Source organism: Calliphora vicina, chromosome 3 (assembly GCF_958450345.1).
Source record: "Calliphora vicina chromosome 3, idCalVici1.1, whole genome shotgun sequence".
Classification (NCBI taxonomy): Eukaryota; Metazoa; Arthropoda; class Insecta; order Diptera; family Calliphoridae; genus Calliphora; species Calliphora vicina.
In genome coordinates, this window is record NC_088782.1 from 11,508,817 (window position 1) to 11,562,549 (window position 53,733).

At 28.1% G+C, this 53,733-nt stretch overlaps 1 protein-coding gene across 1 annotated transcript; it reads left to right on the plus strand.

Moving 5' to 3' along the window:
• The first annotated feature begins 688 nt into the window (after positions 1-688).
• Positions 689-38,539, plus strand: LOC135954596 (uncharacterized). The gene is made up of 4 exons (XM_065504787.1): positions 689-905; positions 5,806-6,188; positions 32,955-33,094; positions 38,249-38,539. The coding sequence occupies exons 2-4, from the start codon at positions 5,834-5,836 to the stop codon at positions 38,423-38,425; spliced, it is 672 nt and encodes a 223-aa protein (XP_065360859.1). The 5' UTR covers positions 689-905; positions 5,806-5,833; the 3' UTR covers positions 38,426-38,539.
• Positions 38,540-53,733: the final 15,194 nt, after the last annotated feature.

Genomic DNA, 53,733 nt, shown 5'->3' on the forward strand with positions numbered 1-53,733 from the left:
TCTTTTAATTAAATAAGATTTTGAAGATATTATAAATATTTCCAAAAATATTGTAAAGATTTTTTGTGAAATGATAAATATTCCAAGAAAATCCAAAATATTCATTGCTAATCTATTGTACATTTCTTTTTAAGTATTTCATACTTATGATTAATAATGCACCTGCCAACACATAGTTTTTTCGATACCCCCACCAGCTGACTAATAAAGTTCAAAACAGTTGCCAAAAGACCCCCAATTAGTGTTTAGTACTGGTATTATCAATTCAATTTAATCTCTTTGTGAGCAATCTAAAGGGGGCGTTAACTAATAATTCCTTTGTTTTTTTTTAGCCACAAACAAAAGAATTGATTAGGGCTAAAGAAAAAGTTCCAATATAGATTTAATGATTAATAGCCAAAGCTATAAATAATTCTATTTTTCACTTCTCTACACATAATTCAAAGTAATTGCTTATTTCGCACACAAATATCTGCTATCTCTTTCTCAAATAAGAAAATCTATTTAGTTTTTTATTTATGTTTTTATCAAAACCATTAAATGTCATTATTAGCGCCTTTTTAACGTTCTTATCAATTGGAAAACACTTGAATCACACTGCTGTTGTTTTTTGCAATATTTTTTATTTATTTTTTTTATTTTTATTCTCGATTCAACAAATTATATTGACTTTATTGAAGTGCTACTTGTATGTTCGCATTCAGTTTAGTGCACATAGTGGTGAATATCGCGTGTAAAATTGTTATAGAACACACAGAAAAAAAACCAAATAAAAAAAGAAAAATATAGTAATAAAGTAAAAAAATAAAAAAGAAACGAACAAAAACATTGACTGTAAATTGCTGTTGAAACAGGAGCATAAGCCAAATACTTTGCAAAAAAAAAAATATATCTAAAAATCAAAAGTAAAGATTGTTTTAAGTTTTTTTCTATAAAGTTGATTTTCTTAGCAACTACTTTAAGTTGCGTGTTACAATGTCTTAATTGTTTATTTTTTTTTCAAGATTTTATAAGAAGTTTTTAGTTAGTTAACTTAAATACTTAAAGGTTGGCCATCGATTCGAAACTGTTAAAAGGTAACGGTAACGATAATTTGGATTATTTCGGTAACGGAAGCTTAGCGGTAACGGTATTTTGGTTTATTTCGGTAACGATAATTTAACAGCAACGGTAATTGCTGTTAATGCTATTTAAAATTATATTGGTAAATGTATTTTAGCGGTAACGGTAATTGCTATTATTTCGGTAACGGTAGCTTAGCGGTAATCGTAGTCGATCAGATTTGGTTCAGGTTCCCTGTGATGGTTTGACCAAATTTCAGTAGCTCATAATAGATATATGTAGATATAGTAGCTCAGATAGATAGGAAATAAATCTGTAACTTCTAAATGGATAATAAATATTATCATGGCTATATAGAATGTGCAGCCCTAAGAGGGGCGGAGCCTCAAGTGTGACATCTCGGTTATATGGAAAATTAAAAATTCAAATCGGTCTAGCTGTTTAGAAGTTATTGATTTATTTCCACTTTTTTCCATTTCCCCTACTGTGCATCGTAAAGTAATAACAAAAAATATCAAAACCCATTCTATGTAAAGCTGTCAATAATAAGTGCAGCAACATACATGATCTTTTATCTTCAATAACAAAAGCTCTTTACAAGAAACAGTATTAGTGTAAAACACATACAGATTTATTAGGATAGCACCGACAAAAAAACTCTAATTTATAAAATGCCTCTTAATGAAATGGGTAAAGCACATAGATACATTTTTTAATAAATTTTAGATTTAATTTTTTTTTAACCAATTTGCCTAATTTCTCCTTTACATTATTATGTAATAAAACAAGTTTTAGATCAAAATTTTAATTTCTTATAAAACATTTTTTAAAAACGAAAATAAGTTTTTAAAAAATGTTAAAAAAAGCTTTTTTTGAAGCGTATAAATAAAAATTTGATTCTGAAAAGTGGTGTTTTTTGTATTTTAAAAAAGGTATTGATTTTGAAAAAAGCTTTTTTTAAAAAATCTTAATTTTAAAAAGCTTTGTTTTAAATAAAAGCTTTTATTAGTTTGTGAGAAAAGCTTTATTGTTAAAAACACATTTTTTATTTTAAAAGTGTTGTTTGAAATATGTAAAAGCTTTTATTCAGATTTTTTTTTGGTATATAAAGTTATTTTAATGAGATAAAATTTGTTGTTGATAACACTCTGCTACAAAATGATACTTTTTGTCAGAACATGAAAAGCCACCTAATGGAGTTTGTAGGCCTAGGTGAGGACATACAAAACCGTTTTAAAAGATTTTGAAACACCCTCAAAATTTTGAGTTATTTTGAAAAAACGGTTTTAGGGTAGGTCGTAGTACTTAATACCTCTAACTCACACATTTTTGAACAGATTTAAAAATTTTAAACAAGTAAAGTTAGGTTAAGAATTAAGCTTTCATAAAATGTATGTATAAAATCTATATTCCTAGAAACAGTGTAAGTTTTTATAAATAGTTTCGCTATCTTTTTTATTTTTTTTTGAATAATTAAAACGATGGTTTGTTAAGAACTAAATTTCCTAAATTTCCTTCCATATCAAAATAAGCAATGAAAAGCGACTAAAATCAAAAAAGTTGATAAATTTATAACTTTTATAAACTTATAACTAACAAATGTAAAAAAATTCACGTCATTTTAAAGCGCATTCAGTTTTCTTTCCAACCCCGTTTAAAAATTTAAAGTCGGACAGAGACTGACTGAGTTGCAAATCGATAAGTTGACGAACATTTAAGGGTGTTTCTGAAATTTTTCGACACAATTTCTAATGTACTCGGCAAGCCCTATAACCCACGCTAGGGCGTTTTCCAAGTTTTTTTTCCATCGTAGCACCGTGTAATTAATGTTTTTAAAAATATTTATTTTTAAAAATAAATTTATTAAGTAAATTTGACATTGTTATAAAATAAGTTTGTATAAACAGCAATTTTGTGAGAAAAGATTTATTGTGTAACACATTTTTTAAATGATATGGAGAAGAGCTTTTCTAGACAAATTCTGGTCGTAAAAGCTTTTGGAAAATTAAAAAAGTTAAGTGGAAACTTTCTATAGAAATTTTTTTTATAGAAAACTTGTTATAGAAAACTTTCTATAGAAAACTTTCTATAAAAAAACTTTCTATAGAAAGCTTTTATCTAATAGTAAAAACTTGTTTGTAATAAAAGCTTATTTATGCCAAAAAACTTTGTTTTAAACAAAATTTTTTGTATAAACAGCTCTTTTGTAAGAAAAGCTTTATTGTGTAACACAGAACTTTCTATAGAAAATTTTCTATAGCAAACTTTCTATAGAAAATTTTCTATAGCAAACTTTCTATAGAAAACTTTCTATAGATAACATTCTAAAGAAAACTTTCTATAGAAAACATTCTATAGAAAACTTTCTATAGATAACATTCTATAGAAAACTTTCTATAGATAACATTCTAAAGAAAACTTTCTATAGAAAACCTTCTATAAATTTGAAAACTTTCTATAGAAAACTTTCTATAGAAAACTTTCTATAGAAAACTTTCTATAGATAACATTCTAAAGAAAACTTTCTATAGAAAACCTTCTATAAATTTGAAAACTTTCTATAGAAAACTTTCTATAGAAAACTTTCTATAGAAAACATTCTAAAGAAAACTTTCTATAGAAAACCTTCTATAAATTTGAAAACTTTCTATAGAAAACTTTCTATAGAAAACTTTCTATAGAAAACTTTCTATAGATAACATTCTAAAGAAAACTTTCTATAGAAAACCTTCTATAAATTTGAAAACTTTCTATAGAAAACTTTCTATAGAAAACTTTCTATAGATAACATTCTAAAGAAAACTTTCTATAGAAAACCTTCTATAAATTTGAAAACTTTCTATAGAAAACTTTCTATAGAAAACTTTCTATAGAAAACTTTCTATAGATAACATTCTAAAGAAAACTTTCTATAGAAAACCTTCTATAAATTTGAAAACTTTCTATAGAAAACTTTCTATAGAAAACCTTCTATAAATTTGAAAACTTTCTATAGAAAACTTTCTATAGAAAACTTTCTATAGAAAACTTTCTAAAGAAAACTTTCTATAGAAAACCTTCTATAAATTTGAAAACTTTCTATAGAAAACTTTCTATAGAAAACTTTCTATAGATAACATTCTAAAGAAAACTTTCTATAGAAAACCTTCTATAAATTTGAAAACTTTCTATAGAAAACTTTCTATAGAAAACTTTATATAGAAAACTTTCTATAGATAACATTCTAATAAAACTTTCTATAGATAACATTCTAAAGAAAACTTTCTATAGAAAACTTTCTATAGAAAACATTCTATAGAAAACTTTCTATAGAAAACTTTCTATAGAAAACTTTCTATAGATAACATTCTAATAAAACTTTCTATAGATAACATTCTAAAGAAAACTTTCTATAGAAAACTTTCTATAGAAAACTTTCTATAGAAAACTTTCTATAGAAAACTTTCTATAGAAGACTTTCTATAGAAAACTTTCTATAGATAACATTCTAAAGAAAACTTTCTATAGAAAACTTTCTATAGAAAACATTCTATAGAAAACTTTCTATAGAAAACTTTCTATAGAAAACTTTCTATAGATAACATTCTAATAAAACTTTCTATAGATAACATTCTAAAGAAAACTTTCTATAGAAAACTTTCTATAGAAAACTTTCTATAGAAAACTTTCTATAGAAAACTTTCTATAGAAGACTTTCTATAGAAAACTTTCTATAGATAACATTCTAAAGAAAACTTTCTATAGAAAACTTTCCATAGAAAACTTTCTATAGAAAACCTTCTATAGAAGACTTTCTATAGAAAACTTTCTATAGATAACATTCTATAGATAACATTCTACAGAAAACTTTCTATAGAAAACCTTCAATAGAAAATTTTCTATAGAAGACTTTCTACAGAAAACTTTCAACAGAAATTTTCCTATAGAAATCTTTATAGAATTCTTTATATAAAACTTTCGTTAGAAAACATTCTATGGAAAACATTCTCTAGAAAACTTTCTATAGAAACCATTCCCTATAAAACTTTCTGTACAAAACATTCTATAGAATATGTTCTACGAAAAACTCTCTAAAAATAAAATAATTTTTATTTTAGAGAGGAATATCAAGAATTTATTTTGCAGCCATCTTAATGCTTTTAAATGTGTCTATGTTATTAAATGAATGCGTTTGAGTGCAGCAAACAAAGTCTTTGTACAGGATTTTCTTTTAAATCCTTGTGTTTTTTTCTTCTATACTGAACTGTGGTTGAATGGTTGTTTTTCTGAGATGCAAAGAAATGTTTATTTTTTTCAAAACTATTTTATTAAAGATGCCATTTACAAAGATTTCATTGCATTGTGTATGATTATGCTGATACAGCAGATAGTTTTCATTGATAGAAAAATTAAAAATAGAATTGAAATCAGCAAAATTAAATTAAAACTAAAACTTTTACATATTTGTGGAAATTAATATAAAAAGTGATTTTTTTTGGGTAATTTTAAAGGTAATGTGATTTTGTTCGGTAGTTATTTTTTTTAATTTGTAAAAATCATTATTGCTGTGGTAGTTTTAGTTTTAAATGCCAGAAGATAATTAAAGTTTAAAATTCAAATTTAATTTTTTTTAATGAATATCTAGAAAAATCTTTAGTTTATTTATGATCTCTTGAAAAATAGTACAAACAATTAAAACTTATTTCTTATTTTATTTTTATTAAAAAAATAAACTTTTATATTAATTTTCTTTTCTCTCCCTAGTCAACTTACACCGCCAAAACAATCAATAATGTTTAAATTAAAAACTTCAGCACAGCGCAGCCCTGCTTTATCCACATTGAATTTTCAAAATATGTTTTGTTACCGTAATCGCTTCGTTTTATTAATATTTTCATTATTATGCACAATAATTGTATTAACTCAACCAGCTGTTGCTCTAACCATACCAGCTCAACCAGCTTTAGTCTCCTTCTCCTCGCCAGCATCATCATCATCTGAATCATTAGTGATGATTTTGCCACAAGTTAATGGGAGTAAGGGGAAGATGGCATCATCAGTGTTAGAACAGGAATTTAGTTTCAACAAGGCGGTGGTGGATGTTTTAACACCTGGCCAACAAGTTATTAATGCAGTACCCGATAAAGGTAAGTTTCAAATTAAATTTTAGTTGGATTTGTTTTTCTATTACTGACTAAGCAGCACAGACAATCTTCCCTTCCCTTTCCTTCCTTTTACCTTTGTTTTATAGAGTACAAAATTGTTATTATACTTTGGATTTAATAATAATGAAATATAAACAATATAATAATGATGCTACAGTAGTTGTAGTAGTTATCATAGTTATTTTTTCTGCTCTTGGTTACAGCATTTATAATCACGTTATAATAATCGCAGTAGAATTAGAATTTTGAAATACTTTAGTTGTAGTATTGTTTTGTATTACAATATTTAAGCACTTGTTGTTTTTTTATTTAATTGAATAGTTAAGCACTGGGTTTTATTTTCACTTTATACGAAAGCAAAAACATAAAAAAAATGTCAAAAGTGTTTGTGGGACACAGTGACGTATAAGTGTTTTTAATTAAGTTTTATCAATGAATAGCACTTATACGTCTAAGTGTTTTTTTGATATTAGTTGAAATTATCATTTTAATTAACATTTAAAAATATTCATTTATTGGTGTTTTTATAAATAGCTCTTAAATTCTGGTTGGTTCGTGTTTTGAGCAAATAAATAAGTGTTTTTAGTTCAAAACGTCGGGACAGCAACAGTTTTTTTTTAAACACGCATTAATGAAAGTATGAATGAAATATATACATTAGTAGCCTAGACATTCGGCGATAATAAATAGAAAAATTGTTTGTATAAATCTGTATAGTTTTTAAACTAGATAGTACTTTACAAATTTAAAATTTGTATTATTGATGTGTTTAAAGATTTGTTATAATCACATGATTTAAATTGACTTTTTCAGTTCATACTAAAGGTCTGTAAATGTTTAATTGATTGGCTTGCTGCTGAAACTTGATAAGTCAATTATAGATCATGTACAGTATTTTTGTATTTTTTTTTTGTTAAAAAAATAAATTCTTCTATCTTCTATCTTCTATCTTCTATCTTCTATCTTCTATCTTCTATCTTCCATGTTCTATCTTCTATCTTCTATCTTCTATCTTCTATCTTCTATCTTCTATCTTCTATCTTCTATCTTCTATCTTCTATCTTCTATCTTCTATCTTCTATCTTCTATCTTCTATCTTCTATCTTCTATCTTCTATCTTCTATCTTCTATCTTCTATCTTCTATCTTCTATCTTCTATCTTCTATCTTCTATCTTCTATCTTCTATCTTCTATCTTCTATCTTCTATCTTCTATCTTCTATCTTCTATCTTCTATCTTCTATCTTCTATCTTCTATCTTCTATCTTCTATCTTCTATCTTCTATCTTCTATCTTCTATCTTCTATCTTCTATCTTCTATCTTCTATCTTCTATCTTCTATCTTCTATCTTCTATCTTCTATCTTCTATCTTCTATCTTCTATCTTATATCTTCTATCTTCTATCTTCTATCTTCTATCTTCTATCTTCTATCTTCTATCTTCTATCTTCTATCTTCTATCTTCTATCTTCTATCTTCTATCTTCTATCTTCTATCTTCTATCTTCTATCTTCTATCTTCTATCTTCTATCTTCTATCTTCTATCTTCTATCTTCTATCTTCTATCTTCTATCTTCTATCTTCTATCTTCTATCTTCTATCTTCTATCTTCTATCTTCTATCTTCTATCTTCTATCTTCTATCTTCTATCTTCTATCTTCTATCTTCTATCTTCTATCTTCTATCTTCTATCTTCTGTCTTCTATCTTCTATCTTCTATCTTCTATCTTCTATCTTCTATCTTCTATCTTCTATCTTCTATCTTAAACACAAAAAATGTTTCTATCTATGTCCGTTATAGACTCTGAAACCATCCAACCGATTAGCTCCAAACCGGTTTCATTGGAAAGGAAATTTTTGAAGATGGTTTTAGACACCTAGAATACTACATTGGGTCTATTCGGTCCATTCGTAAAGCCGATTTTAAAATTTGCCCAAACATTTTACCCAAATTTGAACTTTTAAAAATTAGTACGTCTTGAAATTTCGTATGTGGTACATCACACGATGTGTTGATCCAATATGAAGGGATTTTTGGAAATTCGAATTTTATGAGGGTAAAAATATGTAAAATCTCTAAAACTAATAAAGTTATCACTAAAAGTCGAACTTAATCTAAATTTATATAAAAAAAAAGTCGACAGTTATGTGGTTTTTGTACTTTTAAGGGGAAACCCAAGTTTAATACTTTTTTGTATCCCATATTCCAGAAATTAAATTTAAATGTAATTGTGAAAAAATTTCAAATGAATTTCGGCACTTTTTGAAATTTAAATGTATAACGGGTCAAATTGATCCCTCTTTTTGGTACTTTTTTTTACAAAGATATTTTTTATGTATATTAGTTGGTAAATTTTTATTAAAAACCCCTCCATTAATAAAGAAATATTAAAGGGAGGTGTATCAAAACGGGTCAATTACGGACTAATTTTAATTGCTAATTTGAAACAAAAATTTCCTTTCTTTTACGCACACCATAAACCGAATATATTTTTAATTTGAAATATAAAAATGTAAAGCTAATTTAGTTTTGTTTGAAAAAAAAAAACATAATCAAAATGTGACAAATTTTTATACTTTGAACATTGTTCATTGCAAACAAAAATTGATTTATTTAAACAATCAGTAAAAACCATCGGCTATTCTAAATATATTTTAAAAATTTTCCTCTAACCTTAATCAATGGATGAATTGTTTAATCTATAAAATGATTTGAAATCTTTACCACATGGGAGCAAATAAAATGGAAATAAATTAACACTTTCAGATTTAACTACAAATGATATCAATAGCTTATATATTGTTTTTATAGAATCTACACCATTTCCAATTAGGTATATTTCAAACATTTTAAATTGAATTTCAGAAATTTCTAAAAAAAAAACAATTGAGTAGTCGGATGGGGCACGGTCTGGGCTATAAAGCGGGTGAGGCAAAACTTCCTAACCACTTCAATCTAAATACTTTTTTCGTAGGTATTGCAACATTGCTTAAGCATGTAAATTAACATTTTTGTTATGCGATATAAAATATCTACTGATATCTTAGTTATTTTTTGTAATAATAATAATTTACCTTTAACTCATAAGTTTTAATATGTTATAAATACTTTGACCTAAATACTCCTTTAACATACAAACACACACATAGACATAGATTTAAATGTATAAGAAATAACCCACTCAACCAAACAATAGAAAATTTAGAAAATTTCGCTGAAAATGAAAATGTTCACAAAACCGAATAATTCTCAATAATTTTTCAAATGATAATTGTACCTCAATAAGCATTTCTAATGGAATTCAAGTTGAAAGCAAGTGTAATTCAAGCCTTGAATTATAGTCAAGCAATTGAATTACAGTTGTATTATATTTGATTTCAATAGCATTATCCAGTAAAAATTAAACATAAATTCAAGCCATTTGTTTTTTGCTTAAAAAATACTTAATTTTTTCAAATATCTTTCAAGTTTAAAACATAATTACATTTGCATTGAAGTCAAATTCCAACAAATAATTGAAGTTCTTAAATTTGTATAATAAACGAATTTTTGTAATACTTAAGTAGAAAAAATATCTCAATATAGCTTGCTAATGATTCTTTATTCCTACCCAATAAGCACCTAAGCCCCAAAAAATTTAAACACTTGAACATTTTATCGAAATTTGACTTGAATGCAAATGTAATTATGTTTTAAACTTAAAAAATATTTGAAAAAATAAATGTTTTTCAAACAAAAGACATATGAGTTGAATTTATGTTTCCCTTTTACTGGATAATGCTATTGAAATAAAGTTCAAAACAACTGTAATTCAATTGCTTGACTATAATTCAAGGTTTGAATTACACTTGCTTTCAACTTGAATTCCGTTCCGTTCCGTACCGTTCTCGAATTTTGATAATAAAGATTTTGCTGCTCTCGAATGTTTGTATGAGATACGTTAGATGGTATTACAATTTTCTAATGTTCTGGTCTGGTGGGAATTTTAATAAACATGTATACTTACATTTCCATGTCGATTCATAACTACTCTTTATACATTTAAATAAAATGAATGAAGAAACACTTCAAATTTGTTATACTCATAATGTTTTATGTAAAGTATTCATAAAAGGCATTTTCTAGCTATTTTAACCATAGTTTTGTAGTTTTCTTTGACTACGACTGCTGCTGCTGCTTGCCAAAGCGAAATGTGTTTTTTTATGTTTTCATAGCGCCTTTTTTTATATTAGTATGTAGTTGATTATTGTAAGCATCTTATAGATTGTTTTATTTTCATACAAAATCATTTGTGTTTAAGCATGAGTATTATATTTATTCCCTGGGGCCAATTTAAGTATGCATACACCTAGAGAAAAACAAGTAAGAAAGTATGGTCGGTCAAGCCCGACCATATAATACCCTACACCAAGTAAATGAGTAAAAATATTTTTCTTGTAAAATATCAATAATTTATATTTTTGAGTGATTTTCGGAAGTGGGCCTTATATGGGAGCTATGACCAATTATGGACCGATCACCATAAAATTAGGTCGTGTGATTTATGTCTATATTAAAGTTAACTATGTTGAATTTTGTGTGTATACCAACATTTTTAAGCGATTTATGCACGTTAAAGTGATTTTCGGAAGCGGTTCTATATGGGAGCTATGACTAATTATGGACCGATCGTAACAAAATTTGGTGACATGAATTTTGTATATATAAAACTTATTTGGAGCGAAATTTGTGTAGATACATAGATAAATAAACGTTTATGACCGATAAAGTCCAATTTCGAGGGGACATTTGTATGGGGGCTAGGTGAAATAATGGACCGATTTCAGCCAGTTTCAATAGGCTTGGTCCTTGGGCCGAAAAAGTAATATGTACCAAATTTTATCGAAATATCTTCAAAATTGCGACCTGTACTCTGCGCACAAGGTTTACATGGACAGCCAGCCAGCCAGCCAGCCAGCCAGCCAGCCAGCCAGCCAACCAGACGGACGGACGGACGGACGGACGGACGGACATCGTTTAATCGACTCAGAAAGTGATTCTAAGTCGATCGGTATACTTTAAGGTGGGTGTTAGACTAACATTTTTGGGCGTTACAAACATCTGCACAAACGCATAATACCCTCCCCACTATGGTGGTGTAGGGTATAAATATGGCTATGAGTAACATATTATGAGAAGATTTATGATTGTAGACCAAACATATTATGATCATCATTAGCATCGTATAATATCATATTATGATCAAATATAGTCGTTATATTACATCATACTCTTTTTTATAAGTAATCATATCTGTGAACTTTTGACAAAACAACTTAAGTGGAATTTTCAAATTTTTCAGGAGAGATCAAAAACTGTTGAATTTATCGATCAATATTTTATTACTTATCCTTGAAGAACTTTACTATTTATCTCAAAGAATTATACAAAGGATAAATAATAAAATAATTATCGATAAATACAACAGTTTTTGCGAATTAAGTTGTTTTGTCAAAACAAATCAACAACTCCAAATAAGTCGATTTGTTTTTTTTATGATATCTCAGAAATTAATCGACCCCTTAGCGCCAAATTATCGTAAGCGACAAAACACAAATTTTACAGGAGAAGGTTTTTTTTGATTATTTTGAAATTTATACATAGAATGAAAAATGTTATGATGCGATATAATATAATTTCGTTCAAGCTATTTGTCTATTTTTCAAAAATATTTATATCTTTTGACAATTAAAAATTCATGGAATACTTTATAGAAAAATATGACAGTTATGTAGATTTTTCTATATAAAATGGAAAAATAAAAACGAATTTTGAAAAAGTGTTGAAAAATTCCAAAATTAGTAATTTTTAGTTTTTTGGCTATAATATCCATACCAGGGTCGGGGTTATCGGGACCCTTTACAAAATAATTAGAAATATTGAGCCACCTATAATCGGTTACTATATTTTAATATCGGATACGCGATTTGAGAATTTTTGGCCTAAAGTTTTATTTTACATAAAAAATAGGTGGTTTTTGAAAGGACCTGGTCCCTCGTTAACAACAATTTTGAAATTGGTTTTCTTTTAAAATATTTTATGAAGACTAAGCTTTCAGAAAGTAAAAATTCCTTATACATCCTCTTAGAAATTTTTTGCGATAACTTAAAAAGAAAAGAAGTTCTTTTTTCCCAAAAATAGCGAAAAATTGCTTTTTATTTTTTTTTTAAATTCAAATACATATAAGTTTGGACTTAGTCATTATTTTTAAACAGTTCTTTTTCCATTTGATACACTCATGAGTTGTTAGTCCAATTAAGGAAAACTGGGAGAATCGGGAAATATTTGGAGTAGGGTGGGTAAAAATGTTAAAAATTTAATTTTCAAATGCGAATATCTCCTAAGCTGTAATAGATAATTGATAGCTACGACGAGGTTTTTTGTAGTGCTCGATGAGAAGATTCTACATGTATGTTTTTGAAATCGGAACTCAAACCAAGAAATAATATCGTTTTAAAAATGTAACATACCCGAGGTGTCCTACTTTGAGGGCCCTTGGTCGCGCTCCTGGTGGGCCCATGAGATCCGCGTTCAAAACTTAAACTCTTTGCACACGTGAAATTTCATTCAAACCAATCGAACCATTTAGAAGTTACAGATTTATTTCCCTCTTTTTTTTCTATACCACTGTGTGTCGCTTACGATAAAATTTGTTTACTGTAAAATATAAACATTGACTTACGATAAAATCTTACCCCCTATATTTTTGATGTTATTAACAATTTTGATATTCTGAGAACGCTAAAACATCAGTCGGTCCATAAAATTTTAATTTCTGCAATAAAACAAAAATTTTAAAAATGTCGCTTACGATAATTTGGCGCTAAGGGCTTGTAACATTCGTAAGAAGAAGCAGATTAGTGTAAACGGAGCGTTTTGAAAAGTTAGTTTTATTATAAAACACGTAAGAAAGTATGGTCGGTCAAGCCCGACCATATAATACCCTACACTAAGTAAAACAGCAAAAACATTTTTCTTTTAAAATTTCAATAATTTATATTTTTGAGTGATTTTCGGAAGTGGGCCTTATATGGGGGCTATGACCAATTATGGACCGATCACCATGAAATTAGGTCGTGTGTTACTATGTTGAATTTTGTGAGTATACCAACATTTTTAAGCGATTTATGGACGTTAAAGTGATTTTCGGAAGCGGGTCTATATGGGAGCTATGACTAATTATGGGCCGATCGTAACAAAATTTGGTGACATGAATTTTTTATATATAAAACTTATTTGGAGCGGAATTTGTGGAGATACATATATAAATTAAATATTTATGACCGATAAAGTCCAATTTCGGAAGGACATTTGTATGGGGTCTAGGTGAAATATTGGCCCGATGTCAGCCACTTTCAATAGGCTTGGTCCTTGGGCCGTAAAAATTATACGTTCCAAATTAGATCGAAATATCTTCAAAATTGCGACCTGTAGTCTGCGCACAAGGTTTACATGAACAGCCAGCCAGACGGACGGACATCGTTTAATCGACTCAGAAAGTGATTCTAACTCAGAAAGTGATTTAAGGTGGGTGTTAGACTAATATTTTTGGGCGTTACAAACATCTGCACTTTACAAACATCTACCCTCCCCACTATGGTGGTGTAGGGTATAAAAACTAAGATATTTGCTTATCCCGACTAAAGATATTTTGTTCAAACTCCACAGATATTATGATCCAAATCAATCATAAAATGCAAACACCTTTTCTTCTGGAATTTCTCGAAGTACTTATCGAAACTAATAGTATCCATTTGGGGTTTGCTAGTTTTAGCTGTTGATCGGATTTTATATATTTTGGCTACAAATTGATTTTTCCGAAGAACATGCTATTGTTCTCATGGCTATATTTTTGAAACCATTTTGAATATTGTTTTACTGTCGTCGGCACAATTGTAGTTATAGACTAGAAGAAAAAAAATGTAAAACAAACTAACCCGAAAAAACTGCCTCAAAGTTGCTAAAATGTCAAATTCTTTACTCACTTACACACTACAGTTTGTGTCGGCAAGAAACCAACCAATTGTAGTAAGGAAATATAAGAAAAGATAAATCACGGTTTATTGTTGGTGTTTTGTTTAAGCTTTGATATTTTTACAAATAAAGCTTGAGTGTCTGTAATTCTCAAATACTCTATAGTTTTATTTGTATAATATCTTTAGTTTTTCTAAAGCCTTTTGGGAAAAGGTTTCCTGATGATCTGGCCTAAGCAACCAGTGAAATGCGCATAGGAACTAGCTTATCCCCCAACAATAAATTTCAGTGAATTTATCAAATTAATTATCAAAAAAAAAGTCGAAAAATTATTTTTTTTTATATATATTTTTTCACAATTTTTGGCCCTTAGCTGCTAAACTGTGGGAAAGTTGAAGCAATGAAATTGGTGAATTACTTTCATAAAATCAATGCATTTAAGACATTGAAATTAGATTTTCTGCATCACCTCTTTGACGATTTCTAACACACGGAATCGGACGAACTAGGAGAGCTATTCTATTAGGTCAACAATTGAATGATGCCAATGTAAAAACGATACAAAGGAAAAAAAGCAGGATACATTGCCTGCAGAAGTTTGCTGGTGGATTCTTAAGGTATTCCAATATGAAGATGCAGGCACCGAAGTCGCGAAGGATAGTTTTGAAGGCCACACCATTGAATGTGCTATCAAGTTCATTTCTCGAATTTTCGATGTAAAACACAGCTTGAAAATGTGAAACAAGTTTTTTCCAATATTAAAATGTTCTGAAGAATTATGAATAATATTATAAGGAATATTTTTTCTGAAGATTACTTACTGAATTTCCCACAGTTTGGCAGCTATGGCCCATAAATGGTGAAATAACAATTATTTGTGTACGACAACAATATATTGGTTGTCGTAACCATGCTGAATCATGGTTTTCCTCTGCGTGTATATACATTTGATTAAGGAATGAGATCAATTACACTGGTATAGAAAAACTTTTGAGTTTATTCAGTAATTAAAGAATGTTATACATTAATCCTTTATTTAAATTATCTAAGATTCATTGATCTTATTGTAGAAATTCAAAATTTATTGATACTCATGTTCAAGTTTATAATAACAATTTTATTGTTTAGAGAATTTATCATTGAATTACACACTTTGACTTGCCTTAGACCTTAAAGCTATGAATGTTTATTGATTTTTAGCTCAATATCCTTAAAGAAACGTTAAATACATATGTATGCATGTGCATTAGAGTGCTCCCAACTGTTCCCAAATGTCACCTGTTTTATATTTTTAATATTGTTATGTTTTTACCTTTTAGAAACGGTGGCTTATTTCTTTTAAATAAAACGGATACTTTTGATTGCAAATAAAAGCAGTTTAGTAGTTTAAAATTGTAACAACACTTTATTTATTTAAATTTATACAACAACAGTTTAAATATTCACTCAGCATTTTTATATACTTTTATAATACACAGAAATTTTAACACTTAAATTAAACACTGTACAAGAATTTTGATGTTAACTCTAACAGCGCGTATGATAAACTAAACTAACTACTGCATCCGCAGCCACTATTTATACACAGCGCCATCTTCCTTCGAGTACATTCATGATTGTTGTTAACGGACAAAACTAGAATATTCGAATTCTAGAGCAGCTTTAGCAGCTTCAATGTTAATGTTAGCATCTTAAACATTTAGTGTTGCTATCAACATTGTTGAGAAGTAGAAGCTTATACTGATGTGCTTGTTTATAAACATGATGAATGTTGCAGGCAATCGTTACAGGCAAATCAAAACGCTAATGGAAATTCCAAATAAAATTTACAACCACTAAACGTTGTCCGATTTTGCTAAAATGTTCAGCATTTAATTTCTATATGATGAAGAACAATTTTAGGCCTTGGGGTCTCCCTAATGTATATGAACATGTGAGTAAGTGTATGAATGAATAACTGTGAATACAAGTGTAGAACAAAATAGCTGGTGGGAGGGAGTTAGAGTGAAGGAGAACATAAAAAAGGAACAACATCATCATCACATCAAATGTATCGATGTCTATTAAAGCAAATGACTTGACATGCTTACGAGTACAAGTCACAAGTTGAGCTGAAATCCCAAACCACCATTTATTCACTTATTCACCATCACATCTTACAAACACACATTCTGAGAATTCATTGAATTTTATTCAATTGAATTCTATTCCATTCCATTCGATTCTTTGTTTGTTGGTTTGTTTGCATTTGCGTGTAGTTAGATGTTGTTCTTCGTGTTGTCTCAATAACTGTCTATCATTTATTCACAATAGTTGTATTAAACCGTACGATTGTCGGTAATGACAAGTTTATTGGTAAATTGAGTTTATTTAAACGTTTGTAATATGATTTTAATAGAAAAGGAGGATTCTTTTTTTTTGAAAACGAACATGTTTTAAGTAAGATTAAAAGCTAAATTATATTACCAAATATTGAATGTCAGATTTAACTATAATCTTTAATTGGTTGTTTAAAGTATCTTTGACTTTTAAAGCTCCCTTTTTGGGAGGTGAATAATTTGCATTTTATTTTATTTATATAAATATTACTCATACCACCCGTAGTGCACTTATCAATAAAGTTATTTTATAACAGTTATTTTGTAACTTTAATAATAAAACCATCTAAAACAATTATTTTTCAACATAAAAATAAAAGTTCGAATAAAACTGTTAAAAAGGGAGTTTTAATTTGCCGCCATTAAATAAAATTCATTTGAGGAGTTTTTTTTTCGTCAGAAAATAAAACTCTTTTGAGGAGTTTTATTTTTCCCGTCAGAAAATAAAACTCATTTGAAGACTTGTATTTTTCCCATCAGAAAATAAAACTCTTTTTATGTAAATTGACGCTTGTCAGATCATTACAATTTGTAAAGAAACTTGCATTGCAATTGAATAAATCGTCACTAAAATAAAAACAAGTGAGATTTTAATTTGTTATTGTTTGATTCCTATTGCTATTGTTGTTTCTTAAATAAATTACTACACACATTATATCAATAAAGAAAGATACTGGAAAAAAGAAGAAAATAAACGAAATGAGTTTTATTTTCAGACAGGAAAAATAAAACTCTTCAAATGAGATTTATTTTATGACGGGAAAAAAACTCCTCTAATGAGTATTTTTTTAGACGGGAAAAATAAAACTCCTCAAATGAGTTTTATTTTAGACGGCTCTGTTTTTAACAGTTTCATCCGAACTTTAATTTTTACGTTGAAAAATAACTGTTAGCTGGGGAGTTGAGATCGTTTTTTTTAATATCACAGAATCTGAAAGAGCAATTCAATGGAATCTATTGGTATATGACAGTATAGGTCTCCGTTGACTCTAACATGGAGATTTTTTTAGTTTTAATTTTCTGGATAACCGGATTATTATTAACGGTTCCTACAAAAAACGGTTTTTTAAACAGAGTTGTATTTAAAATATCGGGTACGAAAATTTATAAATACAAATAAGGCAAAAACGAACTGTAAAGAAAATTAAAAAAAAAAAATAAAAATCTTAATATGATTACAAAGGGTATTCAAAATTCCCCCCTAACTAATATAACTTCTATATAAATCTATTTATTTTTATATTCATACTATCATATGTAGTTTAGTAAGAATTCATTTCCTTTGACCATTAAATGAAACAATCAAAAATCATACCCCATGATTATGATGATGTTCATCAAGTGGCTGATTTACTAGGATTCTTAATAAAATAGCAAAAAAAAAAAAATGAACACAAGAAGCAAAGAAATAATAAAGGAGATGAGCAAAGCAAGAAAGATAAATTACCCAAAATTCAAGCTGTGCATAAGAAGAAAAAGGAAACTGTAAGGAAATCTAGCTACAATTGTACATAAAAAAATAGAAATACACTTATGACTACATTTTTCTCATATCCTAAGAAATCTTAAAGATGGAAATAAAATAAACTTAAAAGGAAATGCATACTTTAGCCACTTTTTTTTGTGTAACTGTCTGTCTACTCTAATAATGTTTAAAATATATATAAGAAATGGAAGCTACACTAATAGACTTCAGCAAACATACATAAGTGTATAAAAGGAAGTAAGTAAAGTGAGGAGAGAGCAAAAAAGCGCTGTAAATTTTAATGAATGTGTGAAAAAAAAGTTAAATAAAGCAAAGAATACCAACAAAACATCATTTTATAAAGAGGTCTTCATCTTTTAATACACTCATCTTGGCAGAATAGTTATTTTAAGTCTGGCCATAAGAAACAAAATTCATGGGTTTCAATTTAGTTGAATGTATTTATAACCTACACCATGAATGGCAAGGATATATGTATATAAGTTTGTCATTCTGTTTGTAATTTCAACATTTTTCATTTGCGACCCCACGAAGTGTATATAATCTGGATCCTTATAGATAGCGGAAGTGATATAATCATGTTAGTCTGTCCGTCCAACTTTCCTTAGCCCTCAAATAACTTACATACCTGATTCATACATAAAAATATGCACTATAGACTCGTTGCTATTTAAAATCGAGAAAATCGGTCCACAAATAGCTGAGCTATAAGGAAATAACCTCGATTTTTGGCATATTTTTGATATATTTCTGGATTACTAACTCAGTGCAACACCAATAAAAAATAACCATATACGGACACCACTATGTGATAAAGAACAAAAAACCAGTGTCTCCCAGTTTTGCCCAAAGTAATGCATGTTTTTTTATGCTCCCCCAAAGATTTGGGGCCTTGGTGTCATTTTTGAAAAAAGTGATAATTTTCTCAGGCTCATATCTTGCAAACTGTTCGGAATTTTGATTTACACTTTGAGGCAAAGTTGTAGCCCTTATCATAAAGAACAAAAATTGTGAACAAATAAAATCAGAAAAACTTCATCTTCAAGATCAAAATCGCAAAAAACTTTAAAGAATTCGATTTTTCATCTCGTTTCTCTTATTCAGGTCCATAGGTAGCAAACCGTTCAAAATTCAAGGAAACAATCAACTACAAAAATGTACCTAAGATCTCAGTAAACAACTTTCTAGAACATATAAACTTTCTAGGAATGATTCTTAACACCGTTTAGGTAGGTCAATGTAAGTTAGTAAGAAAAAACTAAAGTAATAATTAAGTGTTTTGAGCCATAAACTATTAAATTATAAAAACTAAAGCATACTTTTAGGCAGCTTAAAAAATTACTTATAATTTTATTTCCAATTTTTAAAGTTTTTTGCGATTTTGATCTTGAAAATGAAGTTTTTTTGATTTTATATGTTTACAATTTTTGTTCTTTATAATAAGGGCTACAACTTTGCCTCAGATTGTAAATAAAAATTCCGAATAGTTTGCAAGTTATGAGCCTGAGAAAATTATCACTTTTTTGCAAAAGTGCACCGAGGCCCCAAATCTTTGGGGGCCCATAAAAAAAGTGCACTTTGGGCAAAACTGGGAGACACGGTTCTTTTTTTTTTGTCTTTTATCACTTACGGGTGTCCGTATATTTCCATGACTTAAAAAATTACACACAGTGTAAGTCATTAATACAGACAATATGGATATCTAATGATAAATATTTCTAAGTCCATTGCAACGATGTATATAACGCTATAGTAATTTGGACCGACAATGTCCCAAAATCGGGCAAAATATTTATACCCTACACCACCATAGTGGGGAGGGTATTATGCGTTTGTGCAGATGTTTGTAACGTCCAAAAATATTGGTCTAACACCCACCTTAAAGTATACCGATCGACTTAGAATCACTTTCTGAGTCGATTAAATAAGCTCCAAATAAGTTTTATATATACAAAATTCATGTCACCAAATTTGGTTACAATCGGTCCATAATTAGTCAAAGCTCCCCTATAGACTCGCTTCCGAAAATCACTTTAACGTGCTTAGATCACTTAAAAATGTTGGTATATACACAAAATTCAACATAAATAACTTTCATATAGACATAAATCACACGACCTAATTTTATGGTGATCGGTCTATAATTGGTCCTAGCTCCTATAAGGCCCACTTCCGAAAATCACTCAAAAATATAAATTATTGAAATTTTAAAAGAAAAATATTTTTACTCATTTACTTGGTGTAGGGTATTATATGGTCGTGCTTGACCGACCATACGTTCTTACTTGTTTTTATCTCGATTTTTTTTTTCGGCAAAAAAATCTTTGTGTCAAAAATTTTAATTTTTTTTTTAAAAAATTTTAAATTTCGTTTACCAGAAATATTTAAAAATTTTATTTTAAAATATAATTTGATGAAGGTTATATCAGATTCGGCACAACCCAATATAGCTCTATTACTTGTTTTTTTTGCTTTTTTAGCTTTCTTTGATTTTTTTATTTTGTTTGGGGTATTAATTTTGTTTATTTTATCTTTCTTTAATCTTATATAGTGTAATGCTTTTAAAACGAAATTTTAATGTGTTAACATTGTTAGGGCTAATACACAAAAATCAAATAGGTTTTTTTCAATTGTTTTTATTAGGATGCTAAGTGATAAGTACAGAAAATAACATACTTAGATTAGGTTTTTCTTTGTTTTTTATTTAAGAAGAATCTAATGAAAATATAGCACCCTAAAATAATCATATTTTTCTTTTTAAAAATGTTACTTTAAAAATAAAATACGGGGTTTTGTTTAGTTGAATTAGGAAAATAGGTTTTTTACACCTAGAGAAATAATAAGGGAGACTATAAGACATTTAATGATGAATTGCTGTAATGGAGATTTTAAGCTGAGTTCCTCATATTTTGATAACTATTTCCGGCTACGACAAGGTCACCTTAATTGACCGCTCCAAACTTATTTGCAATGAAATTAAAGTAAACTGTTAAAATACTTTTAAAAATTTTCAATATTTTACTGAACATTCTTCATTCCACCTAAAACCATTTAATTTCAAAACTAAAACTATAAGTAACATTAACATTTCTCCCCCTTTGGCTTTACTCAAACAATAATCTTCTACTTAAACTAAACTTTGACATTCATAAGTGCATTTCTTTAACATTTGTTGTTGTTATGGTTGACGTTGAAATCTTTCGTTTTAATGTTCTAAGGAACCAACATTTATCATAACCGAGATATAGAGATTTTCAAGGATTCTACGATCTGGTTTACTTACTTCTAAACACACAGAGAAAACAAAAATCTTAAGATGTAGACTAAGTAAAATGCAGTTATTTAAATATTATTTAACCCAGTAACCTGAAAACAAAGAATAATACAAAAAATAAACAGCTAACAATGTCTACACATGTCATAATGACATGACCACAAATGGAGGAAAAAGTTAAAATAAAATATGAAAAATAAAACTGAAAGTAACTAATGATGAAAATACTACTATAGAGATGTTGAATAGTGATGCTAAGAAATGTTTTGTAAGTGAATTTTTAAATTTTTTGAAATATTTGAGGTTTTAAATTGACATTATTTCTCGATTCGGCGGCTCGGCTTAACCGATTCTTATGCGCTCGTCGCAGGTCTTTGCTGGTTGGTTATGATAACACAATAAACATAGCATACAGAGTAGTATTATTTTAGGATATTTTTTGCTTGAAAGGCAATAAAAACATTTTCAACCATAGTGAAATTAAAATTAAAATCAATATTTAAATAAATATTATTCATACCAACCACCAGAAAACTGGGAAATTGCTCTTAAGTTATTCGATACTCCTTTCAAAAATGCATGTGAATATTATGGAACAAATATGAGAAAACTCTGAAAAACCTGACTAAATTATCGATTTGAAAATTTTTAGATAAACATTACTCATACGAGCGCACTGTGGTTCCAAATCAAAATCTAGGTGGACAAAATTATTTGGCGATCTTTTGGTGTCTCCGATTCCAAAAAAAAATTTTAAAAGATCAATATAAACTTTTTTTCAAGTTACAGTAGGGTCTAGATATATAAAAATCATTAAAGAAAATAGGTTTTCATGTGTTTCTGAAACTAAATTTTTAAAAAGATCTGTATTTACTATATATTAGAGTGTCCCTTAGAATTAAATTTTTGGAAATGTTGAGACGGTACCCCCTGAAAACTTGTGTAATGACATAAAATACCACCAAAAAATTTTTTAGCTTGTTCTAAGAAGGGCAACCCGTTCCGGCTTTGCGATTTAGTTTTGAGGTGCACAACATAATACTTAAAAGTTTGTTTCCTATAAAAATAAAATTTTCATCAGCACTATTGAAATTGACTATTTTTTAATGGTTTTAGAAGTTTGGGGTCATTTTAATCCCAAGTGCTATTATGGGTTAATTTAAATTTTTGTATTGTTTTTGTAAATACTAGACTTTGTGTTACATTTTGCTTAAGTTTCATCAAAATCGGCCCAAAATATATATAACATTTCGCTATTTTTCCATGAGAAATTCCAAATATTGAAAAATTTGACTTTTGATCTTCTCGATTTAAGGGTTAACGTTTTCCGATTTTAGTAAAACTTTCAGATTATATTTATAGTTACCGGGAATATAATATTCTGAATAGCTTTTGCTTAAAAATCATAACAGTAAAGAAATTCGGCTCATTCGCCAAAATATGGTCAAAAAAATAGTTTTTCTCGAAAATCTCAAAATTTAAATCGCTGGTACGGAAAAATTATAAGAGGTATTGTTATATTTTTTTCATATTTTTATTCCCTATTATGTTGTCAATAAATCACCATGTGATGATCAAAAATTTCTGAAATTTGTTTAACAAAATTTTTAAAAATTTTAAATTGGAGTTTTGAAACTGCCGTTAAAAAAAATAATTTTTTTTGATCATACCTGGGAATAGGTTAGCGGTATCCTACGAAGACAAAAACTCATATACAAGTAAATATAGATATATTCTAAGTAAAAATAAACTTTTATTTTAACATTTTTTAACCAATTTTTGTCTTTTATATCTCATTAGAACGACAATTATGTACATATTTCGATTCTTTTAAACTAAATTGCAAAAGTAATTATTTAATGGCAAAGTTTTTACAAAAACTGAAAAAAATGGATTTTTTCCCCTTGTAAATGCACCTCAAAACTAAATCGCTAAGTCGGCACGGGTTAATTCTAAGGGACACTCTACTATATATATTTCAAGTTACAGTAGGGTAGATATATAAAAATCAGTAATAATAAAAAAAAATATTTCTAAAAATTCCACTCTATAAAAATTAAAAAAAAGTATCTCGGCGGGTGATGGCGGCTACAATTTTTTTACAATGATTGTAGCCGCCAATCCAAGAAGTTTCTTTAAATGATGTATATAGGCATATTCTTAGAAGAATAAAAAAATATCTGTATATTTGAGACCCAAGTTTAAATGACTATAACAGGAAAATGGAGAGGCCCATAAATATAAGATATACACTTGATAAAAGCCTATATAAATGTTTATCTATGATTTTAAGTATGAATTTCTATATGGTAAAACAATTGAGATATATGTAATTTAGTAAAGCAGGAAAATATTGAAAAAAATTAACGAACATATGATTCAACATTTTTTGAACTTCTGGCGCAATTAAAAAACCCATTTGTATTGGAGGAGAGCAGATTGTCAGCTTCCGAAAAGAACTTCGTTTTTCCAAATTCTGAAGATACCGATTTTTATAATTTTGTCCACCTAGATTTTGATTTGGAACGACAGTGGAGCGGTAGTTCAATTTAAATAGCTTTTGCTTAACAAATATTTCTAATAATTACACAGGATAATAAAATCGAAAAAATTTTAGAGGCTTTTTAAGCCACTACATAATTTTGATGTATTGTGGTTCCAGTAGTACAAATATGGCGTAAATTTTAAATTCTATGAAGAGGTTTTTTTTTTTAAATTTTTAAGTAAAATTATAAATTTTTTTAGATATTTCTACACATAATTAATGATAACTCAAACAGAGTTAGTTCGCTGTTATTAAAATAAACCTAGAAAAGTTTAGATTTACATAGCCTTTAATTAGTTTATATATTGCGTTTTAATCGATTCAGTAGTTTCGAAGTTATAATAAAAAATTGAAGCAAAAATATATTTTTTACGTGAAAATAGGAAATTTCTTTTGTTTTAAAAAAATACATGAAAAATCAAAAATGGAAGAAATTGTTCAGAGTTATTGCTTTATTGCAAAGCCACAAGTAATAGGAACAAATTTAAATGTAGATCATAAAAATCGATTGATTCGTTTCGAATTTATTCACAATTAAGTGAATTTCCTCATTTTCACAAAATTTTATTTTTTTGTTTGATATACATAAAATTGAGTAATTAATGTTTTTCTTTTGAATGATTGAATTTTGAAAACATTTTCCCCATGCTATGTATAAATTTTCGGCTCAATAGTTTCGGAGTTATAATAACAAATTGAAGCAAAGAATGTAATTTTACGTGAAAATAGGTTTTAAAAAAATCATGAAAAATCATAAACGGCAGAAATTGTTCAGAGTCAATGATTTATCACAAAGCCACATGTAATAGGAACAAAATGAAATGTAGACCATAAAAATCGATGGATTATTTTCGAATATATTCACAATTAAGTGAATTCTTTCATTTTCACAAAATATTATTTTTTTTGCTATTGACCAGTGTTATTAATTGGACATGACGAGGTTTTTCAAATCTCGATTCCTTCATATATTTTTCACCCAATTTTTTTTTGCAACAAACATAGTTTCAGCTCTATTTGTTCACCAACATTTTTCTTATCAAATTTTTTCCACCAAATTTTTTTTTTCACAAATTTTATAGGAGACACAGAAAACGTTCTAAAATCCTTTGGTTTTGAATATCTTTGAAATCTATTAAAGTAGTTTTATTACTAAATTAAGAGTTGGGAACTTATGAGCCCGTTTTCTTTGACGTATTTTGTATATTTAGGTGGACTTGTCACATTTTATTATACATAAGCATGATTGAAAGTCTTTTCACTAAAGTTGCTCGCAACGTTTATTAAATTACAAAATATTTCCTATAAAAAGTTATCATTTACGTTTTTTGCTTGAAATTAAATGAATAAATATCACTGTACAACACAAAAAAAAAATTACAAGGTCCGACCAATAAATTTTGATAGAGGAGACAAAAAAAAGACACGTGTATCGGCGTTTTGAAAGTTTAGATCTGAATTTCATTCAGAGCTGACACATTCTTATTGTTAATCAGCATAAGAAACCATGTGATTCTTACTTTTTAGGTATAAAATGTGTCTAGCAAATTTATGTAAAATGTTACGGAGAACATTTTTGTAGAATATGTTAACCCTCTAAATCCTCAAGGTATTGGTCTTTTTTGTCTTTCTTTTAAAAAAGAGCAAAAAACACCAATGAAACAGGAATTTGAGGGGTTAAAATGTTCCCCAAACATATTACCCGTGAAATTTTACTATAAGTGCCTGAATACACCAAAACAGAAAATTCAACCAGAAAGTCAGAAATAAGACACAACAAAAGAGAGCCTAGGGTTAATTTCGCATTTATTAAGAATTTTATTTAGCATGAAACAAAAATAGTTCAGATTTAACTAAAAATTATTAATATCTCTATTATTTTACCTTCAATAGAAAATTTGGATAGGAAGTATTCATTAATTACACTTTTTTAGCTCTAGGCAATTCCACTTCATTATCATACAATGTCCAGGTTCGACCATGTAATTTTGAAAAAAAATTTATTTTTTTTGAATAGTGTAATTAATGATTTAAACATACTAAAATCAATTTTATTTGATTGATATAAAAATTTAGCAATTTCGTTTAAAACTGGACATATCACAGTATATCACTAAGCTAAACGATAGTTGTAATATAAAGAAAATCATTTCTTTGGCAATACCAAATAGTTATGCTATTTATAAATAGTTTTGCCCCAAATTGCAATACTACATGCAGAGAAAAAGTAAAGTTGTTCTTGATTAACGCAATCATATTTCAATATTTCACGTTAAGTTCTTAAAAATATTAAGGTCACTGTAATTATTTATATGAACAACATAATATGGTCGAATCCTTCATAATAAACATGATTGCCACTAACATATATTATATAATACATAATTACTATAATCATATATATTATTGCTGAAGTCATGTGAATGGTTGCCGTAATCATATTCAAGTTTAAAGAGCACACCTTTATTCAAGTAGTTACATCAATATATCATATGAATCGATTACTCACTTAATGAATCGAAATTATTTAAACACTAAAAACTATTTCACACAAGTTTGCGTACGTGTGTATGCATAAGTAGTTGTGTGTACACACTTACACTTACACTATCACACACACCATTACAATGTCATCTTACTCATGTTTAATGATGCCTAAATAAAACTAAACATAAATGCAAACAAAACTCTCTCTTGTTACAAGAATTGTTTGGATTCTAAGTGTTTTACTTACAACACAAAACTAAAAAAAAAAACAGAAGGAAAAAACAGCATGCGATTTTACATAGTAAATATAACACAAACACAACAAAACCTATACTATTATACATTACCAAAGAGTGTATACATACATATATGTATACATTGTGCCATGACAAATGATGAACGTTGATGACAATGACATCAAAACTGCTCGAAATAAAAAGAAGAGCAGAGAAGTGAAGAGAAGAACGCTACAGCAAAATAAAAAAAAATCTGTAAAAAAAACTGCAAGACACTTTCATTTCGGTAGCAAAATTTCACAAGTACACAACAGGAAAAAGTATTTTTCATATACAACTCTTGAGTATAGAGTAGAAGCAGTGGCAGCAGCAGCTAAATAATATATGTATTAGAAAAATGTACTAAAATCCTTGTGCAAAAAAAAAGAGAGAAAAAAGTACGGCAGCGTAAAAAAGCACATAAATTGTCAAGTGTTGAAAAATTGTGCTTAAGAGGTTGCAGTCAGTTAGATTTTGTCCCTATACTATTTACTGCGGTATACTTATTTATGTATTCATAGAGTGGGCGGTTTTATATTTAGGTTTGTTCTTTATATTATTTACTTTACACGTTAAAGTTAGATATTTATTTGTCACAATTAATTGGTACATAGTTATGGTAAAATATGAACAACAGTATGTTTGACCTTCAAAAATCATTAAATGTACATATATTATTATTATTTTTGGAAATTCGTAGGTTTAGGTGCACCTAATGAGCAGAAGGTGATTTGGTACTTTTTTGAAATTTGATCTTTTTGGTACTTTTTTGCAATCTTTTCAACCAATAAACATAGAAATACATTTCAAATTGTGTTCTTTACTTAATAAAAAAATATAGGTTTGGTACTTTTTGGAAATTCGAAAAATTAAGGGGTAACAATTTTACACATTATTGGTACTTTTTTATACATGTTTGTCTATAATAGACATATAAATATTTTATTATGACCAATAATGAAATTTACGTAAATAAAATTTGTTTCATTTCAATGCGTTGAAAAAAGTACCAAAAAGGGGTAAAAACAGGAAATCACATTTTATTCCAAATTACCAAGCCAATTTTGATAAAATTTTGAACATTGGTTCCTGCAGCACACAAAAATTAACTAATTGAGTGGTATTTGGAAGTCGAGTGTGAAGATTTAGATAAATTCAATCCATATCAATCTGTGATCACTCATATTTTATATCAAGAATCGATTTTTAATATGAAAAATATTAAGATTTTAGGGAAAATAAGCTGAATCTGTGATCACTCATATTTTATAAAAAAAATCGATTTTTAATATAAAAAAACTCAAATATCTTAAATCTTCTTAGTAACTCCACAAATATCGCGATTTTAGTGAAAACAATCTTAATTTGTGATGATAATGATTAATTTGTGATGATCAGGGAAACCGGAAATATGCTCTAAAAAAAGCGTTTTAGGCGCTTTAAATATGCAGTAAAAACTTTAAAATATGCTCTTAAAATTTAAAAAATATGCTCTTAAAAAACAAACTTTTACATAATTTTTAACCAAAAAAAATTTACTTAAATTTTCAAATAAAAATCGTTGTCTATTGGATCTGAAAACATTTTCATACATAGAAAATGTTCTTTCGACATCAACAGATGTTACAGGAGCTAATTTAAAAGACAATATTTCTTTAACACTTAGAACGGTTAAGTTTGAATTAGAACTAAAATTTGATATTTAGATGGAGCTATTATTATTATTAAAATAGGCTGTGCCGAATCTTATATACCCTTCACCTAATTATACTTCAAAATAAAAAATTTTAATATTTTTAGGTGAACAAAAATTTTTTTTCAGTTTTTTAATTTTTTGGGAAAAAAATTTTTTTTTTTAGGTGAACATTTTTTTAAATTTTTTAATTTTTTCGATAAAAATTTTTTTCGAATTGTTATTTTAAATTTAAAAAAAAAAATTTCTGTTTTTTAATTTTTTTTGGTGAAAAGCCATCTATTTTTTAATTTTGAATTTTAAACAAAGGATGTAAAAACGTGTAACACAACAGCGAAAAATAAGTAAGACAAAATTTGTTTTTGATAAACTCAAAATATGCTATTAAACAGTAAAATAAGCTCTAAAAACGCACAATATGACATAAATATGCTCTTAAAACAAATATATGCAAAAATATGTATTTAAGGGTAAAATATGCAAAAATATGCACTAACAAATCGATGCCAAAATTCTTAAATAGTTCTGAAACGTGTAAATATCTTATCCATGTGCTCATTAGACTCACCAGAAAAAACATGCATTTGCATATTTTGGTTTCCCTGGTGATGATACTACAAAAAAACTCAAATATCTAGATCAGTCATATTTTATACCAAAAACCGATTTTTAGTATAAAAAAAACTCAAATATCTTAAATTGTTAATAACTTTGTAAATACTGCGATTTTAGGTAAAATAAGCTCAATCTGTGATCACTCATATTTTATAAAAAAAATTGATTTTTAATATAAATTAACTAAAATATCTTAAATCTTCTTAGTAACTTCTCAAATATATAATAATCTTAATTTGTGATCACTCATACTAAAAATCAGTTTTTATTATAAAAAAAACTCAAATATCTTGTAGATAAATCCGGGTACTTTGTTACTTTTTTTAAAATATGAATACAGATTTGAATTGTTTAAGACATATCTGTATCTCAAAAAATGTCCGCAAAGTGGAGTATTTTGAAAATTCAAACTTGACGGGTGTTCAAGAGTGAAAAGGGAAATTGATATTTTTTCTCATAGTAGTACTTTTATAATATTATAAATTACTAGTTGATCACCTCGGCTTCGCCCGGTAATGTTAGTTCTTCAAGTTTCTCCAACCCACGCACACCAGCCTGTTCTTATTTATTTGCAAATAAAATATGTAATTTGTACTGCATACCTTAGGGAGCTTTTTATTACAGTTGACTGGACTCACAAAAAAAAGAATTTCCGAGTTTTGCTCGGAATTTTTGAATTTTTTTTTTACAAACCATCTCCTGAAAATTTCGAATCGAATAATAAAAAAATCAGCCAAATCTCTCCAGCCGTTCTCACGTGATGACATTACATACATGGACCATTTCATTGTTATATATCTTATATATAAATAGGCCACACGTTTTTTCTAAAAGGTTATTTTCTATATATTTGCAGAACATCATTTTTTTTAAAATTCTTTCCATAAAAATGGTAAAAAGCGTTTAAAAGTGGTCGAATTTCGGCCACCGGGCGATCCTAGTATAGATTAAACTATCGACATAAATGCTAGCTAATGTGCAACGTAGTGAATTTAAAATCAAACAAAGCGAGAACTTTTTGAATTTTTTATAACAATGTACCTAGAAATGTGAAATTCACAACCATATATACTCTATGGTTGTGAATTTTATGTATATCAAACAAAAAACTAAAACTTTGTGAAAAGGAGCGAATAAATTCAAAAAGAATCTATTGGTTTTTATGATCGATATCTCATTGTGTTTCCATTGCATGTGGCTTTGCGATAAAGTAATAAATCTGAACAATTTCTGCTGTTTTCGATTTTTAATAATTTTTTAAAATTTAAAAAATTTGCTATTTTCACGTAAACAATTTATTTTTTGCTTCAAATTCTGTAAAAATGAGCGAATTCACTTAATTTTGAATAAATTCGAAAATAATAAATCGATATTTATGATCAATATTTTGTTTCGTTGATATTACATGTGGCTTTGCGATAAAGTAATAAACCTGAAAAATTTTTGCCGTTTTCGATTTTAAATGATTTTTTTAAATGAAAAAAATTTGCTATATTCACATAAAAAATTAATTGTTTGCTTCAATTTGTTATTATAACTCCGAAAATACTGAGCCGATTGAAACGTAATATATAAACGTCTTAAAGATTATGTAAATCTCAACTTTTCTAGGTTTATTTTAATAACATTGGACTAACCCTTTTTGAGTTATCATTAATTATGTGGAGAAACGTCTGAAAAAAAATTATAATCTTATTTAAAAATTTAAAAAGAAAACCTCTCCATAGAATTTCAAATTTGGACCATATGTATACTACTGGTTCCACAATATATCAAAATTGAGTAGTGGTTCAAAAAGCCTTTAAATTTTTTTTCGGTTTTGTATCCTTGTGTTATTTATTATACTATAATCACAGTCAAATATTTTAACACTTTCGAAGGCAAAAACACATATATTAAAAACTACCCAACAAATCGTATTAAATTTGTAAAATAATGTTTTTTAAATAATAAGTGAGAGAGCTATAATCGGCTGTGCCGAATCTTATATTCCCTTTACCAAATTATATTTTGAAATAAAAATTTTAACAAAATTAAAAAAAAAAATTTAATTTTTTTCAAAATTTATTGTGAAAAAAAAGTATTGGAAACAATTTATTTTAAAATTTCAATTTTAAATTTTTTTTAAATTTTTCGTTGCAAAGGACTTTGAAATATCTACCACTAGATATTTATATTATCTATATTAATGACTTAGTAATACAGATATAGATCAAAAAAAGGTAAAAAATCGAGTTTGTTTTTCCATATATCTCATTTGTGGGCCGATTTTCTCGATTTTATATAGCAACCGAATCGGTTCTATAGCGGATATATTGATATATGAATCATCTATGTAAGTTATTTGGTGGCTAAGGAAAGTTGATTTCAACATATACACGCAGAGAAAAAATATAGTTGGGCATGGTTACTGTAACCATTTCAATATTGTTACAGTTTTATAACTATATTATAGTCACAGTTACCATTTACATGATTGTGGTAACCATAGTATGGTTAATTTACGATTTACATGATTGTATCAACCATATATATGGTTACAGTAACCAAATATATGTTTGTGAATTGAATATGGAATTATCATATTATGTTGATCTCGGCTTAAGGCTTATCATAATCTCAGACCAATATTATTATGATAAAATTATTCATCATAAATATGGTTGCCACAAACATATATTTGTTTACTCTAACCATATATATGGTTGATACAATCATGTGAATCGTAAATTAACCATATTATGTTTACCACAATCATGTAAATGGTTACTGTGACTATAATATAGTTAAAAATCTTGTAACACTATATAAATGGTTACAGTAACCATGCCCAATTATATTTTTTCTCTGCGTGTAGAGGGTCAGACGGGCATGGTAATACCGACTCCACTATGTATAACGATCCAAAATATATATACTTTGTGGGGTCTCAAATGAAAAATGTAGAAATTACAAACTGAATGACAAATTTATATACAATAGGGTGGGTCGATTTTTTCACGAAAAATCGTATAGCAGAAACGCATTCTACGGAAAATTCTAAAAAATGTTCCCCAAGAAACTATAGGTCTAAAATCAAATCCTATTCTTGAGGAAACTTTCTTAGAATTTTCCATAGATTGCATTTCTGCTATACGATTTTATACTTTTCGAACCACCATACAATTCGACCCAGCCTAATATATGCCCTTGCCACTCATGGTGAAAGGTATAATAATTTCATAATTTTACTGCACAGAGAAAACTGATTCATAGTAGCAACCGAATTTGTTGTCAATCGAATGATTCTGCCTTAATGACAGAATTTTGCAGTTGTAGCTACAAAATTTTAGAAGTGCTAACGAAAGTTTAGTGGCCTCAACCGAAATTCTTCTTTATTTACAGATTTTCTGTTGTTATAACCAAAATCGAATCTATATTCTCTGAGTATATTTAATAATAAGCATTTAGCTCAACTAAAGACTTAATTCGTTAAGTGTTCCTACATTTGCTACTATTTAAGGTTTTACTAAATCATCCATAGGGTATTTAAAAGTCAAATACAGTATAAGTAAAAGTATTTTTTTCCATATATGTACGTTTATTTTTGTCCTGTTTTCTTTTTTGGCATCATATTTTATTATGCTGCCTGCCTGCTGCCATAATAATATTGTATCTCTTACAGGTTTGTAACTTATTGTGCAACCAACAAACCAAATAGAAACTGCTGAAAAGTTTTGCATGATAATTCAAGTGGATGAACTTCTCGAAAGTCACAAATAATTCTGTTGCAAACTGCATGAAAAAAAGTGGTTTCAAAATAATTTCATTTTTATGAGATAGAATTTTTGGTTACAGAGTTTTTTTTTTTGTTATACATATTTTTCTGGTTTAATATATAGAAATAGAAGTTGAATAGATTAAAACTAAACTTGTTGAAAATAAATGATTATTTTTTTAATGGTTTTAATTTGTTGGCTGTTTGTTTTATATTGTATTTTAGAACGAGGTGACTTTATTATGTACGAGTTGGCTATTGCATTGAGTGAAACAGATGATGTGGATGTAGTAAATGAGGAGAGATGGCTGAACAATTTGGAAGATGTTGTGGAATTTTATGGCAACAAATTGACTGTGTTGAAGGTAAGATAATATAAAAATTTCCAAAAAAATTATTATAAATACTGTCAGACTTATGAGTATTATTCTATTTCAATTTGCTTAGAATTTTGTACATTTTAACTTTAATGTCCTTTTCTCTTAATAATATTTTCATTATAAAATCTTCCTTAATTGGAAACATTGTAATTTAATTAAGTTATTTACTAGCCAACAAAACATTTTTTTTCGCTTCATTAAGTTCATTTTCAACACAATCAAAATTTGCATAAAATATTATATAAAATTTAATTCATTTTTCTTTAACTTTTACTAAATAAACAACAATTTATTTACCTTAATTTAGTTTCTTTCTACTGCGTATTTTAGTCTTTATTAAAATGTCATCTTTTAAAATGACCATTTTATATTATCTTTTTCATATTTCTAACATGGTACTTAGTTAGACATTTTCTTGTGTTTTTATTTTGGTTTATATTTTTTGTTTTTGTTTTATTATATTATATATTTTTTAATTAAGGACATAATTTGTAAATGTCTTGTAGTTATTAAAGCTCATCAACACACAGCTCAAAAGCATGAATGAAAAACTGTCCGTCTGTCTGTTGCAAGTATTATGACAGGAAAATCTTTTGAGAAGAATGATGGAAGAATAAATATTTATTTTATTTTATATTTCATTTCATGTTGTTGTTAAATGAATATTTTCTTAATTCTCTTAGTTAAGTTTCATTAAAACAAGAGACAAGTGTTGATTTAAGTAGTCATTAACATTTGAGATAGAGAAATTGTTTGCATATTTTGTTTTGTTGTCTTTCGAAAATATTTGAATATTTTATTGTGTTAATGAAGAATGTAATTTGAAGTGAGATAAAGGATCTTTTTTGGATAATATAAAAAGGATATGGTAATAATTATGGCTTTTAGATAATAGTGATGCTATAAAACTACTGCAAGGATCTGTATTAAAAGCGTTTTACAGTGGGGTCTGGCGAAAATACAAATTTTCGTTAATAATTCCCAGTTAGTATATGTGAATTTTAATATAAGACATCTAAGAAAAACATGAACAGGGCAAGCAAGAATCCAAGTCCCGATCTACCGAAACTTTGCTCTCGGATAACGAAGCATAATTAAACAAGGCCATAATTCTTACTTCATACTTAATTTTTACTTGTACAAACAGATTCGTGATAGCAACCGAATTTTTTGCCAATCGAATCATTCGGTTGCACACATAGAATTTTTCGGTTCTATCAATAGTTGATAAAAAAGAATTTCGGTTGAAGCAACCAAACTTTTGTTACCCTTTCCAAAATTTTGTAGCCACAGCTGTAAAATTCTGTCACTAAGGTAGAATCATTCGATTGGCAACGAATTCGGTTGCTAACATGAATCTGTTTTCTCTGTGTACTCATTAAGTCATAGTCTATAAGTCCCGGTCCACACTGTGAAACATTTGCTGCAAAACATTTTTAAATTCTCTTTTGAAACTGCATTCGTGTCCACACAGTGAAGTTTTTGCTTTTCAGTTTTTGACATTTCTGTACAGTACGAATACGAACGAATAACTGTGGATGACATACTCAACAAAAACTTCATGTACATGAAACAAAGTTCCCTTTTTCATTCCTCTTTCCCCTTTCATCAACAAACTCAAATGTTTTGCAGCAAATGTTTCACAGTGTGGACCGGGACTAAGTTGTAGTTAGCCGACGGGAACCGAAGCATTTATCTCGTCGGATTGTTGTAGTTAGCCAATGATAGCTGAAGAATGTATCTCCTCGGATACATCCATTACCCGTTAGTCGTTAGCCGACTTAGAGCAGAAACATTTATCTGGTCGCATTATATTCAATAGCTACACGCAGAGAAAAAATATAGTTGGGCATGGTTACTGTAACCATTTAAATTGTGTTACAAGTTTTTTAACTATATTATAGTCACAGTAACCATTTACATGATTGTGGTTAATTTATGATTCACATGATTGTATCAACCATATATATGGTTACAGTAAACAAATATATGTTTGTGACAACCATTTATATGATGAAGGACTTATCATATTATGGTGCTCTCGGCTTAAGGCTTATCATAATCTGAGACCAACATATTATGATAAAATTATTCATCATAAATATGGTTGCCATAAACATATATTTGTTTACTGTAACCATATATATGGTTGATACAATCATGTGAATCATAAATTAACCATATTATGGTTACCACAATCATGTAAATGGTTACTGTGACTATAATATTGTTAAAAATCTTGTAACACTATTTAAATGGTTACAGTAACCATGCCCAATTATATTTTTTCTCTGCGTGTAGTCCTAAGCTATCATCTCCTTGGATTGCATCCGTTGGATTTACTTTATAACAATAAGTCGTTAGCCAACCGAGAGCCGAAGCTTTTATCTCGTCGAATCCTCTATTGGAAGCTTTGCCTATTAACAATTATATCCCAAAGATACAAGACAGCTCTTTGTTAAAGAAGATTTCAAAGGAAGCAGACATTTGAAGAACCTGGAGGGAGTAAGCATATTCCGGTTGGAAACACAAACAGCATCACAAGACAAATTTTAGTACTCTTTCTGTAGACAAATTTTAGTATTTCTTCGATATGTATTAAAGGTGTTGCATAGAAAAGTATTTGTACTTTTTCTTTTAGTTCTTTTTTCATAGAAAATTTTAGTAGCTCTTCTATATGAAAATGGTTAGTACTGTTTCTATAGAAAAATGTTTTATAACATTTTAATAGAATCATGTTTTTCTCTTAGAAACATTTTAGTACTTTTCACTTTTCACATGTTAGTACTTTTCCCTTAGACATATTATATTACTAATGCCTTAGAGACTTTAATACTTTGTTCCAAAGAAAAATTTCAGTACTTTTTTCCATAGAAAAAATGTTAGTACTTTTTCCCTTATATATATTTAAAAACTTTGTTCCAATGACAATTCTTTGTACTTTTTCATTTAGGACTTTTTTCCATAGAAACAGTTCATTTATTTTTTGCACAGTACTTTTTCCCTTAGAAACATTTTAGTTAGTACTTTTTCCCGAAGAAACAGTTTAGTACATTTTTCCATAGAAACATTTATGAACTTTTCCCCTTAGAAATAGATTAGTATATTCATCTTAATTTAATATTTAAGCACTTTTTGGCTTAGAACAATTTTAGAACTTTTTACTTTTAGTACTTTTCCCTTAGACAATGGTTAGTACTTTTGCCTTTATACAATGTTTTAGTACTTTTTATATAGATAAATATAATTTTCGTAATTGAAAACACATTTTTGTTTTTTTTTGTGTTTCAATTACGAAAATTATCTATTCAATAATTTTTGTATTTGAAATTCAACCAATCACGAAAATTGTATATTCAAATGTCAAAATAATCAAATTCAAAACTCAAAATTCAATACAAAATATCAGAAAATTTTGTTTTTCAGCAAATGAATACTTGATTTAATTATGAAATAATTGAAACCAGTTCAATATGGGATAAATGTTTAAATAGAAATATAATTTTTTCTGTGTTAGAAAAATTTTAGTACATGAAAACACAAAAAATAACAAAAATGTGTTTTCAATTGAAAAAATTATCTATTCAATAATTTTTGTATTTAAAGTTCAACCAATAACGAAAATTGTATATTCAGTTGTCAAAATTATCAAATTCAAAACTCAAAATTCAATACAAAATATCAGAAAATTTTGTTTTTGAGCACATGAATACTTGATTCAATTATGAAATAATTGAAACCAGTTCAATATGTGACAAATAGTTGAATTGAAACGGTTTAAGAAATAGTTTTTTCTGTGTAGAACAATTTTAGTACTTTATTCCTTAAAAGCATATTTTTTTTTAGTAATTTTTCCCTTAGAAAGGGTAATTTTTCCCTTAAATACAGTTTAGTACTTTTTCCTTTAGAAAATGTTAGTACTTTTTTTCCCCTTAAATACATTTTAGTACTTTTTGTAGCAGTTTTTTTATACAGCAGATTCTTTGGCTGGAATCGAACCCTCAAATTTCAGACTTGAAGACCTAGAAGAACTTAGTAACTTTTCCTTTATAAAATTTGAGTATTTTCTCCTTAATTTAAATATAATCAAATAAAGCTTTTATCTTCAAAACCTGCTTATTAAAATTTAAATAGCTTATTTTATAACAGTTTAGTAAATTGTTGCTTAAATTTATATAGTAACTAGAAATAATTTGTGCTGCAAATTAATAAATCGTCAATGTTTCCAACACATTTGTTAGAAACATGTTTTACTATTAAGAACATCCTTTGACATCCTGTTAAAACATTTAATCATAATGTTTGTTATACATTGTATGTAAAATGTAGAAAATATACAAAAACATTAAACAACTACTAGAACAAATAAACATTTCCTTAATTTTCCACTCTAAAAACATGACAAACATTCACAAAAACAAGAAAACAAACTAAATTAAGGATGTGTTTTCCTTTGAACGACAAAGAGTGTAGCTGTGTAGCTGTGTGTCTGCATGTATTTAACATGTTAAATAACTTCATTTATTTTATTATAATATAGAGCAGAAAACTCATTAATACAAATTTTGTCATTTTGTTATTTGAAGTGCTGTTGCTGTTGCTGCTGCTGTTTTCATTCATCCTGGTCACATACTTTAAGTTACAACAGCAACATCATGTTCAGCTCAGCTCTGCCATGTTCATGTTAAAATTTGTTAAATAGTAAATTATTTTTGTAAAGCTTTCACCAGAAAACCTGACAGTATTTATGTATTGTATTGTATGTTTGTAAGTATGTATTTTAGGCTAAAGGTTTCTTCTTTCATATGCCAGGATCATAAATATTCATACAAGTGTGACATGTGTATAAATTTTAAGAGAGTATCTATCTGCTCTGGGTGTGTGTTTGTTTTTGTGTGTTTTTGAAAAGGGTGACAACAACATCTATTTAATCTTAAGACAACAATCTTTTCACAAATATAGAAATGTAAATATTTCAAAGATTCCAAAAATGTGCCAGAGCCTGAGAGATTTTCTAAACACATTCATTCATTTATACATATATTTGTTTATATCTTAATATTATGTATACCTTTGTATTACTATGCATATTACCTGTAAAATGTAAAATTAATTTTCCATTATTTATATATTTTACAGAACGTGCCTATTTATGAAAATTTCTCCCAAGATTTATTACAATGGATTGAGCAGAAATTTAATTTAACCCATCAGAATGTTTACAATCAACTAAGGAGCAGATCTCAATTGCTGTGTACCTCGGATGGCGTTTGCTACAACTCCAAGAATATTGGCTGCTATTGCTGTCCATTCTAAGGCATTCTAAGTGTGTTAACATCAACATTTTCCATTTTATTTTAATATTTATTAAACAAATAAATATACATATGTAAATACATATAAATAAAATTTACTTAGAAGGCCTAAGAAATATTTATCAATATTAATATGCAATGTGTGTATTTGAATTTGCATGGCAGTAATATTTGCAATTTATAAATAGCAGGTAAACATTTGTATTGATTTACATACTTAGATTTTAACAAGAGAATTGAAATGTTTCCTTATGTATATACGATACATTCAGGAGAGAAATTTACATGAAATTATGGTTAATGTAAGTAAATATATGCGGATATATAAAAAAAGAATATGTTTTGCTAGTATTCAGAGGTAAAATTAATACACTTCGTTGTACTATAAGGAAAATTTAAACAAAGGTAAATAAAAACAAGTAATAGAGCTATATTCGGCTGTGCCGAATCTTATATACCCTTCAACAAATTATACTACAAAATACAAATTTTAAATATTTTTAGGTTTTTTAATTTTTTGTTAAAAATGTGTTTTTGAATAGTTTTTTAAAATTTAAAATTTTTTTTGTTAAATTTTTAATTTTTGTTTGTTTTTAAAATTTTTTTTGGTGAAAAAAAAAATTCGGTTTAAAAAATATTTTTTTTCGATTTTGACCCATTGTAGGTCCAACTTACTATGGTCTTATATACGTCGTTGCAAAGGTATTTGAAATATCTATCATTAGATATCCATATTGTCTATATTAATGACTTAGTAATTCAGGTATACATACAGTGGTGGCCAGGAATTTAAGACAAAATTGTTTGCTAAATTCCACGTGATTGTCAATTATTTTTTCAAATATTTCCACAAATATGTATGCATGAGGACTGTTTTAACACACACGTGTGTTTTATTCGACTGTGTCAATTCATACATATTCACCACGAACACATAAAATTTTTCTACAACTTGACCAAAAAAATTTATTTTAAATAAACCTATTTTCTCACAATTATATCATTATATTTTTATTATTATAAAATATTCGGACAAAATTTCGTATTTTTAGTTCCATTAGTTTCGGTCATATCATGTTATTAACAGCGGATGTTCGCTGAGATGGGTCAACGTATTTCCACATATCTTTGTCCATATATGTTTTACCGATTTTTCCAGACATTTTTCAGAAACTAGAAACATTAATAATAAATTTCATACCCTTAGAGGTCCTTTTATTTTGGCTCTATCGCACTTAAAATTCAGTTGATGAAAAAAATTCAAGTATTTGTCTTAAATTGGTGGCCACCACTGTATGTCAAAAATAGGTCAAAAATCATATCTCAGCCATTTGTGGACCGATTTTGCTGATTTTAAATAGCAAACTTCTCGAAAGCATGCCTGACAGAATTATTGAAGATTTGGATCCCGAAGATATCTGGGGTCTTCAGAAAATTTATTTCAACAAACAGACGGACATGGCTTAATCGACTCCGTTATCTATATGGATCCAGAATATACATATATACTTTATAGGGTCGGAAATGAAAAATATAGAAATTACAAACAGAATGACAAACTTATATATACCCTTCTCACGAAGGTGAAGGGCATAACAAGTAAGATGCTGTGCCGAAGCTTATATACCCTTCACTAAATTTTACTTTACAAAAAAAAAAATCTGGTTAAAAAATATTTTTCTCGATTTTGACCCATTGTAGATACCATGGCCTTATATATGCCATTACAAATGTCTTATTTCTATATTAATGACATAATAATCCAGATATAGATCAAAAAATTGAGGTTGTCCTGGTTTTTCCTAATATCTCAGCCATTGTATTTAGTAAAGGTGAAGAAAAATCTAAAAATTGTATAAAAAATCCCAAAAAATTTGGTAATGTTGTAATACTTGGTTAGAAATTTATTTCATGCCATTGAATTTGGCTTTCAAAAGCTTTTTCGAAATAAATCTGACATTCAATAGGGCATAGTAGAGGAGCAATCAAGTTTAAATTTTGACTATCAACTCCAAAGGGGTCTCAATATTGTGCACCTACAAATGAGAAATCAAAGAGTTTGATATACGAGAGTGGGTCAAAACATCCTTGTCTTTTTGGATGAAACATAGGTTTTTGGACTTTCTAAATCCGGAGAATATAGCGGAAAAATTGGCATTTGGATTTTTGCAATGGAAACTGCACATGTCTAATTACTTTTGTTCACCCGATTGTGAGCAAACGCGGCAGCCATCTAGCGGAATGCTTACTCATACCCAAGTGATCATTCAAAATTGAAACCACTGAGCCTATGGCTTCCAAAACATTTTCGATCTCCAATCGGGTGTAGAGACCTCTACTGGACGTCCGGAATGTTCAGCATCGTGATCGATTAGGCCTATAATTTTCCAAAACCCGCTATTACTCTTTGCTGCCTGGAAAAAAAGTAGTTTAAGGAACTTATAATGTTTTTATATATATTTCAAAGGTATCTCAACAAGGATATCTTTAAAATGGAAATCGCCTGAAATATGCTAATAGACGGTTCCATAATTTAACTTATTTATTTGAGAATCATAAACACGTTCTAACTGGTTTAAAATAAGTTTATACCGTAAATTTAAAGAATTTAAATATAAATTTAAAACAATGTCCTATTTCCTTTTATAAAGAATACCCCTATTTTAACAAATAAACTTACACTTTCACACTTTTCATAGCAAAAAAAGTATAAATACTCTTAAGGGAATTTAGCTCATTTTCTTAAGGGATATTTATACACATTTTTTTTTCTTTATTTTAATATTTTCTTCCTTATGATCTAAAAGCCTTTAGGGATAAAATACACAAAAAGGAAACACATTTGCAAGGCAAAGGCAACAAATGCGAGTTGCAGGAAAACAAACCAGGAAGTCTTTAATAGAATCCAACTGATTTACTGAAAACTAAAGTGCTAACAAATTTATATTTGTAAATAAATGTTTATTGTTTTATTGTTAATACATATGTATTTATATAGAAGGGAAAATGGAGCAAAAATTAGTTAAGCATTATTGCTATTTAAAATACTAAGAATAATACTACTTAAGGCTTTTAAACTTAATTAGTTTCAATATAAAACAACAACTTTAAAAACATAGCCAAGTTTAGCTATATAAAAAAAGTAAAAGTCCTTGATTAATCACTATAAACTGAAATTAAGTTTTTTGTTTTCGTTTTATGTCCTTGTTTCTAACTCTGTTTCATTGTGTCTAAACATTTTATTAGCCTTTCAGTGTTGTTTTATTTTTCTGTATGTGTTTATTCTTCTAAAGATAAATGACCTGGTTATTTAAGTGTTTTTTTGTTGCTTGTATTTTTTATTTGTTTTACAACTCATTAAACAGCAAAAAGTAGTGACCAAAATGAGAAAGAAGGTTAAATTAATTAGGGTTTTATGGATTTATGTATAATAATCGATTTTTAAAAGGCAACAACATCATGTTTACATTGAAAAGGGACACAAAAATAAACTATTTTATATGACAAGAATGTCAAAGACAATTTAAAAGCTTTGGTGTAATTAACAAAACATATTTAGAGTTTAGAAAGTCTTAAGTAGTTTTTAATTATGAATATGACAGGATATTTGAAAAATTACATATTTTGACAAATTATTTATGTTATTATTATTAGAGGTCTCAAAAATTGTAAGACGGACAAAAATCCAGTTATAAGCCGTCACCCCCGCTAGAAGTTCTAGGGACTGTTAATATTCGTTCTAAATATTAGGATGATTGGATGACGTTAACGTGTGGCCAACGACTCCCAAGTTTGGAGATGGATTTACAAGGGAAAAATGCATTTTTTAAATTTTTTTGTAAAAATTCTGCCATTAAATAATTTTTTTTGTGTTTTATTAAAAATTCCCAAGGCCATTATGTGTCTTTTTCATTATTTTGAAAAATATTCAAATAAAAGCATATTTTTATTGGGTGTATGACTTAAAAATGCGGAATTTTGTCACATTTTTAGCTTTTATTTCGAAATATTTGTACAATATAAATTCATTCAAATTACACAGTTCAACAGAAAAAGGCTGGACTAAGCACTAGATTTGATGCACCATGGCTACTTAATTGTGAATAAATTCAAAAATAATTCACCGATTTTTCCGATCGATATATCATTTTGTTCCTATTGCATTTGGCTTTGCGATAAAGTAATAAATATTAATAATTTTTCATGATTTTTTTAAAAAAAAAAAAAAATACAATTTTCATATAAAAAATTTATTTTTTGTTTAAATTTAATATTATAACTCCGAAACTACTAAGCCGATTGAAAAGCAATATATATAAGAAAATTTGTACATAGCATGGGAAAAATATTTTCAAAATTCAATCAATCGAAAGAAGAGCATTAACTACTCAACTTTATGTATATAAAACAAAAAACTAAAATTATGTGAAAATGAGCGAATTCACTTAATTGTAAATAAATTCCAAAGTAGTCAATTGATTTTTATGATCGATATCTCATTTTGTTGCTATTATATGTAGCTATTCGATAAAGTAATAAACCTTAACAATTTCTCAGTTTTCGATTTTTCATGAATCTTTTAAAACAAAAAAAATTAGCTATTTTCACATAAAAGATATATTTTTAGATTAAATTTGTTATTATATCTTCGAAACTATTCAGCCGATTAAAACGCAATATATAAACAGACTAAAGGCTATGTAAATTTAAATTTCTCTAAGTTTATTTTAGTAATATTGCACTAACCATTTTTGAATTATCAATAATTATGTGGAGAAACATCTAAAAAAAATCAAAATTTTATTTAATTTTTTTTAAAAAAAAACCTCTCCATAGAATTTAAAATTTGGACCCTATTTGTACTACTGGAACCACAATACATCAAAATTATGTATTGGTTTAAAAAGCTTCGAAAATTTTTTCCCTGTGTTATTTGCCATTTTAGCTATGACCTTTTTCCATCGTTCTGGCAACATATCGAACCCTTAGCGCAAAAGTATCGTAAGCGACAAAACACAAATTTTACAGGAGAAGGTTTTTTCGATTATTTTGAAATTTATACATAAATGTTATGATGCGATATAATATAATTTCGTTCAAGCTATTTGTCTATTTCTCAAAAATATTTATAACTTTTGACAATTAAAAATTCATGGAATACTTTATTGAAAAATATGACAAAAAATTTTTTTTATTTAATTTTTGCATATATACAAATTTTTCGAATTGAAATAAAATTGTTATTTATGAATAGTTTTTAATGAAATTTCACAGTTATGTAAAATTTTCTATTTAAAATGGAAAAATAAAAAGGAATTTTGAAATTTGTTATCAGCAATCCCGCAATTCCCAAAAAAGTGTTGAAAAATCCGAAAAATGGAATTTTTTAGTTTTTTGACTTTAATATCCATACCAGGGTCTTAGTTATCGGAACTCTTTACAAAATAATTAAAAGCATATTGAGCCATCTAAAATCGGTTACTAAATTTTGATATCGAATATGCGATTTGAGAATTTTTGTTTTACATAAAAAATAGGTGTTTTTTGAATGGACCTGGTCCCCTCGGTAAGAAAATTTTTTAATGTTTTTTTCAATTAAAATATTTTATGAAAACTTATCTTTATCACAAAGTATAAATTCCTTATACATGCTTTTAGAATTTTTTTGCGATAACTTAAAAAGAAAAAAAGTAATTTTTCCCAAAAAATTAGCGAAAAATAGGCTTTTTAAATTTTTTTAAATTAAAATGCATATAACTTTGGACTTAGTCATAATTTTTAAACACTTCTTTTTGACACATACATATGTTGTTATTCTAATGAAGGAAAACTGGGGAAAATCGGAAAAGATTTGGATACGCTGTTATCAAAAAACTGGAGTAGGTTGGGAAAAACTGTTAAAAATTTTATTTTCAAATGCGAATCTCCTAAGCTAAAAGAGATAATTGATAGCTACGACTAGGTCTTTTGTAGCGCTCGATGAAATGATTTTATATGTGTATTTTTTTTTGAAATCGGAACACAAACATACCCGAGGTGTCCTACATTGAGGACCTTTGGTTGCGCCCCTGGTGGGCCCATGAGGTCCACGTTCAGAACTTAAACTCCACAACACTTCTTCTTTGCGCATGTGAAATTTTATTCAAACCAATCTAACCATTTAGAAGTATTTCCCTCTTTTTTTCTATACCACTGTGTGTCGCTTACGATAAAATTCGTTTACTGTAAAATGTAAACATTGACTTGCGATAAAATCTTACCCCCTATAATTTTGAAGTTATTAACAATTTTAATATTCTGAGAACGCTAAAACATCAGTCCGTCAATAAAATTTTAATTTTTGCAATAAACATAAATTTTTGAAAATGTCGCTTACGATAATTTGGCGCTAATGGCTCGATATGGATTCCAAGCCAAAAGAACTGGTCTTCTATTGAGACCAACAACAAATTAAGTCAATATCGGAAACTCAGTTCCAAAGTTTTTATGAGCAAATTGAAATCCAGCATGAATTTTGGAACGCCTTCCGAAAATTTTGTCATACAATAGTAGTTTGTCCATTTTGCATATTCCTAAAAAGCATTTCTTATTGACTTTCATTTAAAATCGGTTATTGTGTCAGAAACTGTCGAAACTGTGCCTCTATGAAAAATTGAGACATGCTTGGACATGAATATATTTATGCAAAAATGATTACTTAACATCTGTTATCACATAATGATGCAAATAAATTACTTCTTTTAATTTAATTATAATTTGGTAATATTAAGATTATTAGATGTTTCTTTACAAACATTTTCCAACTACTTTGATGTTCAAATATTCCTGTCATAAGTTCAAAAAATTAAAATATCAACAAATGAGAGGGCTATATTTGGTTGTACCGAATCTTATATACCCTTCAATAAATTATACTTTAAAATACAAATTTTATATATTTTTAGGTAAACAAAATTTAAACATTTTTTTAAATTTTTTTTTTTTCAAAATTGTTTTCCAATTTGTTTAAATATTTTTTTAAATTAATTTCTGAAAAAAAATTTTTGCTGAAAAAAAATTTGGATTTAAAAAACTTATTATGGCCTTATTTATATACATCGTTGCAAAGGACTTTGAAGTATTGTCTATATTAATGACTTAGTAATCCAGATATTTTCACGATTTTAAATAGAAACCGAACCGGGTCTATAGCGGATATATTGATGTACGAATCATGTATATAAGTTATTAGGGGACTACGGAAAGTTGATTTCAACATAGAGACGGACAGATGGACATGGATATATAGTAGGGTATTCGAATTATTCGATTTTTCTCTTGTTCGAATGAAACGAATAATTCGAATAAGAGATTTCAACTTGTTCGAATAATTCGATCACACGTTTAAAATTAATCGAATTATTCGAATAATTTAATTTTTTTTAAAAAAAGTAAAGAATGAAGTTTTGATTTTATTTTATTGTTAAAGAAAAACAAAAAATAACGTTAAAGTTAACAATTCAAGTATTGATAATGTTAAAAAACATTCGAAAACAAAGTTCATCATTAAATTTTCATCAGAAATATTCTGATCAGATTAACTCCCGAACAATCTACAAAACAATTGACTAGCAAACCCTTTAGTTTCCATTTTGGAGCTATGCTTTAAACATTTTTAACTAGTTGGACATGGTCCTGAATTCAAATACAATATAAACGTATTAAGATCTGTTTTATGTCGCTCATTAATTCGGGTTTTAAATTGAGTAACTAATTCTTTAGTAAATTAATTACATATTCACTATTTCTAAATTAGTTATAACCAGGGAACCCAAATTATGCAAATGCATGTTTTTTCTGGTGAGTCTAATGAGCACATGGATAAGATATTTACACGTTTCAGAACTATTTAAGAATTTTGGCATCGATTTGTTAGTGCATATTTTTGCATATTTTACCCTTAAATACATATTTTTGCATATATTTGTTTATGTCATATTTTGCGTTTTTAGTGCATATTTTACTGTTTAATAGCATATTTTGACTTTATCAAAAACAAATTTTGCCTTACTTATTTTTCGCTGTTGTGTTACAGGTTTTTACTTCCTTTGTTTAAAATTCAAAATTGAAAAATAGATGGCTTTTCACCAAAAGAAAAATTTAAAAAACAGAATTTTATTTTTAAAATTTAAAATAACAATTCGAAAAATTTTTTTATCCAAAAAATTAAAAAACTGAAAAAAAAAATTTTTTTCACCTAAAAATATTTAAATTTTTTATTTTGAAGTATAATTAGGTGAAGGGTATATACGATTCGGCACAGCCGAATATAGCTCTCTTACTTGTTTTAATATAAAATAAGCACTATTTTAATAATAGCTCCATCTAAATATCAAATTTTAGGTCTAATTCAAACTTAACCGTTCTAAGTGTTAAAGAAATATTGTCTTTTAAACTTGCTCCTGTAACATCAGTTGATGTCGAAAGAACATTTTCTATGTTTAAAAATGTTTTCAGATCCAACAGACAACGATTTTTATTTGAAAATTTAAGTAAATTTTTTTTGGTTAAAAATTATGTAAAAGTTTGTTTTTTTAAGAGCATATTTTTTAAATTTTAAGAGCATATTTTAAAGTTTTTACTGCATATTTAAAGCGCCTAAAACGCTTTTTTTAGAGCATATTTCCGGTTTCCCTGGTTATAACAAATTGTATTATACAACAAGCTCTATCAACGTTGCGGAATCTTTGCTTAATAAAGTGGTCTTGGGGAATTACACAATCTGTGTATCTTAGGGAATCTGTCCAAAGTTTGATATTATCAAGTCAGGCAGTGCATGATTGACGCATTTACAAATACGCAAAAAGTTTATTACCATGTTAGACAAAGATGTTCGAAATCATGTATAAGATGAACTCCATGCTTTTCTTGTATCAAAACGTTAGTTTGCAATATTTGTGTTTATCATTCGATTTATTAAATATTTTGCAACACTTACGTACGCGGTTAATAACATCACTTATATAAATATATATTAAGATCATGGCCTTCATCTATTTCAATGTAGCATTATAAATGTCATCCTCAATATCACTTTCGACGACCGTTTCAAAATCACATTCAACTCCACTTTAATCTAAGTTAATATTTTGATTATTAATTGCGATTCTTCTAATATTTCGCCAGCTAAATAACAAATATTTTATTCCGTACCTTTTATTTTCATTGGTTCAAGTCCTGAATTAAAAATTTTGAAAGATTTGTTTTTATAATTGTAACTTCTCGCAGTAATATTTATATATTTATAGAAGGAACTATCGGAACACTCATCTACAGTGATCGAAAGTCCCTTTGTCTTTAGCTATTTGTCGAATTTCAGAAACAATAAAATTTTTGTGAGTATTATTACTTATTTAAATTTGAAATTATGAAAAATTTTAATCAATTTAATAAATTTAAATATATATGAACATTTATGCGTTTTATTCGATTATTCTACATAAAATTGTTCGAATTATTCGTTATTTGAAAATGGCCATTTTTAAATTGTTCGAATAATTATTCGTAAGAAATTATTCGATTAATCGAACGATCATTAGTCGAATGAATACCCTAATATATAGACTCCGCTAACGATCCAACATGTATATACTTTGTGGGGTCCCAAATGAAAAATGTAGGAATTACAAACGGAATGACCCTTGCCACTCATGGTGAAGGTTATAAAACCGCAATGATTGCATACTGTATAATTTGACACTCTTTGAAATAAAGTCATTGACACCCAATGATATTATTTTAATTTAAAATGAATTTTGGCAAAAACAAAATAAGCATACGTTAATATGATTGTTCACACGATTTTCTCTACTTTACCATTTCCATTCTCCAATTGAAATTGAATATTTTAGAGACAATTTTTTCATCAAAAATGTTAAGTTTATTTACACAAAATCCAAGCAAGATTTAAATTACAAATGAACAAGACGAGCAGAATATCTGTAAAACAAAATATGTATAGAATATGAAAAAATAAAGCTTAATAAAACATAAATCTTGGCAAATGAACTAAAAGAAACATTCCGCATTTCCCTTGCAATAACAAAAAGAAAATACAGATAATGAAATATATAAAGAAAAACATTCGTCAAAATGAGAATGAAAAGAATTTAAGAGTCTGGTAACAAAAGTATTTTTCTTGTTGAATTGGTGGGTTCCTGTTCAGGTCTTGTGTGTTTAAAAGCAGTGGTCGGCAGTCAGAGCTATCAGGAAACGAACAAGAATTTCAAAAAGTTTCATACAAATTATCAAAAAGGTTGGTTGTAATTTACAATAGAGAAAGAAATTTCTTATAATCCATGTTCCCTGTTCTCTATATGCCAACCAAAGGTTTGAATAAGTTTTTATATTTTCTTGAAATTCATTCCATTTTTTAACAAGATTTTTCATTTTATTTCTGGTTGATTCATTTCATTTGTTAAACACTTAAGACTCTGGAAGAGTGTTGGGTTTAACTTTTTAAAATACTGCAAAGCCTATGGCCGTTAAAGCAGTTTCCAGGGTATCTTGTTGTACGTTTGGTGTTGGGTGTTTGAATGACAGAAGTTTCATTTTACTAAAACCACTTTATGTCTTGTATTTGTGCTGTAAGTGCGTTAGATTAGTCATGTTTTTTTCTTATTTTTACAATGTTTTTTTTTCAAGTTTTTACAATTTTCATTTCTCATTGTGTTTTCTGCTGTAGAATTTCCCAATTTCATTGTTCTTTCTGTGTTAACTTACCGCCATCATATCGGATGTATTCCTTTCACATATTTTTGTTTCTGTTCGAAATAAATGAAATTTGTCTTGAGAGTGAAGGTTGGTGTGAAGTTGTTTTGTGTCTAAGTTGCGTCATCTTGCAATTGGCCAAATACTTGTTTGTTAACAACAGGAAATACTATGTCTTAAAGAATGATATGAAGATTTGAAGACATAGTTTCGAGTGACTATGATTTGCCCTAACTTATGTGTTAAAATAATGAAAGAAATAGATTGAATCGGTAAAAAGTTTTAAATCGAAATATATTGAAAGCTTTGTTTGTACTTACTACTCCACAGAGAAAACAGATTCGCGATAGTAACCGAATTTGTTGCCAATCGAATTATTCGGTTGCACACATAGAATTTTTCTGTCCTATTAACAGAAAGTCAGTTAATATAGATGAATTTCGGTTAAAGCAACCAAACTTTTGTTACCACTTCTAAAATGTTGTATCCACAACTGTAAAATTCGGTCACTAAGGTAGAATCATTCGATTGGCAACAAATTCGGTTGCTATTACGAATCTGTTTTCTCTGTGTACACATTTTTTGTTCCCCATATCACTTCAATGCATAATTCTAACAAGACGAATTTTATTATTAATATCTTTAAATGTTTTGAATTGAAGTTTGTTTAAAATTTCAAAATCGAAAAGAAAATAAGACAATTGTAAGAGAAACTGTAAAGTTAGTCAAAATTGTTATTAATCATACGCACAGGAGGCCAAATTTATTACACAGAGAAAACAGATTCGTAATGGCAACCGAATTTGTTGCCAATCGAATGATTCTGCCTTGGTGACCGAATTTTACAGTTGTGGATACAAAATTTTAGAACTTGTAACAAAAATTTGGTTGCTTCAACTGAAATTCTTCTTTATCAATTGATTTTCAGTTTCTAAAACCGAAAAATTCTATATATGCAGCGGAATCATTCGATTGGCAACAAATTCGATTGCCATTACGAATCTGTTCTCTCTGTGTAGTATTTCAAAAATTACTATTAAATTAAACATAAAAATGTGAACTTAGTTTTGTTTTAAAGCTTAAGGTTCGCATTTTAACTATATTTTAACTTCTGTAGAAGTTGTCAAAACGAGGAGGAGCATGAGACCAATTTTCATCGTCTTTGCAACTGTCCTGCATTAGGAGATCTACGCTTATGGTTTCTGGGACATCTTTGCATAACTAGTCTTTCTGTGCTCTCGAATATGAGGCTAGAGTGCATTAATACCTTTATAAGGAATAGTAATTGGCTAACCAGACCAGATATGGGGATCTCCGTAGATCTAACCAAAAAAATAACTATTACGCAATTAATAATCTCCTCTCCTCACTCTTGTTTCGAACTCTCTTCCTCTTCACTTTTCAATCTTACATCACATCTGACTGTCCCTTTCCCTTTTTCATTTCTATCTGTCCCTCTTTTTCTGTATTTCTACTTTCAGGTAACACAAAGGGACCTATTGCCTGGACCCATGTGAGCTGCTCTTCTTTCCTGCCTTCATTTCGCGGATGCCTGGAAACCTAACCTATGTATTTTAATATATTGTAAGCAGACGATGTCATCTTGACCCTGGTGGCTACGATTGTAATCACTGATTTGTAGTCTTCATTGGGAACAATCTTTAGAAGACTATGTTTGGTTGGCAGCTTGTAATGCAAATGACTTCTCTAAAAGTATTTCTGTCCCAAGTTTTCAACTTGAAGAGAAATTTGGAACTCAGCTAAAAATCAAAAATTAAGACATAATAGGTTTCTTTTTATCGGAATATCATTGAATTTTCTATATTTAATGATTCCTTTTTCAACATAAATATTTATCATTGCGAAAGAAATTAAGATTTTCTTTATGACTTAAAAACGCGTAACTTTTTAAAATGTTTAGTTTTTATTTTGAAACATTCTACAATTATGAGCTTTTCCCATCTTTCTGGCAACATATGGATTCCGATCCAAAAAAATGTGCTCATCTTTTGAGCCCAAGAACGATTAAAGCCAATATCGGATAATCTGTTCCAAAGTGAAGCGTATACCAGAGGGAACGTTCTGCATCGATCAAAACAAATAGTAGTCGGACGGGTCAAGATTATGACTATAATGCAGGTAAGGCGAAATTTCCCAACCACTTCTTTCTAATTAGTTTCTAACAGGTATTCTGGGCGTTTTTCGGCCAATGGTCGCTTTAAATGAATCAGTTGCATTTGGTACGGGTTCCATGTGATGGTCTGGCCAGATTTCAGTCGCTCACAATAGATAGGACTCATTTGCTTCCACCATATACCCACCTTAGCGCCATGGCTATTTGGCCGGAGTTCACATACAATCTCATGCGCCTCGAGTTCTCGTAATGGATCGATTTTGCATCGCAAGTAATGATTCGGTGCAAAACAGATTTTCTATTATAGAATTCAAACATCATCTGTCAAGGTCTCTCGGCTTCATGGTCTATGGTGCACAATTTCCCTGCTTTTGGATGAATCCTGCTGCTCGAAAACGTTTAGAAATTGCTGCTTGAGTAGTTACCAATGATTTTCCAAGCTCTTGTTGAGTTTGAAAACAAACTTAATTAGCGGTTAATTTTTTAAATTATACAACAAAATATTTTAAATATTTTTACTTAATTTTTTTTTAATACAAGTCCTAAGTTAGTTGAAAACCATTTAAAATGTATAAAGAAAACAAATAAGAAAGTATGATCGGTCAAGCACGACACTAAGTAAAAGAGCAAAAATATTTTTCTTTTAAAATTTCAATAATTTATATTTTTGAGTGATTTTCGGAAGTGGTCCTTATATGGGTGCTATGACCAATTATGGACCGATCACCATTAAATTAGGTCGTGTAATTTATGTCTATATTAAAGTTAACTATGTTGAATTTTGTGTGTATACCAACATTTTTAAGCGATTTATGCACGTTAAAGTGATTTTCGGAAGCGGGTCTATATGGGAGCTATGACCAATTATTGACCGATCGTAACATTATTTGGTGAAATAAATTTTGTATATATAAAACTTATTTGGAGCGGAATTTGTGTAAATACATATATAAATTAAACATTTATGACGGATAAAGTCCAATTTCGGAAGGACATTTGTATGGGGGCTAGGTGAAATAATGGACCGATTTCAACCAGTTTCAATAGACTTGATCCTTGAGCCGAAAAAATAATATGTACTAAATTTGATCGAAATATCTTCAAAATTGCGACCTGTTCTCTGCGCACAAGGTTTACATGGACAGCCAGCCAGCCAGCCGACCAGACGGACGGATGGACTGACATCGTTTAATCGACTCAGAAAGTGATTCTAAGTCGATCGGTATACTTTAAGGTGGGTGTTAGGGTAGGATAGGGTATAATAAGGCAATTTCTGGCAAAAATGTGAATTTACTCAATATTAATATTAATCATACGAATAGAAGACCAATTTTGAATCTCATGGGATAGAATCCTTTCAAACAGTTGATATGCAAACTTATAACTCAAACATCTTGCCTATATTTACATTTGTAGGGCATTTACTTTCATGAAATAATAAAACGGGATGAAACACATCATTTGGTGTAAAAAGGAAATGTTTAACAATGCTGAAAATGTCGAGTGTTTGCAAAAAAAAAAATGGAAAAACAAAAATTAAATATGACTATGATATTTCCCAAAGAATGAAGAAAAAACGTTTGACTTTTCTTGAAATGTTACATGGCTGTATGAAGGGAAATGTAGCACATTTTCACTTTGCTTTCTACAGCTCTTTCCTTTTGTTTTGGCACAAAGAAACACCGTGTCTATGGCTACCTATTTATTTTTTTTTCAACAAAGAACAGAAAAATTGTCGCCATGAGTTTTATGGATCAGTGAATTTATTGGTGAATGGTCAATCAGAAAATAAAATTGAAGTTATAGTTAGCATTAATTACAAAATTTAATATACTCGTAAGTTAGTAAGTATGTTAGTCGAATAATGACAAATAATTGACATAAATGAAGCAAGAGATAATTAAGTGTCAAAAGAAGGAATTTATGATGTTAGGAAATCTTTTATGGTTATGTTACAAAACATGGAACAATAAAAGCCAACAACAGCTTCCCATTTGCGGGCTTTTATAAGTGACATTGACATTTGTGTTGCTTACAAGTAAATACATAATTGCTTTCGGCCTCTAGTGGCTATGGGTGGTGAGCATTGACCTAGATTGATAGACGTCTAAATGTTAACAGACTCCCTTTTATAGACATCATTGTAATAAATATTTTCTTTGTGCGAAATATTAAATCAATCATTGATTTTCTCTAATATTTGCATCAAATATCTTAATTATTTATGTCAAAGTACATAACATACATATTTAGTATATTGAAATATCAAACATAAATATGTGGGTGGCTGCAAAATTTCACTAGATTAATAACCCCATATTAATTTTCTTTGTATATTAATTAACTTAAATGAATATTGAGTAAAATATTTATGGCTCAATATTAACCATTGATATTTTATAATATAGAGTTTAGTATTATTCATA

Bases quoted from the DNA above. Each gene is read 5' to 3' on its own strand.
- LOC135954596 (XM_065504787.1), top strand. From the start codon at position 5,834: ATGTTTAAATTAAAAACTTCAGCACAGCGCAGCCCTGCTTTATCCACA. The intron at 6,189-32,954 runs GTAAGTTTCAAA...ATTGTATTTTAG, and splicing joins TAATGCAGTACCCGATAAAG to AACGAGGTGACTTTATTATG. The intron at 33,095-38,248 runs GTAAGATAATAT...TATATTTTACAG, and splicing joins ACAAATTGACTGTGTTGAAG to AACGTGCCTATTTATGAAAA.